Source organism: Leopardus geoffroyi, chromosome B3, assembly GCF_018350155.1.
Source record: "Leopardus geoffroyi isolate Oge1 chromosome B3, O.geoffroyi_Oge1_pat1.0, whole genome shotgun sequence".
Lineage (NCBI taxonomy): Eukaryota > Metazoa > Chordata > Mammalia > Carnivora > Felidae > Leopardus > Leopardus geoffroyi.
In genome coordinates, this window is record NC_059337.1 from 115,575,588 (window position 1) to 115,626,447 (window position 50,860).

The window sequence follows — 50,860 nt, forward strand, 5'->3', positions numbered from 1 at the left end:
TAAATCCAGGCTACCTAAAAATAGCAGCCACCATTTACTGAGCTTTTCCACGTATAAAGCACATGCTCAAGACCTCTGGGACACGCAGCAGGGCCTGGAGTCAGGAGTCCGGTATCCCCTTGTTGAGGTCAATAACTCAGGAGAAGGGGTGCCTGGGTGGCTCAGTCGGTTGAGCGTCCGACTTTGGCTCAGGTCATGATCTCACAGTCTGTGAGTTCAAGCCCCGCGTTGGGCTCTGTGCTGACAGCTCGGAGCCCTGGAGCCTGCTTCAGATTCTGTGTCTCCCTCTCTCTCTGCCCCTCCTCCGCTCACGCTCTGTCTCTGTCTCAAAAATAAATAAAAACATTAAAAAAAAAATAAGAGAAGAACTCCATTGAGCAGCTGTATCAGTCATGGCTTCTGGAGTAGGAGAGAATTTGGCCAACAGACAGGTTGCCGCAAAGGTGGCTGGAGAAGGATCGGCCGCCTGTGACTAGAGTAGGTGTGGACTGCTTGGGGGAGTGATCTGGAAACCAAAGCGTGCACAAGAATCACCTGCAGCAGTTGTGAAAATGCAGATTTCCAAACACCTCCCTCTCGTTAAATCAACTTTCCAGACGCATTAGTTACAAGCACGTCAAAGTTTCTTTTTAAACTTGCTGCAAGGGAGGAGGCTTTCTAAAAGGAAAAAAAAGAAAAACCTAATTCAAAGACGTCTTTCTTGGTGGAGACATTTTAAAAGGAAATCTTAAGAGTATTTAAATCTCTGCTCTCCTGGGGCACCTGGGTGGCTCAGAGGGTTAAGTGTCTGGCTTCAGCTGAGGTCATGCTCTCGTGAGTCATACGGTTCATGAGTTCAAGCCCCACATGGGGCTCTATGCTGACAGTTCAGGGCCTGGAGCCTGTTTCAGATTCTGTGTCTCCTTCTCTCTCTGCCCCTCCCCTGCTCGCCCTCTGTCTCCCCAAAATAAGTAAAATGCAAAAATTAATTTTTTTAAATTACATCTCTACTGTCCAATGTGAGAGTCACAGCCGCACGTGATTATCGAGCACTTGAAATGTGACCAGTCTGATAGCGACATGCTGTAACTATAAGACACATGCCAGCTTTTGAGGAAGTAAATATGTAAAATATCACATTAATAATTTTTATATTGATTGCATATTGAAATGATAATATTTTGCATTTCTTGAGCTAAACTGTGTTATGAAAATTAATTTCCCTTCTTTTGTTTTAGTTTGCTTTATTTGAATTAATTAATTTTTTAATTTACATTAGTTAGCATGTAGTGTAATAATGATTTCAGGAGTAGATTCCAATGTCCATCCCCTATGTATAACACCCAATGCTCATCCCAACAAGTGTCTTCCTTAAAACCTCTTGCTCATTTAGCCCTTCCCCCAACCCCCAACCCCTCCAGCAACCCTCAGTTTGTTCTCTGTATTAAAGAGTCTCTTGGGGCGCCTGGGTGGCGCAGTCGGTTGAGCGTCCGACTTCAGCCAGGTCACGATCTCGCGGTCAGTGAGTTCGAGCCCCGCGTCGGGCTCTGGGCTGATGGCTCAGAGCCTGGAGCCTGTTTCAGATTCTGTGTCTCCCTCTCTCTCTGCCCCTCCCCTGTTCATGCTCTGTCTCTCTCTGTCCCAAAAATAAACGTTGAAAAAAAAAATATTTAAAGAGTCTCTTATGTTTTGTCCCCCTCCCTGTTTTTATATTATTTCTGCTTCCCTTCCCTTGTGTTCATCTGTTCTGTGTCTTAAAGTCCTCATATGAGTGAAGTCATATGATATTTGTCTTTCTCTGACTAATTTCACTTAGCATAATACCCTCCAGTTCCATCCACGTAGTGGCAAATGGCAAGATTTCATTCTTTTTGATCGCCAAGTACTATTCCATGGTATGTATTTACCACATCTTCTTTATCCATTCATCCATCGATGGACATTTGGGCTCTTGCCATACTTTGGCTATTGTTGATAGTGCTGCTATAAACATGGGGGTGCTTGTGCCCCTTCGAAACAGCATTCCTGTACCCTTTGGATAAATACCTAGTAGTGCAATTGCTGGGTTGTAGGGACTTTTATTTTATTTTTTAAAAGCATTGGCCACTGGCATTATATTTCTGTCAGACAGTGCTGGGTTAGATGGTCATTATTAGACTGTGGACAGCAAGAGGTTTGAAGAGTGTCTGGTTGAAGGTTATTAGAACCTCCCAGCACTGGTTAAATCTCCGTAGGCTTCTCCCAAGACTGTTGTAGGCTAGGTGAAGTTCTCAGAAAAGGTTCTTAAGCCAGTTAAAGTCCGTCAGAAAATTGCTCAGTGTTTTCTCAGGAATGCCAAGTTTTTCTGGGAGAAAACAGCTGTTCATACCAGACCACACCATGCCATGCCAGTTGGGTTGGGAACAGTTTCTTTCTCGGCCCCAGAAAACATGATTCCATGGGTCTGAGGAGGACCCAGAAATCGCATTGTTAACCAGACCCTTCGATGAGTCTAATTCTGAGGTTCAGAGCTGTTGACTCTGAAGGCGATTATATAGGCTTGGCAACCCCACAAGAGGGAGGGGGGAATGGCCTTTTAGAGAAGCCATCTGCGTCACAGAATGCCACCCGATGGGGAAGCAGGGGACAAGATTCAGCACGAGGCCAGGCTCCAGTCTCTCCCTGAGGTGAGGTCACTCCCACTACACTTAACTCTTTTGGATCTACCTCCCCACGTGCCCGTGTTGAGTGTCGCGGGGCTCCCGCCTGTGGCCTTCCAATCTCACTGTGCATTTTGCTTTTAAAAGGAACTTTGAGAAATGATGGACTTGTCCCCGCATTTTTAAGTTGACAGCAGAAACTTTTCATCATCAGTTGACATCATCAGTTGACATAGTTACAGAGGCTGGAATTTCTAGTGCATTTTCAGTATTGACATTCCAAAACAAAACGATTACATCACTCTTAAATAGATCCATTGAGGTCTGCATACCATTGCAATTTGCTACCCATCCTGATCATTTTATTTTGTTCTAAAGTTTTATTTACCTAAGTAATTTCTACACCCTGAGATCAAGAGTTGCAGGCTCCACTGGCTGAGCCAGTCAGGCAGCCCTCCTATCCTGATCATTTTAAAACATGGAAAGCAGCTCTTCTAAGACAGAAATTTGTATCATTCCTTTCCTTTTAAAAAAAAATTTTTAATGTTTTGTTTTATTTTTGAGAGAGAGACAGAGACAGAGACAGAGTGCAAGCAGGGGAGGGGCAGAGAGAGAGGGAGACACAGAATCCAAAGCAGGCTCCAGGCTCTGAGCTGTCAGCACAGAGTCCGATGCAGGTCCTGAACCCACAAACTGTGAGATCATGACCTGAGCCGAAGTCGGAGGCTTAACCGACTGAGCCACCCAGCCCGTAGAGGCTTCTAGTGATGGAAATTTGAACAAGGCAGAAGGGCCCACAGTAACCACCGGCCACCAAGCTGATGCAGCCAGATTCATTAAGCCCTAGGCCCTCACCAATCAGTGGGCTACTTACAACCGGGCACAGTTCTTAAGATTACCAAAAAAAGGGAAAATTCCATACATCCCATATTCCCTCACTCTACCCTATTGCTATAGTCCCTCACCACCACCTCCTGGCAGACAGAATCTCTGCGGTTGTCCTGCCCACTACTCTGTTGCAACGTATTCAATAAACTTCTATCTCTTTTGTTCTGCCTTGGGTGAATTCTTCCATCTCCCGCATCACTAGCTCCCACCACAATACATATATTACAATTTCTGACAGTTATTCCATTTCAAAAGTAATTTTACTGGAAAGACATCTTTTAATGAGGTGGGTCAGGCTGCTTTTCCCATATAACCTTGGATGAATAATAGTCATTGCAAGAAAGAGACATTTATATATGTAAGTGCTAAGAATTTTGCTTATACAGATGGGAATGGATGCAGTTTTGTTAAAGTAATGTCACTCAATTTGTAAAATTCCTTATGAGTTAATATGTCGAAAATGATTTTATGACTGATTAAAATTATACTTAGTAAGTTGTTGGCTGGCAACTTGATTATAACCTCCTCCAATTCAGTTAAAAGCAAAGGATTGGCAAGGAGAGCTGTTGTGGATTGAATGTCTGTATCTGCCCCTGCCCCCCCACTCCTTCAGATGCAGAGATCCTAACCCCCAATGAGATGGTGTTTGGAGGTCGAACGTCTAGGAGATGATCAGGTAGTGGGATTAGTGCCTCTATTAAGGAGACCCCGGACAGTGCCCTCACGACTTCCTCCAAGTGAGGACGCAGCAAGAAGATGGCTGGATCATCTGTGAACCAGGAAGTGGGCTCTCGTCTGACAAGGAATCTCTTGGTGCCTCGATCTTAGACTTCGTCTCCAGAACTGCGAGAAATAAATTTTATTGTTTATGAGCCGCCCAGGTTATGGTATTCTGTTCTCGCAGCTCAGACTGGCTAAGACAAGCATCTAGAATTACAGGTGGGTCTCTTAAACGGAATCTAATGCCCAGTTGTCCCTTGGAAAGTCTTGGTGTGTTCCCAAGGGCTCACATACTCCAGGTGGTCCTGCACAGGCAGGCGGGGCAAGCGGCTGATGCAGCTTCAAACTCTAAGTAAAGATAACCTTGGGCCGCCTGGGTGGCTCGGTTGGTTGGGCATCTGACTCTTGCTTTCGGCTCAGGTCATGTTCTTATGGTTCGTGGGATGGAGCCCTGTGTGGGGTGGTGTGCTAACAGCACGGAGCCTGCTTGGGATTCTCTCTCTCCCTCTCTCTCTTTCCCTCCTGTGTGTGCTCTCTCTTTCTCTCTCCCTCAAAAATAAGTAAATAGACTTCAAAAAATTAAAAAAAAAAAGATAACCTTGACCGTTGGCCTCTCGGGGTGCTCTTCAGGACCCATCACACCCAGGGCTGCCTTCCCTTGGCCTCGCCTTCCCTCTTGTGTGATAGATTGCTTTCTGAAACATTTCTAGGTGTGTCCCTAAGTTTCCATTGGGGACGTATCCAGTATGCACTTTTTGTCATGGCAGAGTCAGTTCGAGCTCTTTGAGAGAACTGGCGTGGGTCCCTCCACACTTGCCGGTTGTGTGACCCCCTTGGACGTTACTTTCTTAAAGTCTCAGTGTCGGTCACCTCTGATGAAAACTTGGTTTGTTTTCAGGTTTACGTGATTGAATGCACACGAGGTCTGGGCAGCACAATGTCAGGAACAGTAAACGCTCAGTAACTGTAAGCTGTTATTATTATTATTGGCATTGCCCTAAATTCAGCCTCTTTTAAACCTTCCTGGGACAGGTGATACTTGTAAAATGCTCGGAGACTCGAAAGATAAATGACTGCATAGAACCTCAGGCCTTGTTCTCGTGTCATATTACTGTCTTCCTCGTTAGCCCCATTTTCCGAGAGGAGGTTGGGTTGGGGAGGCAATGTGCTGAGTGAGGGCTGTGAGGAGTCAGTGCCCGAGCCGCAGAACAGGACAACAGACTCAACGGGACAGTCCCTCAGCCAGAGCTCTGTTTCCCTCTCAGCCTCTGTTTTCTTTCCTTTATTTAAAAAAAAAAATTTTTTTTTAATGTTTATTTATTTCTGAGAGAGAGAGACAGAGACAGAGCACGAGTGCAGGAGAGGCAGAGAGAGAGGGAGACACAGAATCCAAAGCAGGCGTCAGGCTCCGAGCTGTCAGCACAGAGCTCGACGCGGGGCTCGAACTCGTGAACTGTGAGATCGTGACCCGAGCCAAAGTTGGACACTTAACCGAGCCACCCAGGCACCCCTTATCCTCTGTTTTCTAAGAGAGGCCACTCTGCTGGCCTCTCCATTCCATACTGAAATTGACCTTGATCCAGTGGAAACAGCAAATGGGCTTTGAGTTTAGACAAACTTGGGTTTGAATCTTCGCACTGTCGCTAATAGTTATTGAACTTGGGAAACAGGGCTCTTGGAACGTATTTCCTCTTCTCTAAAAATGGCGTTAACAATACCCACATTAGGTATTGAGAAAGCCAAAGGAGCTAAGTCTCCAAAAATCCTTGCATGGTACTTGGCACATAGCAGGCCTCCGACAATTCCTGAATGTCACCAGGTACAGTAGGTAATTACTAGGGTATCTTCCTACAGCAGACATAGTGAAAAAAATACGCATGACTCAGGCAAATAAGGTGGTTTCACACGTCTTTGCCAAAGCAGAGCCTGGTGTAGGAAGACAGATAAGCTGGTTGGGCCTGCTCTGGTAGAAGGGTGGTGGGTGGTTGTAAGTTGGATCTAAGGCAGACTGGGCCATTTTGAAGTTGAGCGGCTCATTTGTCCAACACGTAGGCGGCCAGCCTCGTTCACCATGACCCTGTTTGCACTTCGTCTTCACCTAAGAGGCGGGCTCTCTGATAGCTCTGCTTTGTACCATGTGACCTTATCTCCTCTGCCAGGATGAGAATAGACACCATGCCCAAACTGGACTAATCAGATTTCCCTCTCCCTGGAACTTGGAATTGGGACTAAGAGATTCCGCCCTCGTCCTGAGATCTGCTTTTGGATGCAGAAGATATAAAAACTGGGGGACATGGTGTGGCCAGCTTCTGCCATATGGATCGTGAGGCAGTGGAAAGCCAGGCGGCAGGGAGAGAGCAAATGAAATCAGAAAGAGAGAGAGAGAGAGAAAGGAAAGAGAAAGTCTGTATTTCTGGGTTCTTGACAGTTCCCACTTCCTGTTTCCAGATGCCTTCCTAGACCCGGACACATCCTGGCCCCGGGATTTCGTTCGACGCTTCTGAGTACTTAATGATAAACACACCTCTCGTTGCTTGCACCGGAAGATGTGTGTTAGGCTATTTTGTGCTCAAGTTACAGAAGCCAGTTCAAGCATAAAGAGGAAATCAGTGGAAAGTGCTGGGGATCTCATGAGATCCAGGAGGTTGGAACAAGTTCATTTAAGGAGGAGCCAGCACCAAAGCCTTTCTGAGTGCTTTGGCCACAGACTGGGAAGCCAGCTTCCTTCTGGCGTGCTGCCATTAAGATGCCTCAGCGTTGGGTCTCTCAGTTCCAAACTCAAAGTTCCTAAGGTAGAGAGAACCTCGTTGAGCCACGATGAGCCAGTTGCTAATGGCTACGGGATGGCTTCAGGCAGCAGCAACATATCTGCCCAGAGAGTCTGATCAGGAGGACAGGACATAACGCTCCTCAAGAACAAGGTGGTGTTCCCTGTGGGCTGGTTTGTGTGGCTGCCTACTGTATATGGGGGACTGTCTTCGTGCTGAGAGGGATACAAGATTTATAAAACAGGGTCTCTAACATCAAAGAATTTATAATCTAGCCGCTAACAATCCTGTTCCAGGGCAGCCTGTGACAACTGCTAGAAGAGACGGAGAGCATGGACGGCCACGGGAACTTAGAGAAAGGCAAGATGCCTTGGAAGCGTGGGGACGACAGCCCAGATTCCAGGCTAGGTCAAGGTTGGCCAATGGCTTACTGAACAAAACACTAAAAATGCACTTGACATGCCTTATAATCATAACCAGAAGAAGCATGTATTTAAAATCAAATGTGAGGGGCTCCTGGGTGACTCAGTTGGTTAAGCGTCCCACTCTTGATTTCGGCTCAGGTCACGATATCATGGTCTTGAGATTGAGCCCCGAGTCAGGCCTCTCTCTCTCAAAATAAATGAACAAATTATCAGCTTAAACAAATGTTCAAGGCAATAGAGTAAGAACGTGTTCTTTGGTGGACGAATCCAGAGTGCGTGAGGCACATTGACATTTGCAAATGCACCCAGTGAAGAGAAAATACACACTGACTGCACCAGGGTCCTGCCGGAATTGCCAGGCAAGTCGATCATATCCCTGAAACCCAGCCCTGATTGTAAGCCTCTGGTCAGCCCGTTTCCCCTGAACTCTCATCCCCATAGTGTTCATGCTTGGAATCTCCAGGGCTCACTGGTCACCGGAAGCCTCCTTCCAAGGCAAATACATTTTTTAAAAAAATTTATTTTTATTGCTATATAATTGACATTTAACATTACATTAGCGTCAAATGTACAACATAATGATTTAACGTATGTATATATTGCTAAATGATCACAACTCTGCTCACCACATATAGTTAGAAATTTTTCTCCTTGTGATGAGAACTTTTAAAATCTGCTCTCCTAGCAACTTTCGAGTATGCAATACTGTGTTATTAACTGTAGTGACCATGCTGTACGTGACATCCGCAGGACTGATTTATGTCATGGCAAATACATTCCTAATCTGTTCTTAGAATCTTGGCCTCAACAAAAACCTGGATGACTTCATCAATTTCCATGTCACGTCTATGGGGGTCTCTGTCAACTTAAAACCTTACATCTCCTCAGTGTTCACTGGATAAAGTCTGAGCTCGTTAGCATGGTAGCTAGCCTACCGTAATCCCGTCTATCCCCATCCACCTCCAGCCTCTTCTTTCCATGCTTCCACTTAAAAAAAAAAATTTAATGTTTATTTACTTTTTGAGACACAGAGAGAGAGAAGAGAGAGAGTGGGGGAGGGGCAGAGAGAGTGGGAGACACAGAATCTGAAGCAGGCTCCAGACTCGGAGCTGTCAGCCCAGAGCCCAATGCGGGGCTCGAACCCACGAACTGTGAGATAATGACCTGAGCCAAAGTCGGACACTTAACCGACTGAGCCACCCAGGTGCCCCACCATGCTTCTGCTTTGAGGAACACTCAACTGTTTCTACCATATGCCCTACTTTTCTGAAGAGGGTCCTTGGCTAGGATCACATGAGCCTTCATCAGGAATTAGGGTGGTAAAAAACATAGGAGAGAACTAGGGTCAGCCTAACCAAGATAGCCTGGAAGCCCCAGACCTACCAGAAGCTGCACTAGTTCTCCTTGCTAACCCTGGAGATGCTGGGCTTCTGGTTTTCCATCAGGCCCCCAGTCTCTGCAGCTCTGGGTTCCTCGCAGTGTCTCACTGCGGATTCAACCAGATCTTTACGGAAGCTCATTACACATTACACCCAAGCCACGGGCATTGAATTTAACTTAAATACTCAGTATCCAAGCTCCTAAAATAGGAGATTGTTTACTTGAGGTACAATGATCAGGAAGAAACACACGGTAGAGCTTCTCATTCCCCTCTACAGCTCTGTAGCCGAAGCATCCATTTCTTCTGGCTAAACTTGGCCACTAGTAGGCACGCTGACTTGTCAAAGAGGCAGATGTCAATTGTGCAGCACTGGATTGGCCCCCTGTGTCTCGACCCTAATTGTCGCATTAGAGAAGGCATAATTTCCAGTACTGGGGCTGATCTTGCGGGGGTTGGGGTGTGTCCCTCTCTGGGGGATCTCTCCTGTGTGCCCTGCCACAATGGCTCTGTTATAAATGGGTATGGAGAGTTAATACTTCTGAGGCTTCCCCCTTGATGTTAAAGATGGAAAGAGCTCGGCGATTGGTTGGTCCCAGTTCCTGACAGCGTGGAGGACGGAGTGGGTATAGGAGTCAACAAACAATGGTGGGCTCTTGTCCAGTTCTCTCTGGTTTTCATAAACCCCTTGAATGGTTTGGTCTTTGGGACGTTGCAATCTTTTATCTTCTACCTACAGAGGATTTGGGGACATGAGAAAGAAACGTCCATGTTCTTCAACTCAGTCTTGTTGGTTCTCTCTGTTAGAGCAGCCTAACCTCCTCTACGATTTTTGTCCTTTCTGAATGAGGAGACATTGCTTACTGTATGACTTACTACCGCTGAAATGTGCTGAATGGACCAGGCTCCAGATCGAATACATTACACACGCTGCCTCACTGAATCCTCATGACAACCCTATGAATTAAGTACTATCACTGACCTATTTCGGACAGAGGAAACTGCGGCTTAGAAAGGTCCAGCAGCATGCTGAAAGTCATAGAGTCACTCCTTAACAAAAATTGTTGGATGCGCCAGGCCGCGTAATCCAGCTCTGGAGCTGCCAGGGTAGGCGTTGGGACCGAAATTCCAGCACACACGATTGCAGCTCCTGTAGGCTTAGCTGATTGGCTCAGGGCTTCGCCCACATGTTTGGCCTGCAGGTGTCCCGTGTGACACAGTTTAGATGCTTCGGTCCTTACTTGTAAGGGCTGCAACCATTGGCACGTTCGAGTTCACACATTTGTAAGACGGAGACCAAAATGCAGCTGGGGTGACTTACCCGTGATGTGAAATGTTCTCTCCTGATTTAATAATGCTATGAGGTTATAGATTTCCCCTTTGGGCAAACTTTGGAAAGGAAATCCTTTGGAACCACAGAGTTGGAAGAGGCGTGCTGGGTTCGGCTCAGGGTTCCACCGCTTCCAGCTGTGTGACTTTCAGCTTTGGGTTCCACATATTTTTTTTTAAACGAGGGTGTGAATTGATTTCAGAGAGGTGCATGAGGACGGAATTGGCTACTTAATCCGAAGTCCTGAGTGCTATGCTTGGCGCACAGTGAGGGGAGGGTGAGCACAGCTTTCATTGCGAAGGATGAGAGTTGCTAACAGGCCACTGGATTTTGCAATCGGGTGAATGGTGAATGTCTCGAGGGCAGTTGTGGGGGTGGTAGGGAGGGGAACGGGGCGGGCGGGGGTGGGGGGAGTCTGACTGCAGGTGAGTGAGAGCTTGAGAAAGTGGCACCTCGTGTATAAAGACTACCTGCTCTGTAAAGAAACATGTTGGCTTAGGAAAGGTGAGATGGGGCAGGTTGACAAGTGACAGAGGTTCAGAGGAGGGTTTCTTGAAAAACAGTTTTAAGGGGAGGGGTGCCTGGGTGGCTCAGTCAGTTGAGTGTCCGACTTCGGCTCAGGTCATGGTCTCGGGGTTCGTGAGTTCGAGCCCCTGCGTCCGGCTCTGTGCTGACAGCTCAGAGCCTGGGGCCTGCTTCGGATTCTGGGTCTCCCTCTCTCTCTCTGCCCCTCCCCCACTCACAGTCTCTCTGTGTCTCTCAAAAACTGAATAAAAACATTAAAAAACTAAAAAAAACACAACTTTTAATGGGAAAAACAAAGTAGGTTTGACAGGGATCAAAGAGGAGTGGACAGGGTGAGACTTAAGATAGAAAAAAAGGGGCGCCTGGCTGGCTCAGTCGGCTAAGCGTCCGACTATTGGTTTTGGCTCAGTTCATGATATCATGGCTTTGTGGGTTCGAGCTCTGCGTCAGGCTCTGTGCTGGCAGGGCAGCACTCTGTCTCCCTCTCTAGCTGCCTCTCCCCGACTCATGCCATCTCTGTCTCTCTCAAAATAAATAAATAAACTTAAAAATTAAAAAAAAAAAAAAAAGATGGTGCGCCTGGGTGGCTCAGTTGGTTAAGCATCTGACTTCAGCTCAGGTCATGATCTCATGGTTCATGAATTCAAGCCCCGTGTCGGGCTCTGTGCTGTCAGCTCAGAGCCTGGAACCTGCTTCAGATTCTGTGTCTCCCTCTCTCTCTGCCTCTCCCCTGCTCATGCTCTCTCTCTGTCTCAAAAAAGTAAAATGTTAAAAAAAATTTTTTTTTAATTAAAAAAAAAAGAGGAAAAAAAAAAAGAAAAATACTTAATGGAACAAGGGGTGTAATCTGGTGCACAAAGAACCAAAGCTTGGGCAGGAATCAAACCCGTTGTTTCTCTGAGACAGAGAGGAGAAGATGGGCAAAGATACAGGTGATCTAAAGATGGGGAAGGATGGAAACAGTGGCCTCTTGATAAATCAATTCTTTTTTCTTTATTTGTAGATAATTGAAGATAACGTCTATTTTCTGTGTGACGTAGGGGTCGTTATGGTAGCCCGCCTTCGATGACCCCGCCATCCCTCCTCCTGGTCCTCAGTCGGTGCAGCTGCCTCCCACGCTGTCCACACTGTACCAGGGATGTGCTGTGTGACCAACAGCATAGAGCAGAAGCTACGTGTTAGGGGTTGAACTGTGTCCTGCGGTAAGGCGTGCTGAAGTTCTAACCCCCAGCACCTCAGGATGTGACCTGAGTTGGAAATCGGGTCTTTCCAGAAGTAATTAAGCTAAAATAGGTCATTAAGGCAGGCCCTCATCCAATATGATTGCTGGCCTTATAAAAAGGAGACATTTATGGGGTGCCTGGGTGGCTCAGTCAGCTGAGTGTCCAACTCTTGATTTCGGCTCAGGTCTAGATCTCACTGTTCATGGGATGAGATTGAGCCCCGAACTGAGCTCTGCACTGACAGCACAGAGCCTGCTTGGGATTCTCTCTCTCTCCCTCTCTCTGCTCCTCCCCCACTTCTCTCTCTTTCTCAAAGTAAATAAACTTTTTTTTTTTTAAGGGCGGGGGGAACGTGGGGCACCTGGGTCGCTCAATTGGCTAAGCATCTGACTTTGCTCGGGTCATGATCTCGCTGTTTGTGAGTTCGAGCCCCGCATCGGGCTCTGTGCTGATGGCTCGGAGCCTGGAGCCTGCTTTGGATTCTGTGTCCCCCTCTCTCTCTGCCCCTCACCCACTCAAGTTCTCTCTCTCTCTCTCTGTCAAAAATAAATAAACATTAAAAAGGGCGGGGGGAAACTTGGACACAAGTTCAAAGACAGATGTGCACAGGGGGAAGATGGAGAAGATGGCCATGTGACTCCATGGCAACGGAGTGCTGCTGCCACCAGCCAGAACACCAAGGATTACTGGCAATTACCAGTCACCAGGAAGAAGCAAGAAAGGATCCTCCTCTAGAGCAGTTCAAGTTGGGGACACTTCGGTTTGGGACATCTGGCCTCCGGAACTGTGACCAAATCCATTTCTCTTGTTGTAAACCACCCAGTTCTCGGTATTTTGTAATGGCAGCCCTAGCGAACGAATACACTATGGGGTGTCATTGCCAAGATGGGTTTGTAAAAAGACTGTAGCTTCCACGTGAGGTGCACGCTGTCAGATCACTCCCTCTTGGGATACTCAGCTGCCGCGTCCTGAGGACGATCAGGCAGCCTAGGGAGAGGCCCACCTGGGAAAGAACCTAAGTCTCCAGCCAGCAAGGGTCCGAGGTGTGTCAAGAGTTGTGGGAGTGAACTTGGAAGGAGATCCCCGCCCGCCGCCCCCTCCTCCAGTTGAGGCTTCAGAAAAGACTGGCCCCAGCCTACAGTTCGACTACAGTTTCAAGAGAGACTCTAAACTGGAACCACCCAGTCAAGCCACTCCTGAATTTCTCAGATCACAGGGACTATGAGAGAATGAATGTTCGTTGTTTAAGCGATTCATTTTTAGGGTAATTTGTTACACAGTGATATTTAATACACCTGCTAACAAGGAAGGAGGCGTGGTTGCTTGCAAAGAGGAGACAGAGCACGGAATGGCCGCTGAGATCACGAGAAAGGGAGCGGTGGACCCACAATACAGGTCTGATTAGTGGTTGCAAACTGTAGTTCAGAACCACCTGACTTGGGTACCAGTTAAATATTCAGATTCCTGAGCCTTGCGTTCCCATATCAGGCTTTTCCCTGGGAAAATGGCACTGGCGATCTGCATTTGAAAAAGTGCCCAAGTGATTCTTTTAAAGAGCCATTGAGTTCGAGAATAATTGCCAGCAGAGGCAAAAAGCTAGAATTTAAACTGGGTAACTCACAGCACAGGCTGGCATCACATAAGCACTACGCTGTGGACATACAAAGAATTGCTAAGTTTCGCCAACAATTCAGCAAATTCTGAGTTAGTGGGGATTACTTTGTATCCCTAAGAAAACATTCTCAGGAGTCCTTATGCTAACCTTCTCTTCCCTTTCTTTGTAAAGAGACTGCCCTATTTCTCCTTCAGTTCACCCTGTGTGGAGAAAGAAGCTCTCCCTATTCTGATTTCGACCTCACTCCAACCTTCTCCGGTCTTGGCGGTCAGGACTCTGCAAAGTCCTGCAAAGTAGGCCAGAAGTGCACAGAAGTGCTTCCTGTTTCTGGGGTTTCTGGGGCCACCCGAATGCACAGAGAGGCCTCACATGAGGGTCATGCTGCAGCTTTTGTGAGAAGGGCCTTGGCAGGAAAATCAGAAAGTGGGATGTTCTGGGCCGAAGAGATCATTGGATTCTGTAAGCCTCAGTTTCTTCATTTAAAAAATGTTATATGCCGGGGCACCTGGATGGCTCAATCAGTTGAACGTCCAACTTCCGCTCAGGTCATGATCTCACGGTTCGTGGGTTCGAGCCCCACGTCGGGCTCTGTGCTGACAGCTCAGAGCCTGGAGCCTGCTTCGGATTCTGTGTCTCCCTCTCTCTCTGCCCCCCCCTGCTCGCACTCTAAGATAAATAATTATAAAAAAATAAAAAATTAAAAAAAATTAAAATGTTATACGGCTACATGAAGGGTTGTGTGAGGAGTGACTGAGGTGATGTGTGCAGTGTCCCTAGCACAATGCCTGGCACACAATAGCGGCTCAGAAAATGGGAGCTGCCAATATTAAGAGGTGTGGTAAGGAGGCCATGCCTGGTGCTCTGAATTTAAGTTTATCTTGGTGTTATGATCGTTTCTGTCCCAAATCTGCTTCCCCATGACTGTCCCAATCAGGGCTCCAGCCATAACCCGAGTGAGATATGGGTCCTTGGAGGAGGAAAGATGGAACTAGATGATAGGTGGATTTTATGGAGAACAAAAAGTGAGTTCCTAGACCTTGGGCAGCATTCCTCTAGGTCTCCTGGTTGAGTATTAGAGCCACCTGCAGCCCTTACTAACTAACTAGGACTCTAGTCCAGACCAATTACATTAGAATTTCTGCCAGTAGGGACCCAGGCAGTGGAATATTATGAACACTCGTCAGGTGATTTTAGTGATCATCTGGTGTTGAGGTTAAAGCACTCAGGTTAAAGTAGAAGGTTCACAGGACTTCTGATTATTATGTACAAAATGAAAACAGCGACAAAAAAGTCACAGTGTGGCAACTGAAAGAAGTCAGATAGGGATGTAGGGGTGAATCAGTGGAAAGTGGAGCATTTTTTAAAACCATGCATTTCCAAGAGAGATTTAAGAAAAGCCTTTCAAAAAATATTTAGAATTAGCTAGGAACAAGGAAGCAATACTTTTTCTTTGTGTTGGAAAGTATCTGGTGATCTTTAGGACATTTTCAGAAAAACAGAGTTACCAGTCAGAATGAGCATTTTCCCCAGTCACGTGGTTGGGTCATGTGAAGTGGAAAAACGGCTACAAGTTTGAATATACACTTTTGATCATAAATATATTAAAGAAACATGGAAAGTGCCCATGATTATGTTTCATGAATAAAAAATCTTCATACCAAATGATACCAAATTCTATATGTGAAGATGACTCATATTTTAAAAACGCGTTTGTATATATAGAAGAACACTACAGAGAAATTATTGAAAAAGCCAAGTAATTATCCTTCGGGGTTTGAAAAACAAGGATAGCCTTTTGACATCTTTTAAAAAATATCTATGGTTTTTTTTTTTAAATGACGATGTATTACTTTTGAATTGGAAAATAAAACATATATTAAACACCCAGGAAAGAAAACACGAGAAGGAAACACAGGAAAACATAATCCAAGGTTGATTTGGTGAGATGGGATTCTGAGTGTTCTTCTTGTCTTTCAATTATTTCTCCTGTTGTACATTTTGTGATAATAAGCACAGGTATTTTTCTCTCTCTCTTTCTTGTGAACATTTATTCATCTTTGAGAGATAGAGCACGAGGAGAGGAGAGGCAGAGAGAGAGGGAGATACGGAATCTGAAGCAGGATGCAGGCTCCCAGCCGTCAGCACAGAGCCCTACGTGGGGCTCGAACCCACAAACTGTGAGATCATGACTGAGCCAATGTCAGACACTCAACTGACTGAGCCACCCAGGCGTCCCAAGTGTATGTGTTTAATAATTGGAATACCATAAACTCTATTTAAAAATAAAGATTGAATCCTCTGTTCTTGTTCACAATTTTATTATCTGATGGAGGGAGCTGGATGGAGCATTCGTAAAACAGTTTAAAGTTTAGGAATCAGTTAGCTCAGGGGGTGGCAAATGTTTTATGTAAGGAGCCAGATAGTAAATATATTAGCCGGATAGTGTGGTTCATATGGTGTGTATTACAACTATTCAGCCCTGCTTTTGTAGCAGGACAACAGATATAGACGCTAAGTAAATGAACTGGAGTGGCTGTGTTCTTAAAAACTTTATTGATGGATACTGACCTTTGAATTTAATCTAATTTTCATGTGTCATGAAGTCTTTTGATCACCTTCCCCCGACCCCAACCATTAAAAATGTAAAACCATCCTCAAACCATACAAAAACAAGTGGCAGGCTGAATTACCCCCAGAGGCCATAATTTGCTGACTCCTGAGTTAGAGATCAGGAACGTGATGAATGAAACATCCTATAGTTAGGCTGAAAGACCCCCAAAAGAGATGGCCAATAAACTCTATTTCCTTTCCTTTCCTTTCCTTTCCTTTCCTTTCCTTTCCTTTCCTTTATTTTATTGTATTTATTTAAACCTGTGATTTCTCGGGGCGCCTGGGTGGCGCAGTCGGTTGGGCGTCCGACTTCAGCCAGGTCACGATCTCGCGGTCCGTGAGTTCGAGCCCCGCGTCAGGCTCTGGGCTGATGGCTCAGGGCCTGGAGCCTGTTTCCGATTCTGTGTCTCCCTCTCTCTCTGCCCCTCCCCCGTTCATGCTCTGTCTCTCTCTGTCCCCAAAATAAATAAACGTTGAAAAAAAAAATTTTAAACCTGTGATTTCTCTGCATCCTCTTATTCCTGTACTAAAGAATTTGCTACTTACTTGGGTGCCTGAGGAAAAAGATGCCATACCATTTGGTTGAAACACTAATATAGGAGCAGGACAACCTGAAAAAAAAAAATAGTAATGAAAATCCAGGTCTACAGATACTGAATCTTTGCTGTGCTAGGTATTTCTGGGAAACAAAAGCAGAAATAAGGCGTATCATTATGCAGGAATTATAGGGGCACATGCAGAATTTTGTAGGATCACACAGGAGGCAGAGTAATCACGCTCACGGAAGACGACTGTGTTTATTGGAGGAACTGGTAAGAAACAAGCTGGTAGGAAGACTTATTAAGCGAGTGTCATGGAAAAAACAAATATTGCAAAAAGTCATTTAAAAAAACCAGTAGATTAAGTCACTAGGCACTAATGAAAAATTACCTTTGTGGAGATGACAAACGTTTAAGCACTAAACAAATCGAGAAAGGCCTTGTGAAAACTAACGAAGGGAAACCTCACTAGAGTCTGGAGGGAGGCAGTGGGAGTCAAAGCATTCCTCTGCAATTACCGGAAGAAGTGTCAGTTACAGACCCCAACAGAAGAAACCTTGAGAAGAAAGAATCATCACAGTCCCTCACACAGAAAAGACGCACACTGCATCTTCTATAAGACAACAACTACCCCTGCAACTTAGCTGCTGAGAAACCATGCTTTTCTCTAACGAACTTTAGACTTGCCTTCAAAGCAACCCATTCCAAATTCTTCCTGCTTCTCAAAAAACATGCTGTTCCTCTTCTTTGTTGGATGTGCCTATGGTTTTTCAGCAGCTTCTGTGTCCCAAATTACAACTCTCCACTATTCCTGAATAAACCCATTTTTATGGCCAAATTACTGTTTTATTTTTAAGATTAAAAAATTTTTTAATGTTTATTTATTTTTGAGAGAGAGAGAGAGAGAGAAAGAGACAGCATGAGTGTGCGAGGAGCAGAGAGAGAGGGAGACACAGAATCCAAAGCAGGCTCCAGGCTCTGAGATGTCAGCACAGAGCCCTACATGGGGCTCGAACCCATGAACCGTGAGATCATGACTTGAGCTAAAGTCTGATGCTTAACTGATTGAGCCACCCAGGCGCCCCTTATTTTTAAGATTCACAGGCTTTGTAAAAAAAATTAGTCCTGGGGTGGCTCAGTCGGTTAAGCAACTGACTCTTGATCTCAGCTCAGGTCTTGATCTCAGGGTTGTGAGTTCAAGCCCCATGTTGGGCTCCGTGGTGGGTGTGATGCCTACTGAAAAAAAAAAAAAAGTCCTGAAGAATATCAAATGCTGTGGGCTGAAGACAGCAACTTTTTTCATGGTGTACAGCACCAACATTCTTGTTTTTCACTCCCAGAAAACTTTTTCTAGATTACTTTGTTATTGCGGCAAAAATAGCATTTAGTGAGTGAAATCACAAGCAATTGCTTCCACGCTCAACTGAAAATATAGAAAATAACTGGAAGACCATTTTTTTTTTTTAAATTCTGCAGAAAGTAAACAAGTGTAACTAAATACATGCTGGCTTGGGACAATTTGTACATTACAGGATTCCAGTGTTTATTAGGCTAGCGGCTAAAGGTATTTTCTTTTAATCAGGCTTCGTGCCCAGCATACAGCCCAACATAGGGCTTGAACTCACCACCCTGAGATCAAGGGTCAGATGCTTAACCCAAAGAACCACCCATGCACCCCTAAAGGTGTTTCCTTTGAACAAACTCATTATTTTCTTTTAAATCCATCCTCATTACCCATACCATAGATAACTAAGTTCACAATTTTGCTATATACTGACTGAGGCTCTTTTTATTTATTTACTTGTTAAAAATTTTTAATGTTTATTTAAAAAAAATTTTTTTAATGATTATTTATTACTGAGAGAAAGAGAGAGAGCACAAGGAGGGGAAGAGCAGAGAGAGAGGGGAGACAAAGAATCCGAAGAAGGTTCCAGGCTCTGAGCTGTCAGCACAGAGCCTGATGCAGGGCTCCAACCCACCGGCTGTGAGATCATGACCTGAGCTGAAGTCGGACGCTTAACCGACTGGGCCACCCAGGCACCCCTAATGTTTGTTTATTTATTTTCCTAATGTTTATTTTTGAGAGAGAGTGCACGTGAGCGCGTGTGAGCTTTTGTGAGCGTTTGTGAGTGGGGGAGGGGCAGAGAGAGAGGGAGGCACAGAATCAGAAGTAGGCTCCAGGCTCCCAGCTGTCAGCACAGAGCCCTATGTGGGGATCCAACTCACAAGCTGTGAGATTACGACCTGAGCTGAAGTCAGACACTCAACTGACTGAGCCACCCAGGCGCCCCCAAGGCTCTTTTTAAAATAAACAAATGTTTAAATGGTGGAGCTCATTCCATACAAACTATCTAAATTCGAACCTACAGTTTCTAAGGGCTGGGAGATCAGAAAAAGGGCCAGTAGCTCTTCTCCTTCTCGAACTTCATCTCTGTGTAACTTTAGTTGCAAACAGCAACCCTAGATACAGGACACTCTGAAAAATGGCATGCCTTCGTTTCCACCTAAAAGCATTAAAAAAAAGTAACCTTTTACAATCATTCTATTTATGCCTCAATTTCTAAACCTGAGTACTTCGCTGGGAAAATGTGGAGTTAAAGATGCCTAAGGCTATTTCACCCTCATTTTGAAAACACAATCTTTTCTGTTTCCGAGTAATGGTATACTTTATGTGTTACATTACGGAAACCTGAACAGGGAGGGTTAACCAAATACCATTTGGACTTTAAAAGTAGCTTGAAACATCTCCCAACCAGTTCATTTCTAGTGCAGAAATCTGCATTCTGACCTCAATTCAAGATGGCCTGCTAGCTGCAGTCCCAATTTTAATATTTCATCATGCAAAAAACTTCCATTTAAAAAACACTTCAGTTCTTCAGTCTTCTTACTATAAACCACACGTCCGTGGTATGGTATGGTTAAGATATTCACTTGTGCACTAAGCAGCCTCCTCCAAAGTATAAGCATAAACTGCAGGAAGCAAGGAGTCAGAGATGGCCAAATATTTTTGCAAAACGTGAGTTTCTTTTACCGAGTACTCTCCGGAGTATCTTAAAAAAAAAAAAATTCAGCTAGGGGCGCCTGGGTGGCGCAGTCGGTTAAGCGTCCGACTTCAGCCAGGTCACGATCTCGCGGTCCGTGAGTTCGAGCCCCGCGTCGGGCTCGGGGCTGATGGCTCAGAGCCTGGAGCCTGTTTCCGATTCTGTGTCTCCCTCTCTCTCTGCCCCTCCCCCGTTCATGCTCTGTCTCTCTCTGTCCTAAAAATAAATAAACGTTGAAAAAAAATTTAAAAAAAAATTCAGCTAAAAAAGAAGTGCCATTTGCTCTAGCAATGACAATGCTGGAGAGACACTGACGAACCCCACTCAAGGAGCAAACACCTTCATCCGTGCCCCGTGCAGCTTCTGGCACCTGACGACCACACCCACGCCAATTCCCGCCCCTCGGCCCCGCCCATCGCTGATGCGGGTCGCCAGCGCGGTCACCGTACAGCGGTCCCTACTGCACGTAAACTTCCGGCTCCGCGGAAACGTCATCCCTGGATTCAGTGGGGAGGTCCCCGGGGCGGTACCGGAAGTGACGCAGGGGCGCGCCCTCCATTTTGTGGAACGCAGGAGCAGCTAAGTGCGTCAGTTTTGGAAAGACGTAGACGAGTTTAGTCCTGGTTTGCGGGGAGGCAGACGGCTCCGTCGCAGACTACGGACCTCTCTGGTCTCTCAGCTGCCAAAGATCCTGTCCGGTAGGTGAGTGATTCACTTTGAGGGAAAGGCTTCTCGGATCGAGGCTTCTTCATGGCCGCTCAGATCGTGAGTGGCCAGGGCTGCTCTCTTTGCGGAGGACGGCGTCCAATGAGCGCAGTTTATTCGAGGTGGGCGCTGGGGCACGTCTCCCTTTGGGTACTGTTTGAGGGGAACTGAAGGTGGAAGGGCGGTCGTGGTTATGGTCATTTTTACACAGGGGTCTATGCTCCTCCCTGCCTCCTTACCTCTTCACTACCCGAACCCCCCGAGTTTGGGCGGAGACCTTTGCTCGGGGGTGTGGCTAGGGTTTTCTGCGGGAGGGCACGATGACTCCGGAACTATGGAGTCGTGGGAGGGGGTGGGAGGAGGGCGTTTGGCACGCGCGGCTCTCCCCCACCGCTGTCTCCGCCGCCGCCATTTTGTGGCTGCCGGCGTCCGCCCGCCGCCGTTTGCGCAGGCGCGGCGGTGGCGTCGCGAGATTCCGGCTTCCACCCGCTGTGACGCTCCTGGGAGGCGGCGACGCGCGCGCGGCTCGTCACCATTGGGCTGGCCTTGCGGAGGGCGGGGTCGGCTCCGCCCGCACTTCTCGGCCTTTCCTAACTGCGGCAGATGGGAGGGGGCCAGAAGAGCCAGGGAGAGAGTGCGGCTGCGCAGTTCCAGAGGCGGCAGTGGGCGTTGCGGTTGCTGCGGTCTGGGCCCAGGGAAGGATCGTGTTGGGAGCCGAGTTTTAATTTTGTCTGCAAGGGACCTGGCCTAATAAGAGGCACTCTTGGCAATCTTGTTTATAACATCACCGGGTAAACATTTTATTTTATGCCGTTTATGTTTTTGGCCCCTTAACTAGGCATTCTTCTGACATTCACTGGTATTGTTTCAATCGAATCATTTTCTAACAGGAAATACTAGCCGGATATCATGAGTGGCTGTCGAGTATTCATCGGGAGGCTAAATCCCGCGGCCAGGGAGAAGGACGTGGAAAGATTCTTCAAGGGGTATGGACGAATAAGAGATATTGATCTGAAAAGAGGCTTTGGTTTTGTGGTAAGTGTTTTAGAACTACTGTTAAGTCGCTAAAGATTTTGATGAGCAGTGTGTTTTGATTTTACTGAGTTCAGGTAGGGTATCTTTGGAAAACTTTGTATGTTCTTAGAGCAGTGAATTTTCTTGAGGGATAGCCTCGCTGTTGGAGGGAAACCACTCCTGATCACTGTCTTTAAGATAGTCATTCTATCACACGTTTGCAGTGCTCTTACTATGTTGTAGAATATATCTTAGAGCCACATTAAGCAGGGGGTCGGTTTGTTTGTTTTTTTCCCCCATGTTTACATTTTAGGAATTTGAGGATCCCAGGGATGCAGATGATGCTGTATATGAACTTGATGGAAAAGAACTCTGCAGTGAAAGGTGAGAACGTTAGTTTTGTAACCAGTTAGCACCGTAAGATGGACAAGATCGGCTGGGATATTTTTCAAAGTCGATCTCTTGTGGCTTGTGTGGAGATAACAAAGTCTTTTTTCCCCCCTTCCTGTAGGGTTACTATTGAACATGCTAGGGCTCGATCTCGAGGTGGAAGAGGTAGAGGACGCTATTCTGACCGTTTTAGTAGTCGCAGACCTCGAAATGATAGACGGTATGTGATAGATGGTGGATGGCTGCTTTGAACAATCTTTACCGCAGGAGGAGCTTTTAATGTTTAAGAACCATTAGCAATAAGTGATTCTGGTACTTATTGAGTAATCGTTTCTCCTTTTCATATGTTAATCCACTGTTCCTGATTAGTGCGTGTAGTAAGTGCTATAAAATAATGTAGAAACTTGATGGGAGTCCTTTGAATGACTTGTTCCGTCTCGTTGCTTGAACTTGTCCACAGTCGAACACAGTAGGTACACACTGCTGCATTTCTTCCATTGTGAGTACTCATTTTCTTCCTCAGAAATGCTCCACCTGTAAGAACAGAAAATCGGCTTATAGTTGAAAATTTATCTTCAAGAGTCAGCTGGCAGGTTTGTTGAAATACAGTTTTGAGCTATTTTAATGTGGCTTTTTAAAAATTAATGGGCAGTTAATGTTTTATTATGTTTTATTAAAAGTAATTTTATCTTTAATTAATTTTAAAATGGGTTTAATTGTAATTTTTAAATTTTAATTAAATGTAATTGGGGGATATTTCAAACTTTAATAATTAGTGATCAAATGTTTAATGTTTTGAGGATATATTTTCTTGTTTATTAAAATCAATTTTAACCAAATATTAAACCCTTTATTTGCCAGCCTATCTGTGTCGTTGGCCTTATGACGAGGAGTGCCTGTGGGTTATCCTAATCGTTGTCTTGGTCACTCTTGGTTGGGCCTGGTTGACTTTGCCAGTCAGCTCCTACAGTGATCAATTGGCCACCTCTAGATCTGTGTTTGCCGGTCTAGACGTAATCGGTGCACTTAACTTGAAGTGCCAGGTTGCAGCGATCCCAGAGCGTTGATAACGTGATCTGATCCCTAAGTTGAGAGCGGTCTTCCTGTAACGCTTCCGAATAAGAGGTCCTGGTCGAAAAGAGTTGAAAGATACGAAATTAGGTGGTCGTTGGAATCCTGATCGCAGTAAAGTGTTCCTTGGTAACTGCACAAGAGTAGAACATGTCTGCATCCGCCTGTAGTCTGCTAATAGGGAGGGCTGTGCGATTAAAGGCTTCCATCGATTGGGTAGTGTCCTTCAAGTGGGTGGCGAAGAGCCAGTCGGGCATATGTCATGAAGGTTTCTCCGACCGATTAACGGTTTGCTGCTTGACTAGCCTAGGGAAATAATAATAAAGGTAAAGTAAACTTTTTTAATGACATATGGGGCACAAAATAACTGGTGTCTTGTAAATGTTCTGTTTTGTTTTTTTTAATATAAAATTTCTACTTTAGTCTTTACTTTTAAAATATGTACTGTTTCTTTTTGTTTCTTTTTGTTTTGTTTTTTGTTTTGCTTTTTTTCTTATGTATTGAGCTCAGTATAGACTAATACTACTTTAATGTTAAGATCTGAATTTCCTCTAGCATTTTGCTTAAAAGCAATATGCTTTTTTGCTTATTTCGTGCCCTGACCTAGATAATTTTTCAATTCTGATAGAATACAAGTGTGGTAAATGCCATGTTTGTACTTTATCTAACATCTTCTCTTCCAGTAGTCTTGTTTTTTATACCATGTGGTTGTTTGTGTGTCACATCGCCTTTTCTTTGCTTGACACGATTGTCTTGTGTTAAGGATCTCAAAGATTTCATGAGACAAGCTGGGGAAGTAACCTTTGCGGATGCACATCGACCTAAATTAAATGAAGGGTGAGTGTGTATTGGAGATCATAACCACCTTTTAAAACATACTGAAAATTTTACTGGGGATTTTTTTAGAGAACATAAAATTTGGACATGCTGTAGTGCAGTGGTTCTCAATCCAGGAGGAGTTTGCTCAGTAGGGAGCACTGGACAACAGTTTTGGTGGTTGTAACTGGTTGAGGTCACTACTGGCATCTGGGTAGAGGCCAGGGATGCTGCTAAACATCTGATGGTGCATAGGAAAGCCTTCCACAACTGAGAATTAAAAATTTCAGTTGTTTGGAAAGGTTGAGAAACCTTGTTGCAATGCTGTTCTCCATTAAGATCTAAGACAATGTAGTATTAACAAAAGGTGCATGGAGAAGGTATTGTAGTTTGCTGTGTGTAGTGTGAGACTAGGCTATAACATGTATGTACCTTTATAAAGGGCTTTTTTTTTTTTTTTTTTTTTTTTAATTGTAGGGTGGTAGAGTTTGCCTCTTATGGTGATTTAAAGAATGCTATTGAAAAACTTTCTGGAAAGGAAATAAATGGGAGAAAAATCAAATTAATCGAAGGCAGCAAAAGGCACAGGTATCTCTTTAACATTTTTAAGACAAAGTTTTAGTTAATAGGTTTGTAGGGACTGCCTCTTATGTTGTATTTTTCCTCCCTTCCTAGTAGGTCACGAAGCAGGTCTCGTTCCCGAACCAGGAGTTCCTCTAGGTCTCGTAGCCGATCTCGTTCCCGGAGTCGCAAGTCTTACAGCCGGTCCAGGAGCCGGAGCCGGAGCCGGAGCAAGTCCCGTTCTGTTAGTAGGTCTCCTGTGCCTGAAAAGAGCCAGAAACGTGGTTCTTCAAGTAGATCTAAGTCTCCAGCATCTGTGGATCGCCAGAGGTCCAGGTCCCGATCCCGGTCAAGGTCCAGATCAGTTGACAGTGGCAATTAAACTGTAAATAACTTGCCCTGGGGGCCTTTTTTAAAAACACACACACAAAAATTCCCAAACCATACTTGCTAAAAATTCTGGTAAGTATGTGCTTTTCTGTGGGGGGGTTGGGGGTGGGATTTGGAGGGGGGTTGGGTTGGGCTGGATATCTTTGTAGATGTGGACCACCAAGGGGTTGTTGAAAACTAATTGTATTAAATGTCTTTTGATAAGCCTTCTGCTCACATTTTTGTGAATGTCTGAAGTGTATAGTTTGTGTATATTGAGAGAGCTCTTTTATAACTAAAGCAAATTTAATTTTTTTGTACTAGAAAAGATTTGAACATTTTAGTTCTTGGTTATTCAAATATGTTAATTCAGAATTAGTTTAATGTCTCAATTAAACTAATTAATAGCTTTGGACACTTAAAAGAGCTCTAAATTTGCTTGTACATAAAGGCTTGAGTTTTCCTTGTTAGGGTCAAGGGTGTCCTCCCACCCACCCTTTAACAGCTGCCTGACGACACGTTAAAGCAGCTGTTTGTTATTGATAATAAAAGATTATAAAACTGCTTTTGTCTGTCTGTCTGAAGGACGAATGCGGTTTACTCCTCCCTCCCCATCTACATTCAGCACATTTAAAATGCCTTTATAGAGAATCCTGGAGTTTGGTGTGGTGGGTTTTTTAAATTTTTTTGAAAATTTAAATCTTGCCATTTCAGGGCTAGTCAAAACTGGGGCAGAGAAGACCGTGAACTGTTCAAAATAATGGTAACTGTTGTTTTGGTTTCCTGTGTGTGACCTTCCATGCTCTTTCTCTTTATTACTGTATTGTATCGACATCAGGTTGTTTAGGCTTCCATAGCCAAGAGAACAATAATTTGGGAAGGAAATTATAAAAATTGTTTTTATGTGTTGTATGTAATTTTGAAGGTCAGAGGTGATCACAGCTTATTTTAACTCCACGTACAAGAGTGTTTTAAGAGGTTTCGTGTTTTTTGCTTTCAATGCTGTGACGTGGGTGTGACTGTATGTTAAGGGGAAAACAGTTTACTAGAGAAGACTGCTGAAGGTTCTACACCCGTTTTTGTTCTGGGAGCCTATATGTGTAGATGATGAGCGCTGTTAATAGTCTCTTCTAGGACTCTCTAGAGACTACTTAGATTATCTTGGTCCCATGCAGGAGTGCTGAGTTGGATAAATGGTAACAGTGAGTGACACGTAGTAGCCAGATATTCTGACAGTTGTCTTCCCTGTGTGTTCTTGAATCTCAGTTACTTCCTACATACAAGAACACATCTTCTAAGAGCGAAATTGGGGCCAAAGAAGAGCAAGTAAGTGGTGAACTAGTGTGGGCATTGGAGTCCAGTTCCCTAGAACCCAAGCACCACGTTTTCTTAGTGTAGACACATCTGCCTTAGCCTTGCAGGGGTTTTTTGAGGAAAACAGTTGGAAGTACCAATTGGCTTTCCAGAAGTGTGGGCATTGGGTAGTGGGACTCCATTTGGGGGGATAGGTTTGAAAGGTTTTTGGTATACATTTGCTTCTCATACCCTAGACTAGAAATTGAGGCTAGAAAATGGGAAGCCGAACCTTCTACCATGAATAAGATGGATTTTAGGGAGAGTTTAGTATGCTTGTTTGTTTACTGAGGTGGAGGCATGTGGAAATCAGTGGAACCTAGATTTTTTTTTCTTTTTTCTTTTTTAAAGATTTTATAAGTAATCTTTGCACCCAACGTGGGGCTTGAACTCTGAACGAGGTCAAGTCGTGTGTTCCACCAGCTGAGCCAGCCAGGCGCCCCAGGTTCTTTTATTGGGTTGCTTTGGAAGGCTGCAAGTCTGCCAGAAGTTAATGTCAAATGGAAAGAGACAATTTTTTTGTTCTTAGGTATGATAGATGTAACTGGGTAGTATGGTGTAGATACTTCTTGATATTTTACCAGTTGACTCTATTCTGATAGTTTTTCAGTAAATGATAGCCGTGGCTTACCATTTTAATGTTAACAAACATTTGTTACACGGTGAAGCAATAAAATATAAGGCCCTTTGAGCAAATGGGAGGTGACTGGGAGTTAATTTGAACCAGCAAATAAACCTGAATTCCCAGATCCAAGACCTGAGAAATAGAGGAGTGTGTTGTTCTAAGCAAATTTAGGGCCAGAGTTTGTGGGACATGTGTTAACTTTTTTCTTTATATGTTCCTTTTATCTAGTCCTTTAAAAGGACAATTTGAGGGTAGTAGGTCCCAAGTCCAGCCTTCCTTTCATGAAAAAACTATTCTGCTTAACCAATTTTCCTAGCAGGTGATGTCGGCTGGGTGGTAGACAAAATCATTTGAACAGTTAAGTTTAAGAGAATATGTAAAAGTGGTAGGTGGATAGACCTTTTCACAGATTAAGAGCATGTTAGTGACCCAAACTGGTGATTCTTAAACTTACTGTGTTATTGGGAGTACTGGTGGTCTTGGACATTGGCCAGACGCTGCCTTAAAATTAACTTGGGTTTACAGTCAGTTGAACTTAATCATACTGAATGGCATGAAAATCTTAATTAGGCACGGTCTGCTATTTGCAAGGATGAGATGTTCATGAATCTAACGATTGTATATCAGCATTATGTAAAGCATTTCATAGGAAATTTGAAATTTTAGAAATCTAATTTAAATGGAGAAACGACCCCTTTTGCAGTAGCTTGCAGCTCTCTGAGTTTTGAGGGGATATAATAGGAAAACCACTGATAGCTCATGAATTGATGGGCTAGACTTTTAGATTAGCGGGCAATTCTGTTGGTTGTGTTTTCTTGTTTCCTGGCTTTCCCCCTCTACTTTCGATGGTATTCTCCAGAAATGTCCGTTCATTTCATTACGACTGAGATTTTGAACCAGTCTTGTTTAATTGTATTTGCATTCTATGTTTTTTGTACATGTGTACAAAAACACGTTGGTGTTTTTAGGAGCTTTAATCCATCCCTAAATAGGATTTCAAAAGGGAAGGAATGAGAAATTTTAAGGTTAGAAAGGACTTCTGAAGTTTAAATCTGGGAGCACTGAGCATTTATTTCCCTCTTCTGTCACAAAAGTTGGAACAGGATTTGGATATTTGATTTTAGGTAAAAGTTCCTATTTGTTGCCTAGTTGAGAAATTGAGTGCCTTTCATATGCCTATGGAACGCTTCGGAGATGCAGGGGAAAAGGCAGTTTTGGTTTTTGCCTTCATAGGACTGTCATTGAAGAATTCTTTTATTTATTTTTCAGTTTTTTTATTTTTTTGAGAGGGGGTGTCACAGAGAATCCCACGCGGGCTCTGTACTGACAGCATGGTGCCTAATGCCAGACTTGAACTCCCAAACCATGAGATCATGACCTGAGCTAGCATTAAGAGTTGGATACTTAACTGACTGAGCCACCCAGGCACCCCCACAAGTCTTTATTTTTTAAACAGGTATCAACTTTTAAGCTGGGGCTAGGCGAGGCTCTTCAGATAGACTCCCTCTGTGTCCTCCCACCAGGCGAGGTTTGTCAGTTCGGATAGTTTCTGCTGGCAGTGCTGGAGAAAGACTCCTTTCTGGTGTTGCTTTCATCTTTTTACTCTATCACACTGGCTTTCTGAAATATCCTCTGACCAGAATCCAGTCCCCTGGGGGAGCTAGGCTGTGCAAGGGGAGCATTCCTCCCCTTTGTGGGTGCCATTTCCTAGAGCTCCTGGAATCGTGTCTTCAGTTGGAGCAGCTGTGTAGGTTATTTTTGTTTTATCTGGAAAGTTGAAGAGGGTCAAGGGTGGGGAAGGAGAGTAACTGTTAATAAAAAAGTTTATTCAGTGGAAGACAGCACATCCTAGGGGTTAAGTTGTATTCTATATGTTTTTGTGTAGTTCCCCCCCACCCCCATCTCTTTTACCGTGCATCCTTCCATTACTTTAATTTTTTTTTTTTTTAAGTTTTGTTTATTTTGAGAGCATGAGCAGGGGAAGGGCAGAGAGAGGATTCCAAGCAGGCTCTGCACTATCCACACGCAGCCTGATGGGGGCCTCAAACTCACAAATCTAGAGATCATGACCTGAGCCAAAATCAGGAATCGGACACTTAACTGACTGAGCCACCCAGGTGCTCCCTCCCATGACTTAATTTTGCTTTCCCTTGAACATTCCTAATGATAATACTACCAATCAGTCTAATAAATTATTGACTCTTAAATCACTTCCTCTCCAACTTCTTGGTACAGACAGTGCAGTGGGAGAGTTTATGTTCAGCAGAATGGACTTGCGTTCTGCAAGGAAGCGCAGGGAGGAGATAGCTTTAAGAGGTCTTCTAAGTGTGGAGTTTCCATGGCCCCATCATTGTATTTGGCCTAGCCCTTTTTCTGCCTGTATGGAGGTGGTGAGGAGTCGTGGTCATAGGAGTCGGGATTCACCTATCTTGTCCCCATTTTTGTAGAAGATACAGGGCTCAGAAGCATGAAAAGTTGTGCATCTCCCCCCTCAGCACAGCCGCATCAGCCCTTACAGTGCACTGGCTCTGAAGAGGGTCTTAAGTGTGTTGTAGCCCTGCAAACTTGGGAACGTGGTTGGTTAGTTTAGAAAATTCCACTTCTCACTGCTTTTGCAAGAGGGTGGAGATTTCAGACTTCACAGGCAACAGATCTGAGTCACTTTCAGGTGAGCATTAGAGGTTCTTTTCCACAACACTAGTTTTGAACAAACGCAAAGTTCTGAAGTATGCTCAGCTACTTACTGGTTTCTTTTTGGCTGCTTGATACAGTTATATGCTAATTGTTTGTTTGCTTTTACTAGCAGAAGATAATCACCAGGGGAAGTTGTCTCCTATGGTCTAAGTCCATCCCCAGGGTGTAGAAAACATCTTGAAGGAGCCCTCAAGTTCATGGGAAATGAAGGATTTGAGTGGTTAAGAATATACTTTATAATATGAATAGAATACGTTTAGAATTATAAAATACTGAAAATGTCATTCCAAATAAAGTTTCCTGACTTGAAAAAAAAAAAGACATTAACGATCCACTTGAAGGGACTTAGTGGGTTTCCTGGAGGTTTATTATAGTTTAAAGAGAATGCAAAATGCTCTGAGCATCTTAGAGGAGGTGCTGTTTAGAAAGTAATTCAATAGTGATCAGGTTTTAAAGTATCAAACTATTGTGGTAGCTATTTAATAAGCTTATATTTAAGTTTTATTTACTGTGTAACCAGAGTTGGGAGTCTTTTTTTGGATTTTGGCTAATTCGATTGCATTGCTTCAATATGTTTTTCTTCATGAAGGAATACCAGTGGTACTGTGGTCTGACCTGGTTCTAGGACCGGAGAACCTAGTTCTAGGAAACACTGCATTTTCCAGATTGTGAGTAGGGGCATTTCACACAACTAACGCCTCATAGCTATTTAATATCCAAGACCATTTCTTCATCCTGAGTCTTCCATGGCCTCCCCTTTGCCTTACTCCCATAAGTGCAAAGTCTGTCCACAGTTGGTTCTCCTAGCTAGAAGGCAGAGATGGAGTGGAGTTATAAGAAGAGCCTTGGCTCTTTGAAGTCCCTTTGTACTTCTTGGTGCTACCTGGTTCCTAGTGACTTGATAGGAGTTGAAGCCCCTTGCAAAGGTCCCTGCCAGAGACTCACTTGCTGGAAAGGATCAGGTCGGATATGGGAGAACTCAAAGGAGAATGATTCAGTACTCACCTTTGGAAGGCTTGATTTTCTCATAGCAACGAAAGATGGAGATGAGAAGAACCCCTTCTCCAAGCTGGAAAATCATGTAGAGGAGAGGGAAGAAGAAAAGTGGCCCAATGACTTGAGGGGGGAACGTCACATTGAGAATGGTAGAACAAAGTTGAACGTTTTGGCATCCAGTTTCCATGCTGACAGTGCGCCTGCACCTGTGTTAGGTTCAAAACAAAGCAACCCTATATGCCCTCAGAAGGGACAGGAGGGTGCGACACTGGCCCTTCTCCCTCCCAAATCACCCAAGACCCATTGAATGAACGTGGAAGTCAGTGGTGACTAGTAGTTTTGTGGCCGGGAGTTTTCGTGAGAATTTTTGAGCAGCTTGGGGGTTTCACCATTTGCTTCTGCAGGACTACCAGATTAAAATTTGGAGAATGGCTGGCTGATGAGGGATGAAGGGAAGATGTGAGCCACTATCTTTCATTGGCTTGTATGTTGGGTTTACACACAGGGCAGTTGCAGTGTGAACATACAGAAGATGATCTGAAGTGCTTGGGCCCCTTGTCCAGTTCCCTAGTTTCTGGTTTGGGTATCTTTGAGTCCAAAACACTTCATGATTAAAAACCAAACTTGGTTCAGCCCCGATATCTTTGGAACATATTCATGGTTTTGCTCTCGTTTTATGGACTAAAGAACAGGCACCTGGGTGGCTCAGTCTGTTAAGCATCTGACTCTTAATTTGGCTCACGTCATGAACTCTCGGTGCGTGGGATCAAGCCCCGCATGGGCTCTGTGCTCACAGCGAGGAGCCTGCTTGGGATTTTCTCTCCGGCCCCTCCTGTCCCTCTTGCTCTCTTAAAACAAACATTAAAAAGGGGAGAGGGGATGGGATGTTTACATCTAATGAATACATATTTAATTCATGGAGTTGTGGTCAGTGTCTTACCAGAAATTTTGAAAACACATTAGGGGGAGACTACCGTGATGGCCCTTGATTGTGTGGCCATTTATTACCTGTCACTCTTAAAACAACGTACAGTAAGTCATTGACAGCCTTTTGACTCAACTGTATAACCACATGCTACATATGTTCTACAGTAATTTTTTTATTAGTGTGTTTTTTAAAATGGGTAACTTTATAAGTTTTATTTTTAAGGCAGTGGTTTTTGGCGGGGGGGGGGGGGCGGTAATAGAGTGCTACTAATGTTCAGACTCCAGCAGCATTTGTCTAGGGCTGATAAGAGGCAAAGTTTCTGAAGTGTGCTACTCTAGACAGGGTCTCTATCCCACACCAGATTGTCAGGCCGACTGTCCCTGCAAGTAGCCCCTGAGTTTGTGAAATTGGATTAGACTCAGCAGAGGTCCACAACCACTAAAGCTCTTAGGGCCACTTAGCAGAGCTGTCACCCAGTGGTGTCCTTGTCAAGACTGAAGCTTAGGCAGAAAGGGCGGAAGAGTGGGGAAGGAGGAATATTAACACTTACCACGGTGGCATGGAACTGCTCCAGTGTTGTTACCTACCAGATTTCAGCAGGAGGTGGAGCCTAGGCTCTGGAGGGAGCACTTTGTCATGAGCTCTTTGGGGTATTAGATGCTCTTGTTCCTAAGCCATTCGATACCTTATCTCCAATATGTGTCCGAGTCCAGGGTTCCTGGTTCAGTGGGTGCATTTGCACATACTGCCAGGAAAATGCCTCTCCTAGGTTTTGGGTCTCCTTTTCCTGAGAGACCAGGACAAGAATGAGGCCGATGGAACACAGAGGTCTAAATACTTACCGTCCATTGAGGCGGAAGAGAGCAGAGAGGATGTAGCCCAGCAGGAAGCCGATGAAAGGCATCAGGGAGGAGGTGGCCAGCAAGTGTGGTGTCATGACAAACATGATACTCTTGCCCACATTGATGACCGAGAGCGCTATGATGGCCACACTTAACAAAAGCATGGTGATGGTCCCTCCCTGTAAATGAAGACAGGAAGAAAAGGCAATTAGGGTGGTGGGGGATGGGGAGGAGCAGAGTGACGGAGCATGGGTGGTGGGTATCAGAGGTGGAAACCAAGGGAGTGCAAAAAAACCTTTTATCTCCCATCTATTTGGAATTCCTAATCTGTAGCTAGGAAGCTTCTTGGAGGACAGAGACCTAATAATTAACATTCTTGTTACTGTTGACTTAGAAAAGAGCCAGATGTTTACCAGCAAAATGAATTTATTTGGAAATAGAGGAAGTTCAGTTTGGGACAAGCAAGCCATGGTGAACCATAGGCAAGTCCTGAGTACACGGGACAGGGACTTGCTTTTAGAGAGGAAAAGAAGCCGGGAGGGTCTGTTTCATGCAGTTCTCCTTGGCTGGGCTATTGCTGGGAAGGAGAAATACTTCCTCATGCTGGGGTATGTAAAGTAAACTTTCCATTAGGCCAGTGATAGTGTATGAGAGCTTTCCCTTCAAGACTTCCAGGCTCCATTTCATATGAGATTTTCTTTGCACATTTGTCCCCCCCTTTTTAAGTTTATTTTGAGTGAGCATGTGCATGGGGAAGGCACAGAGCAAGGGGGGGAGAGAATCCAAAGCAGGCTCCTTGCTGACAACGATGGGGGGCTCAAACTCCCGAACCGTGAGATCATAACCTGCCAGAGTCAGAGGCTTAACCGACTGAGCCACCCAGACACCCCACGTTGCTCCCTTTCGATCAAGATCTTTCTTCAGAAACATCACTGATGAAGAGTCTGTGTATCCACTAAAGTGGCTTTGTCTCTCACTGCCAGGAAGGGTTTTTCCTGGTTGTCCTGTCCCACGTTGGAAAGTGCTTAGATTGGGAACTGTTGAGGCCACGTGAGTACCAAGGAAGGGTATGAGGGAGAACTCTGAGGCATTTCCCATCTGAGGTCTATATATTGCCCAGATTGAAGGCTTTGGAGAGCATCTTGTCTGAGCTAATATCTCCCTATTGGTGTGCCCCTTCTGTAGAGAGAGGTACAGAGTTGAAAAACTTCAGTCTTGCCGTTTGTCCACAACCTGCCGCTGAAACCGGAGGCTGTAGGTAGTTGCTTCTTCATAGGTCACTGCGTTTTTTGTACCACCTGACTTCACTGAAGCCATGTGCTGAATGTCCATTTCGTGGGCAGCCAATCAAATCAGCTTGCCGGTGACCCAGGAGATGACCTGGCTCGCGCTTCCCACAAAGGTGGCCTCCACAGCTTGCTGAAATGACCGAACAAATCAGATCCTCTCGTTGAGGGAGTTTGCAGAACTACAGCGAGGGAAGCAGGAGCAGAGGCAAGTGTTAAAAGACACAGCACCCTGGCAGCAGCGTAAGCCACAGGTTGGCAGGCGCCATGAGACGGGTGAGGCAGTTCACCAGTAGCAGCAGGTACGGGAAAAGCATAGGTGGACTGGCTGAGTCACTCGAACAGCGAGTGACTTCCTTATTTAAGGGAGGTGGATGGCTTGTGGTAAAAGTGGCTTGTCGACCAGGTCATGCAGAGGTTCATCGACCTAACCACACGGACTCGAATAAGCCCTTGCCTAGGTAAGTTAAAGTATTACTTGAATTGCCGTTCCAAACAGAGCATCCAAGAAATTGTATCTTGGCATTATCTACGTGTGACCTCCCACTGGGTAATGTGTTTACGAGCAGATACCTTTTGCCAGAGCCAGTTAGAAATTGGGTGATTTTGATTTGAAAGTCTCTAGGGGGCGCCTGGGTGGCTCAGTTGGTTAACGGTCTGACTTGGCTCAGATCATGGATCTCGCAGTTTGTGGTTTGAGCCCCGCATCAGGCTCTGTGCTGACAGCTTGGAGCCTGGAGCCTACTCCGGATTCTGTGTCTCCCTCTCTGCCCCTCCCCGCTCATGCTCTGTTCCTCTGTCCATCTCCCTCTCTCAAAAATAAATATTAAAAATATTTTAAATTCTGAGTTAAGAAGGAGATATATTAGTTGTGACTAACTGTGGTCCTTGGCTTCTTCACCTATAAGATGAGGAAGAACAGAGTTGGATTAAATGATTATCAGAGGTCACTTCACATTTTTACACTTTTTTTTCTTTTTAGTATTCCTGTACCTCCACAAACTATCTTGAATAAAATTAAGTGATAGACACAAACATTTCTGGGTTTTTCTTCCCCTGCTAATGTGGGGAGTGGTCCAGGCAGAGGGAAGGACATGTGCAAAGAGAAAAGAGCTAACACTTGGGGGGGAGGGGGAGGGTTGGCTTTAGCAAATCAAGAAGAGCCGGGGAGGCTACATAAGGGGATTGAAAGTTTATCCTGCAGAGAGTATGGAACCAGGGAGGTGTTTTTTTTTTTCAACGTTTTTATTTATTTATTTTTGGGACAGACAGAGACAGAGCATGAACGGGGGAGGGGCAGAGAGAGAGGGAGACACAGAATCGGAAACAGGCTCCAGGCTCTGGGCCATCAGCCCAGAGCCTGACACGGGGCTCGAACTCACGGACCGCGAGATCGTGACCTGGCTGAAGTCGGACGCTTAACCGACTGCGCCACCCAGGCGCCCCATCCAGGGAGGTGTTTTAAGCAGTAGAGAGACGTGACGGAGTTTGTTCTTTCCGTCTCCATCCTCAGGTTGAACCTGATCGAGGCGCCAGGTTCGAAGGCCGTTTCAGTTGTGAGAGAGGAAAGCGGCCCAAGTGACAGTAGTGTTGTCATAGGTGGAGAGGAGTAGATGGATCCAAGTGAGCGACAGCAGAATAGCCAATCACCTCTTCAGGTGAATGTGACGGAATGGAGAGGACATTGAAAAAGACCAAACGGTTTTGTGGCTTAGGCAGCTGGGCACATGGAATGCCATTCTTTGAGATAATAACGGGGAGGAGATGGCTTTAAGACATGCTGACCATACACAAGTGTGTGTTTGGTGTGTCTGTGGGAAGTGACTGCAAGAATTTTCTGTGCCACCATCTTGAACCACCTTTCATTCATTATGACTTCTACAAGCTAAAAACCTTTTTTGCACAGTGAAGGAAACAAAACTAAAAGAAGAGATTTGCAAAATGACATAACTGATAAAGGGTTAGTATCCAAAATCTATAAAGAACTTCTCAAACTCCACACCCAAAAACCAAATAATCCAGTGAAGAAATGGGCAGAAGACACAAATAGACATTTTTCCAAAGAAGATATACAGATGGTCAACAGACACATGAAAAGATGTTCATCACTCATCAGGGAAATACAAATCAAATCTACAATAAGATATCACCTTACACCTGTCAGAATGGCTTAAAATTAACTCAGGAAACAACGGATGTTGGCAAAGATGTGGAGAAAGGGAACCCTCTTACACTGTTGGCAGGAATGCAAAGTGGTGCAGCCACTCTGGAAAACAGTACAGAGGTTCCTCAAAAAGCTCAAAATAGAGCTACCCTAGGACCCACCAATTGCACTACTAGGTATTTACCCAAAGGATACAAAACTGATTTTGAAGGGGTACATGCACCTGATGTTTATAGCAGCACTATCAACAATAGCCAGATTATAAATTACAAATTTTTAAAAATAAAGATAAATAATAGCCAAATTATGGAAAGAGCTCAAATGTCCATCAACTGATGAATGGGTAAAGAAATTGTGATACACACATACGCACACACACAAATGGAATACTACTCAGCCACAAAAAAGAATGAAATCTTGCCATTTACAATGGTGTGGATGGAACTACAGTGTAATGTGATTAGAAAATAAGTCAGAAAAAAAGACATTCCATTCATGTGGAATTTAAGAAACAAAACCGATGAACATAAGGGGAAAAGAGAGAGGCAAACCATAACTATAGAGAACAAGATGAGGGTTGCTGGAGGGGAGGTGGGCAGGGTATGGGCTAAGTAGGTGATGCATATTAGGGAGGGCACATGTGATGAGCACCGGGTATTATATGGAACTGATGGATCACTAAATTCTACTCCTGAAGCTAATATCACACTATATGTTAACTAAGTGGAATTTAAGGAACTTGAAACAAGACATACTGAGTTTTAAATGCATGAGACATTCAGGTAGAAAGATTTGGCAGTTAAATGGATCCTGGGGGCACGTGGGTAGGTGGCTCAGTTGGTTAAGCATGCAACTCTTGATCTCAGCTCAGGTCTCCAACTTGGTGTTGTGAGTTCAAGCCCCATGTTGCACTCTGCTAGGTGTGAAGCCTGCTTAAATGATGGACGGATGGATGGATGGGTGGATCCTGCAGTTGGAAAAGGCTGAGGGCTGAAGATGGTATTCTGGAAGTCATCAGCTTGTAGATGGTCATTGAGAAGGACCAGATCTATGGTGGAGAGACCCTGGGCTTTGGGAAATTTGGCAAGAAAAGAAAGCTTGGGCAAAGGCAGAGAAGTAACTTTTACCAGAGGAACTCATCAGGGAGTACAAAGAGACGTGCCAGAAAGATGAGAGGAAAAGCAGGAGCGCCCAGCTGAGGGAGGAGGCTTCTGAGAGGGAAGCGGTGGTCAACCATGCCAAAAGTTGCTAAAACGTTAAGGATGGATGAGAAATGTCTGTTGGATTTGGTGAAGAAAGAACAGGTGGTCATCGAGATGCTGAATGGATGGGAGACCAAGGAGGAGAGAAGAGGGATTCAAGTAGCTGAGACTAACTTGAGAGCCTGCTACCTGTGAGAGCAGCCCTGGCGGGAGTGGTGGGGGGAAGGTGTGCTGGAGGGATGTTTCCTGAAGTGTAGGTAGGGGAGGAAAGGGAAGTGTTGGAGCCCTGTAGGGATTGTTTTGTTTTTTTAAGATTGGAGAGCAGTGAATCTGTGTCAACACCAATTGTGAAAAAACATGCGGAGACTTAAGAAATGAGAGTGAAGTTGGGGGAGGCTTTGGAGGTTGGGGCCATAATCGATGAAAGGACATCTCTGAGAAGCGAGAGTAGGGGGGATGGATGATGCCATCCAGAGCTGAGGTGGGGTGTTCGAACTTGGAAAGGAGAAGGAATGACCTTTCCAGGTCTTCCAACAGGGTGGGAAGGGGCGCTGTGGCCACTGTATGGGGACTGTGCCAGGACAAGGGCGGAACTACTCTGGACGGTGGTAGTGTGAAAACCGAAAAGTCCTGAGAACCTGACTTGCAGCTTCTTTGTTCCAAGCCCCAAACTGCCGCCAAGCCTTGGGCTTCCAGGCAGCATGCCCTGTAGGTTGGCCCAAGGCATCGACCCAGGGCAGAGACAAAAGCAGGCTCTCGGAGTGTCAGGAGTACCAGGATGAGCTGGGGCTCGGGGGGGTGAGCAGTGAGCTGGAGGGGAGACTGACTGGGACTGAGCTCCAGGGTCACAAAGTTGGTAGAGGGACCAAGGCAACGCTCCAAGAGTCTGTAATTCTTCCGAGGGCAAGGCAGTGGCATGATGTCCTGAGTGTGACCACAGTGCCCCTCCACCCCCAGCCCTCTGGGGCCCTACCCCTCTCCCTCCCACCCCACACCTGAAATGCTAGGAGCACATATGCCACCTGTTGCCCTGGGCTCTTCTGTGGCTTCTCGTAAAGTCAGCCAAGTTTGCCCTCGTTCCCCCTTAGTGTCCTCTATCCAGACTTCTCCCCAGGCTGACCCACATCCTACCCTTTCCAAGCCTGTCCTCTCCAGGAAGCCTTTCTAGACTCCCTGCTCCTCACCCCACCTTCTTACATCCAACCACACCCACCTGCCCGTGTGCTGTATGTGATCTTCTTCCTCGTGTGTTCCTCCACTTTCTGCTAGTACCCAACTCCTTGATGGCAATGAAGCCTCAGAGTGTGTAGCATAAAACTTAGCATCTGGGCGGTGCATCACACAAGCCTTTTGGTTATTAAAATAATGATGGCTGATAATTGTGTTATGAAATGTGTTACAAAGACAATTTTCCTCCTAACTTTTCCAAAGGATTCTCATGTACATTACCAGCCCACGAGGTAAGTGTACCAATACTAGACCCTTTGCATTCTCCAACGAGGAAGGAAACGGACACGGAAAAAGCCCAAATGACTCTGTTCAAGCCATACATTGAGATGATGATGGTGCTCTTGTTCCCTGCACAGGGCCCCAGGTTCTTACCTTCTTGACATAGGGTACATATTGTGGCCGTTTGGCATTGAGGAAGATCCCAGTGGCACAGGGAATGAGAACCAGGATTAGTGATATCACAATGCTTCCATAAGGTACCTTGTCCTTCAGATCCCCGGCATAGATCCCCCTGGAGTAGACATACAGGAGGAGGGGCATCATGCCCAGGGCACAGAAGGTGGAGCAGGTGGTCATCACGATACTGGGTGGGAGAAGCAGGGGAGAGTACAGAGAGACAGCACCCGTTAATATAGACTATTTGTTGAGTGCCTGCTACGTGCCAGGCACCGTGCTAAGCACTCTACATACATTAATTCCTTTCCTTTTCCCAGTAGGCTTAAGAGATACAGGGTACAGGTTGATAGTCTCATGTTTGTTACTTTCTGCTTTATCTTTATTTATGATAGAGTGTGAGTTCCAAAGCCTGAGTCATAATATATCTTCTCAGCTCTAATTTGTATCCTAATTGTACTATTACCATTTCTATTTGGAATCCAGTACATGTTGGTCACAGGACCCTGTACAGGGAGAGGCCTTCCAGAAAGGCCACCCGAAAGAATGAAGCTGCTAGGGAACATTGTTGGATTTGCGGATATTCGTGTGACAATATATGACTCTGGTTTCCATTCTTGCGGGCATGTTAGTCATGAGGGCTTGGCAAGAGCCCAGGAAATCCCCACTAAGTGTGTGTTTCCCCTCCCACAGCCCTAACTATCTGCACTAATTTGTTGTTTCCACAGAGGTGAACTATAGCTTAACTGAACATCAAGCATGGCCTAGGTCAACGGGGCCAGAATGTAGCCATCAAGAGCAGCGACAGGTAGAGGTATCATCAGGAATAAGATGTCAGAGCAAGGCACGTGGCTGGCTCGGTCAGAAAAGCATATGACTCTAGATCTTGGGGTCATGAATTGGAGCCCCATGTGGGGTGTAGAGATTACTTAAATAAAACTTAAAAAAAAAAAAAAAAGACATCAGAGGTGAGGAGAGACCCTCAAAAAATGCTGAGAACTTAATAATGGGAAAATCCTTCCTCTGTGAACATCTAAAACACCTATGAACACATATTTGAGCTTGTAGGAAAATTAGGGAAGTTTCCAGGTACCAGAGACAGAATGCAAAGGAGTTGGTGGGTGAAGTCAGGCTGGAGCTGCACCGCATGGAGTGGGGAGGGAGGGGGGTGTTTGGGAATCTGGAGGCTTAGGTTTTATTGCCCAAGGGAGGGGCCAGAACTGAGGTCTTATGCTTATAAAGGAGAGTTGAAACCGAGATATCCATAATAAAAGAACTGTTGGAAAAGAAAAGATCCAATTATCTCACATGTCAAATATAAAATCATAACAGGAAAAATATTTGGAAAAGCCTAATGATGCCACACATGTTTTAAAACACATGGGAGCTGACCTTGGATTACACAATAATTCATAGAAATGAGGGGCACATGGCTGGCTCAGTCGTAAGTGTCCGACTCTTGATTTTGGCTCGGGTCATGATCTCACAGTTTCATGAATTCGATCACGTCAGACTCTGTGCTGACAGTGCGGAGCCTGCTTGGGATTCTCGGTCTCCCTCTCTCTCTGCCCCTATCACACTCGCGCTGTCCCTGTCCCTTTCAATAAACTTAAAAAAAAATTTTTTTAAATGACACCTAAAGCACAAACAACCAAAGAAAAAAATAGATATATTTAACTTCTTCAGAATTAAAAATGTTTGTGTTTCAAAGGACACTATCCAGGAAGATATACCAATGGCAAATAAGCACATGAAAAGATGCTCCACATCATTAGTCATTAGAGAAATATAAATCAAAACATGAGGAGATCACCACACCCAATAGTATGGCTACAATAAAAATGATGGATAATAAGTTTGGTGAGGATGTGAAGAAGCAGGAATCTTCCTGTGTTGTTGATGGGACAGTTACAGAACGACCCAGCAATTCTAGTAGATACATACTCAAGAGAATCAAAACATACGTTGTTACGTATGTTGACACAAAGACTTGTATACTAATGTTCATAGAAGCATTATTCATAATAGCCAAGAAGTGGAAAACAGTAAAAATATCAACTGAAGAACGGATAAGCAAAACACGGTGTATCCATACAACTGAATATTATTCAGTCACAAAAAGCAATGTGTTAAGTACCTGCTACGTGTTACCACATGGGTGAACCTTGACAACAGTGTGCTACGTGGAAGAAGGAGAAACATAAAAGACCACATAGTGTGTGATTCCACTTATATAAAATTGATAGACATGAAATAGATTAGTGGTTGCCAGGGGCTCAGGTGAGAGAGGAATGTGTAGTGACTGCTAACTGGTTTCTTTTGGGGATGATTAAATGTTCTGGAAGTAGATAGTGGTGACAGTTGTACAACCTTGCGAGCATACGGAAAACTATTGGATGATACACTCTAAGAGAGTGAACTTCGCAGTATATGAATTATAGCTCAATAAAAAATAATTAAATCTGGGGAGCAGCTAAAATAATTCTTAGAGGAAAATGTTTAGAGCCTTAAATGTTTATATAGGGAAAGCAGAAGAGTAAAAACGAGCTAAATATCTTACCCAGAAACTTAGAAAAAAACAAAGGAAACTCATGAAAATAGAGGAAAGAAATAATGTACAAAAATTACATACAATGAGAGGGTCAATTAAACCAAGAGTGGTTTCTCTGCCAAGTCCAAGAAAAGACTCCTCTGGCATGCTAATCCAGGAAAAAGGGAGAAGGCACCATTGATTGTATTAGGAATGAAAAAGGGAACATAACTGCAGACACATTAAAGATTTTAGAGAGTTCTAGAAGAAACCGAGGCCAGTTTTGTACTTTCATTTTTCAGTTTAGATTGAATGGACAATTTCCTGGGAAATATAAACTACAAAAACCAATTCAAAATGAAGCTGAAACCTTAGTATTGCTGAAGGATATGAAGGAATTGAAAACCTACCCTCCAAACCCCACATGATGTATATGGTTTTATAGCAGAGCTCAGCCAGACGTTCAAAGTACAGATGGTCTCACTATTATACAGACAATACAAAAGGGGGCAACCTTTTGTATTGTAAATTGTATGCCCCAATTTATTGTATATGAATAGTGTAATTTTAGAACCAAAGCTGCAAAAGGATATCATGAGGAAGGAAAGTTAGCGGCCGTTCTCGTGAACAAAGAAGGAGAAGTCATAAATACATTATTAGCAGATTAGCAATGCTTTTTATAAAATAATACAAAAACTAAGATGGGTTTGTCCCAGCAATGTAAGAGTGGGTTAACATTAGACTAAATCCACTGACCTATATCACTGTATTATCACATTAAAGTAAAAATGGTATCATTTGATAGATACAGAAAATTGTCATTCAACAAAATTCAATGCTCATGCATTACAAAAATTAGCACACTAGCAACAGAATAGAATTCCTTAACCTGAAAAGGGTATCTATCAAAAAGTACAGCAAACAGTAAACTTCATGGTGAAAAATTAGAAAGTTTCCTCTTAGGGCGCGCCTGGGTGACTCGGTTGGTTAAGCATCTGACCTTGGCTCAAGTCATGGTCTCCTGATTCATGGGTTCCAGCCCCACATAGGGCTCTTTGCTGTCAGGGTGGAACCAACCTGGGATTCTCTGTCCCCCTCTCCTCACTGCACTTGCCCTGCTCAAACTCTCTTGGTCTCTCAAAACTAAACATTAAAAAAAAGTTTCCTCTAAGAAGAAAGATAAAGCAAATGATATCTATTACCATCACAGTTATTGTAAATCATCCTATATATGTCTTTGCTAGCACAGCAAAACAAGAAATAGAAACTGTATGGGATGGGAAAAAAAGAAACCAGACTTTCATTACATGCCAATGATTGGACTGTCAACAGAGGAAATCCAAGTGAATTCATAACTAGTAAGGAAGAGAATCCATGAGTTTCTAAAAACATTAACAATATGAAGGAGGCACCTGGGTGGCTCAGTCAGTTAAGCATCCGACTCTTGGGCTTCAGCTCAGGTCATGATCTCACTGTTGGTGAGTTCAAGCCCCACGTCGGGATCTGCAGAGGCTGCTTAGGATTTTCTCTCTCTCTCTTTCTCCCCCTCCCCTGATCATTCTCTGTCTCTTTCTCAAAATAAATAAATAAAATTAAGGAAAAAAAAAAAGAAACAAATATAAAATGTTTAGAAATAAATCTAAAAGAGATATGCAAGATCTTTATAGAAGAAATTATAAAACTCCATAGAAAGGTATAAAATAAAGTCCAAATAAAAAGAAAAGCTCTATCATTTTCATGGATGGGAAGACCCAATATTATAAAGATGGCCTCTAAATTTATCTATGAATTTAATCAACAGTCCAGAAATATTTTTGTAGACTTGAGAACTAATCCCCAAATTCAAGTGAAGAGTTAAGGGCCAACAATAGCTAACATTTTCAGGAAGAACACGGTGTGGGGATTTGCCTTTCAAATATTGAGACTTATAAAGTCATTGTAATTAAGAAAATTTGGTGCTCGTGCAAAGAGCCACATAGACCAATAGAGGAGACATCCCAGACACAAACCCATGCACATTTGTGAATGTTATCTATGTGAGAGATGGCAGTACAACTTACTGGAGAAAAATTCACTCAGTGGTACTGGGAATTTTCTCTATTCATATGGAAAAGATAAAATTAGATCACACCATACGTAAAAATAAGCGCTAGGTTGATTGCAAATCTCCATGTGAAAAGCATAACTTTGAAACTTGTCAAAGAAAATGTAGGGGAATATCTTCATGACCTTGAGTGTAGTAAATGATTTCCTAAAGGACCCCCCACCAAACACAAACGAAGAAAAATATTGGTAAATTCAACTAAATTAAAATAAGCACTCTGTGTTATGAGACATCATTATCAAAATATAAAGGCCAGCCCCAAACTGTGAGTAGACCACTGCAACGCGTAAAAACAACAAATAACTACAAATCAAAGAGAAAAACACAACAGTTCATTAGAGAAATAGGCAAAGACTTATTTCTGGAAGACCAATGGTGAACCAGTCTTCCGCCAAATGGTCAATAAACCTATGACAATGTGCTAAGCCTCGCTTGAGATCACATTTAACACTGCTGTGACCCATTTCACTCTTACCAGGTGGCGAAAACTATCAGAGTCTGACAACTCCGAGTACAGCGAAGACAAGGAGGAAGAAGGATCTATCTACACTGCTCGGGAAAGTGTGACCCGGAATGACTACTCTGGAGACTCATTTGTGGATGTGTGAACCCTACGACCTAGAAGTGCTGTTTTTATTATATACACTCTCACGTGGCAGCGCAGGGGCATAGGGTACAAGACTGTTCACAGCAGCAGAACGAGAAATCCCCCGAAACGTCTGCCACTAGAACAGATACATTCAAGCAAAGGACACTGCAATCCAGAGGCACAAAGTAGCTATTTTATTCATATGCCTACATCTCAAAAAAGCAAGCTGGCAAATGATAAGGGCAGTATGGTACTGTTTATACAAATTTTAAGAATGTACAAGCACAACAATGTATCTTGCCTATGGATATATACAAGTACTGCCTGTAGCAATAGTATAAAAGGGTCTGTGCTCCCTCGGGGTGGGTAAGGGGCACGGGATTGGGGAGGGGCGCACAGGGGCTACAGGGCTACTATTGATCTCTTCTGAGGAGAATAGCCACACACAACTAGTGTGCTTGTTTTGATGTCCTTGAGCAGAGGAGTCATGCTTACTTTGGCTTTGTGTGTCAGGAGTTCTGGAATTTGCTCTGGGACGCGGTGTGCCTCGGGGTGTGCCTTGGAAACCATGCCCCAAGACCTCTGGGGGACTGCTGTGCAGGTGCTGGGTGCACCTCCTACCTTGCTGGTGTCTATGACTGTCGCGATCCTCAGTTTACCCTGAGAGACAGGGAGGGGAGGTGACTTGACCAGGCTCCATTTCGGAGACTGGAGCCTGTTCCGTAGGAACATCATGGACCTGGCTGTCCCTCGGGGGACGGAGGGCCAGAGGGAAAGGGGCACGTGGAGTTCCTTACTCCTCCTTCCTGCTTAAGTTCTCAGAGCACTGCGCACGCCCTGCTTTTGGACATCTGTACACTTTCCCCCCAAATTCTGGGAAACCTCTGGCAGGTCTCTGGACTTCGGCTCCTCGTCTATAAAATGCAATGGGAGTCTTAACCGCCCCCACCCCAACTCACAGTGGCAAATCCTATCGTTTTGTACTTAAAGAGAGGTCTCGTACTGGCAGCCTTTGAGCTACAGCTGGCTCCTGAACACACGTTTTTTTTTTGGCTTGCACGGTGTTTTAAAATTTTTTAATGAGTTGCCAATATTGAAAAATTTGGAGATTTCACTTGAAAATGGAGATTCACTTAAAAATGCCTTCTCCTGAATCGGCCACAGTGGCTCCCACAGAACACCCACAGCAGACATGCGGCATCTGCCCTGCTTAGGGGGCCCATCAGCCACTTGGCTCATCTATACACATGCCAGGCCCTGAAAGGATTTTAAAAAAATTCTTTTTTTCTAAAAAAAAAATTTTATTTTAGAGAGAGTGTCTGAGCAGGGGGAGGGGCAGAGGGAGAGAGATGAGAGAGAGAGAGAGAGACAGACAGACAGACAGAGAATCCCAAGTAGGCTCCATGCTCAACACGGAGCCCCACACAGGGCTCGATCCCACCACCTGATCATGACCTGAGTGGAAATCAAGAGTTGGACACTCAACCGGCTGAGCCACCCAGGCACCCCATGAAGGTATTTGAGTAAAGGCGCAGGATCTGGAGTCTCCCAGACCTTGGACAAATGTATTAACCTTTCTTAGGCTCAGTTTCCTCATCTTTATTTATTATTATTATTATTATTATTATTATTATTATTATTTAATGTTTATTCATTTAAAAAAAAATTTTTTTTAACGTTTATTTATTTTTGAGACAGAGAGAGACAGAGCATGAACGGGGGAGGGTCACAGAGAGAGGGAGACACAGAATCTGAAACAGGCTTCAGGCTCTGAGCTGTCAGCACAGAGCCCGACGCGGGGCTCGAACCCACGGACCGTGAGATCATGACCTGAGCTGAAGTCAGACGCGTAACTGACCGAGCCACCCAGGCGCCCCCAATGTTTATTCATTTTTGAGAGAGAGAGAGAGAGAGAGAGACAGAGCATGAGCGGGGGAGAGGCAGAAAGAGAGGGAGACACAGAATCCGAAGCAGGCTCCAGGCTCCGAGCTGTCAGCACAGAGCCCGACGTGGGGCTTGAACCCGTGAACCGTGAGATCACGACCTGAGCCGAAGTCAGATGCTCAACTGACTGAGCCACCCAGGCACCCCTCAATTTCCTCATCTTTAAAATGGGACTATTTACAGCACCTCCTCACAGGATGCTGTATGAGGATTTCATGGAAAGTGCTTGGAGCAGTGCCTGGCTGTTTTTTATTATCAGTATCCTTTCAGTATAATACATGTAACATGTTGTCCCAGATGAACTCCAATTGTAATTTAAAGTCTGGCAGCGCGTGAAGGCAGATGATGAGATACATATTGCACCATTGGGCTCTAAGGCATGGTTTAATGTGCGTGGGAGGTTTGTCTGTTTGCAGGAACGATATGGCAGGAGGTGGCCATCCCAACATTGTCTTTGTGGAGTCTTGGTAGAAGTGAGAGTCCCCACGGGCCCAGACAGGGAGGCTGAGCAGGCGAGCATGAAGGCTCACGTTCCTGAGTCACTGAGGCTGGGCCTGGGGGGTCTCGAACCTCAGAAATGCAGGCCTAACTGGAGAGACCTCACTGGCACCCATTGGCTGATGAGGCTGGGACGTCTGGTCACTTACACTTAAAAATGTCTCCTTGTTCTTTACATGGTCCTTCCTTGCTCTGCCGTTTCTGCAGGTTCACAGAGCCCTGAGAATACCCCTTCCCTGACCCCCGACTTCCTGCACCCCTTCTGCACTGGAATTAAGATACAGGCTGGATTTCTCAGGACACAGAGGCTGCAATGAGCCGCGTCCACAGGGCAGACCGAAGACTGACGGTTTGCTGTGCAGCAGGAAGGACTTGGATCAGACGGAGGGAAGAATTTCCTCACAGGTAGTTGAACGTGTTCCCAGGGAAGACTGTACGAGCCAAGTCCCCTCTTTGTGCCTCTCTTCCCATCAGCTACCTCCGTGAGGGCTGAGTCTCGTGGGTGGAGAGGCCAGAGCTCGGGTGGTGGGTCCCAGGAAGGACCAGCTCACTCTTGTTTTTTTCATTTAAAGAGCGGTGGTCTCACTCTACCTCACAGGCGGGGTTTCCTTAGTTGTCTGGTTTGCTTACTGGAGTTGGTAGGGTGCTGGCCAACACAGGCATGGATGGAAGAAGGTCTCCACTGAGGACTGAACGTCAGAGGAGGCAGGCTAGGGACTGAGCCTCACAGAAAGGCAAGAGCTTTCGCTGATGAGTTTCCCTCAGCCAGCGTGGGCTGCTGCTGGGGCTGGAGCCCCGGACTGAAATGGCCTCATTCTGGCAGGTGTTCTAGATCAGAGTCCCACCTGTTTGGAAGGACAGGTGTTCAGCCGGCCCCTGCGGAAATGAGCCTTTGCCGACTTCTGCTCGGAGGCTTTGGGTGAGAGGACACTGCTGGTGTTTTCCCTCCCAGTTGGGCTGAGATGTGGCCCAGCATGGCCTGTGCCAGTGTTGGGAAACTCGAGGATCTGCCTGGTTGTGTGTTTGCACAGATGCGTTCCTGTGCCCGATGGGCCCACAGGGAAAGTTAAAAGAACCCCTCACTGCCTGGATAGTTGGAAGGATCTTTGGAACGTCTTGCCTATTCTGCAGGGATTGGAAGTGCTCTGTGGTTCCAGGGTGGCTTGGACCATCTGCACTCCCTTTCGGACCTCTGGTCTCAAGGCAGACCACTTGCCCACCATGGTAAGTGGGCAGAGTTTCCCAGAGGCCCCTCGGGTTTAAATCACTACTCCTTCAAGACAGTCCTTGTGGGCCACCTGTGAGGGAGTCTTCAGGAGGCCCCTGGACCAGGTGGGCCCCTTTGACTTGGTGTTTAAGCCAAGGTCTACCCCAGATCCTACCTCCAGCCCTGCATAGACTCTGGACGACAATGCCCACCACCCCCTGCCCTAGCATCCACCTGGCCCCCGCTCACGCCCCATCCTGGCTTTAGCCCAGCTTTCCCCCTAGACTCTGACATCTCCAATGCAGCTCCCATGCCCAGCCTGCTCCCTCCTCACCTCCAGTCCTACCTGAGGTTCATGTCCCCCTTCATGGCCAGACTGAAGACGTTGGACAGGGTCCCCCCGGGTGAGCAGCCGCAGACAAGGATGGCCAGCGCCTCAATGTTGTTGAGCTGGAAGACCTTGCCCAGTGCAAAGGCGGTGAGGGGCATGATGCCGTACTGTGCTATCAGGGCGATGGCCAGCCCCTTAGGCTTCCAGAAGTGAGCCTTGATCTTGCTGAACTCCATGGTGCAGCCCAGCGAGAGCATGATGATAAGGAGCAGGAACACCAGGATGACGCTCAGTGCCTTGTCGGTGGGGCGCTTGCCGAAGTTGGGTGGGAGGGTGAAGTTGAGCGTGGCAGTCACATTGAGGGGCTCCATTCTCCTGTGTGGCGGCGGAAGGCCAGGGGCACCCGGCACACCCCTCGCTCGCTGCCGACTCCCTTCCCTGCCCCGTCTTTGCTGGATGCCTTCTTCTGTCACCTCCCAGGGCAGCAAGCTTCAGGACAAAATGTGGCTCTGGGCAAATAGAAGGATTATGCAACTGGGTGCTCTGTCCTCTGGCTGTGGCCCCAGAGGGGAGAGAACCCAGAGCCTTATCTGCCTGGCCTTCCCTGCTTCTTCCAGTTTCTGTACCTCTGCACCCTTCCTGGATGTCACTTACACTCCCTCCCCCCACCCCCCCTTAACACTTGGCTGCCTCTGGGACAAGAGGGCCATTGCTGTCCTTTACTGCCCACAGAGCATGTGCCACAAGCATTCCGTCTCTGGGGACCCGTCCACGGCCAGCACTGATCCAGGCCAGGCCCTTCTTGTTCTCTGTTCAGTCTCTGATGCCTCGATTCTCCTTCGGGGAAGACGCCCTCCCCATGCCCAGCGGGTCCCCTCCATCTGCCCCCAAACCCATGTAGTGAGACTGTCGGGTGTTGCATTTCCTTCCCGGACATAGGTAGCCTATCTCGAGGCGCTGTGGGACAAGGTAGGGGCAGGTGTGCTGCTGGCTTCCAGAAGGAGATAAGTCCCTGGATCTTCTCCTGGAAGCTGACAGGTGCCTGCGGAAGCCCCTATCTTATTCCCAAACCCGGACAGAACAGGTGCGAGGGGGTAGAGCCCGCTGGGATGGTGAGGGGCTCTCAAGAAGCCTGGGGGGCTTTTTTCCTAAAAGGCAGCTCTCAGGGAATCCTGGCTGAGGAGATTTGTTTGTGCTCCGATGTCCCAGCCAGCAGCCTCAGTGGCCTCGTTGCTTGGGCAACTTGCTGAGAAGGAAGCAGGAATGCACAGGCTTTCCTTTTTGATTTCCGGACCGCTCTACTTTTGCTCTGTGCCTGTGTGTCTCTGGCTGGGAGCCAGGCTCTGGGCCCGGATGTAGAAAGAGGCAAGCACCTGAGGCCAACACCTCAGGCGCCTCCTGAGCCTTCCTCCCCCATCCTAGCGCAGGTGTGGGACAAAGGAGCAGTCCTCTGAAGAACAATCACCTCTTCTGGGTTGGAACGGCGCCGGGGAGGGGGTCTCGTAGTTTCTTATTTGCTGAAAGAGGAGATTAGGCTTTTTGTGTGGGACTGCAGAGGGCAGACCAGGGACCAGGGTGTGAAGGGCTGGAGGCTGGGGGGCGGGGGGGCAGATTTGGGTTTGGAATGAGGAACCACCTAAAAATGAGCTCTCTCCAACAATGGCCCCTGGGGCCTCTGGAATCCTGCATAGACAAAGGCTAGGTGACCAGACCCACACCTTTTCCACCACCTGCGTGAGAAAGCTGCTTCCTGGGGTTGAGAGGCGCTGAATACCGCGACCCTGGGCCACAGAACCGCGAGGCTGAATGAGAACTTCAACTACCTCCATTCTGACCTCAAACTTTCTAACTGATCAAGTTCTTCTTTCCAGGCTATCTCTTAACTCAGACAAAAGACCCTGAGGGCCAAACATCCCCTGAAAGGAACTGAAACCACCCCCTTTGAAACTACCCCCTTGAGAGCGATAAAGGGCTGCCTAGAGCCAGCAAGACCCTGTATAACTGACCCCAAGGCAATGACTGACCTGATTATCCTGCATCTACCCATTGGGCCTTGCCCAACATTTTCCTATAGAAACCTGAAAGTATTTTTGGCCCTTTGGAGACAGTTTTGAGATGCCAGTGCACTGTCTCCCCAGCGCTGGCCTCGCTGAAATAAATTCCTTTCTTGTTTTACCACCACTCATGGTGGTGGTAAAGCCTTTGGGTTTTGTCAGTGGCCAGTGGCCAAACCTGGCCTGTGTGGGACCCCTGGAGCCAGGTGCTTTTGCACCCCTGCGCCCCAGCTACAAAGCCCCTTTCCCTCTGTGAGTCTCTGATAGTAACGATTTCCTGGTGTTCGAGTTAATCTGGTCTCAAGGGGAGGGCAGGCATAATGTTGGGTACTAGAGGCTGATGGGGTGTGTGTGTGCAACTTGGATTGGGTGTACCTGGAGGGTCAGGAGCAGCCCGAAAAATGGTTGCTTTCTCTCCCTGGAGCTGATCGGAAGAGGCCCCCTAACAGAGTACTAGGGGAGAATGATTGATCAACTAAATGCCAGGTACTCTATGAGTATAAAAAACTCTATGTTCCTTTCCTCAGGGACTTTATAGTCCATATGGGACCATGGGTGGTAACAATGCAAAGGAGAAGCACTAGAAGGTTGAGTTCATGCAGGAGTTCAATGTGCAGTTGTGCAGGCTGTGCACTGCACAAGACTAGGATTATCACCCACATAGACATCCTGAGTAATAAAAAGAAAACCACAGGCCCAAAATGTCACTTGGGCCAGGCCAAGTCACCAAAGCGGGACTTCCTACCTAACCTAATTGCAGTTTTCAACCTCCCCCAGAAATGTAGTCTTAAATGATCAGTCAGGAATTTTCTGGTAAGCATCAATGAGGTAATCTGTCACAGGGGCCTTCTACATCTCCCCATAGCCCCTAAAGGAAAAGGAAGATATCTGCATAATAAGCTCCCAGTGCCCTTTCCCTGAGGGAAAGGTAATCTTGCCTGAAACAATCCTTTCTTTTCTTTTGCTAATAACTTCCCTGCCTCACCTCCTTCCAATAAAAAACCTTCCATTTTATACAAGTTCTCTGCTTGCTACCTGGAGCAAGTAGAGAATCACTTAATAAACCCAATTAGAGCTTCCAAACATTTTTAAAGTTTATTTATTTTGAGAGGGAGAGAGAGAAAGAGAGAGAGAGACAGAGCAAGAATCCCAGGCAGGCTCTGCACTGTCAGTGTAGAGCCCAACGTGGGGCTCGAACTCACAAACCAGGAGATCATGTCCTGAGCTGAAGTCAGACGCTTAACTGACTAAGCCACCTAAGCGCCCAATATTCTTTTTTTTTTT

At 45.6% G+C, this 50,860-nt stretch overlaps 2 protein-coding genes and 1 long non-coding RNA gene across 11 annotated transcripts; 1 reads left to right on the forward strand and 2 right to left on the reverse strand.

Moving 5' to 3' along the window:
- Positions 1–369: 369 nt before the first annotated feature.
- LOC123581978 lies at positions 370–16,841 on the reverse strand. Its single transcript, XR_006704124.1, has 2 exons — positions 16,647–16,841; positions 370–657 (listed from the first exon to the last, which is right to left on the reverse strand). It is a non-coding gene; the product is annotated as an uncharacterized LOC123581978 (long non-coding RNA).
- A 3,372-nt stretch (positions 16,842–20,213) lies between these two features.
- On the forward strand, positions 20,214–25,171 carry SRSF5 (serine and arginine rich splicing factor 5). Of its 8 annotated transcripts, none has more exons than XM_045448135.1 (9): positions 20,223–20,382; positions 20,989–21,176; positions 21,276–21,420; positions 21,713–21,783; positions 21,911–22,009; positions 22,313–22,382; positions 23,624–23,697; positions 24,154–24,264; positions 24,355–25,171. In XM_045448135.1, exons 3-9 carry the CDS (start codon positions 21,295–21,297, stop codon positions 24,617–24,619), a joined length of 816 nt encoding a protein of 271 aa, XP_045304091.1. In that variant the 5' UTR covers positions 20,223–20,382; positions 20,989–21,176; positions 21,276–21,294; the 3' UTR covers positions 24,620–25,171. The 8 variants fall into 8 exon arrangements, with proteins under 8 accessions (XP_045304084.1, XP_045304090.1, XP_045304091.1 ...); XM_045448131.1 differs by having other exon boundaries at positions 20,224–20,382; positions 24,352–25,171; XM_045448128.1 differs by lacking the exon at positions 20,989–21,176 and having other exon boundaries at positions 20,214–20,382; positions 24,352–25,171.
- Positions 25,172–27,993: 2,822 nt separating this feature from the next.
- On the reverse strand, positions 27,994–48,102 carry SLC10A1 (solute carrier family 10 member 1). Of its 2 annotated transcripts, none has more exons than XM_045448127.1 (5): positions 47,538–48,102; positions 38,407–38,509; positions 32,045–32,223; positions 30,284–30,480; positions 27,994–28,351 (listed from the first exon to the last, which is right to left on the reverse strand). In XM_045448127.1, the coding sequence occupies exons 1-5, from the start codon at positions 47,891–47,893 to the stop codon at positions 28,245–28,247; spliced, it is 942 nt and encodes a 313-aa protein (XP_045304083.1). In that variant the 5' UTR covers positions 47,894–48,102; the 3' UTR covers positions 27,994–28,244. The 2 variants fall into 2 exon arrangements, with proteins under 2 accessions (XP_045304083.1, XP_045304082.1); XM_045448126.1 differs by having other exon boundaries at positions 38,299–38,509; positions 47,538–48,099.
- Positions 48,103–50,860: the final 2,758 nt, after the last annotated feature.

Excerpts from the sequence above, each read along its gene's own strand:
- SRSF5 (XM_045448128.1), top strand. The coding sequence starts at position 21,295 with ATGAGTGGCTGTCGAGTATTCATCGGGAGGCTAAATCCCGCGGCCAGG. Across the intron at positions 22,383-23,623 it reads CTTCAAGAGTCAGCTGGCAG|GATCTCAAAGATTTCATGAG; the intron begins GTTTGTTGAAAT and ends TCTTGTGTTAAG. Across the intron at positions 23,698-24,153 it reads CGACCTAAATTAAATGAAGG|GGTGGTAGAGTTTGCCTCTT; the intron begins GTGAGTGTGTAT and ends TTTTAATTGTAG.
- SLC10A1 (XM_045448126.1), bottom strand. The coding sequence starts at position 47,893 with ATGGAGCCCCTCAATGTGACTGCCACGCTCAACTTCACCCTCCCACCC. Across the intron at positions 38,510-47,537 it reads AAGGGGGACATGAACCTCAG|TATCGTGATGACCACCTGCT; the intron begins GTAGGACTGGAG and ends TCTCCCACCCAG. Across the intron at positions 30,481-32,044 it reads CTCTTCCGCCTCAATGGACG|GTGCAGGCGCACTGTCAGCA; the intron begins GTAAGTATTTAG and ends AACCTAACACAG.